The sequence below is a fragment of the Dendrobium catenatum genome, unplaced genomic scaffold, assembly GCF_001605985.2.
Source record: "Dendrobium catenatum unplaced genomic scaffold, ASM160598v2 fragScaff_scaffold_156, whole genome shotgun sequence".
NCBI lineage: Eukaryota > Viridiplantae > Streptophyta > Magnoliopsida > Asparagales > Orchidaceae > Dendrobium > Dendrobium catenatum.
Window position 1 is genome coordinate 3,658,529 of NW_021318618.1, and position 56,076 is coordinate 3,714,604.

Here is a 56,076-nt window from a genome sequence, read left to right on the forward strand (position 1 = left end):
ATCTGTTTTCTGATGAGATTATGAGATTTGCATATTTTGTTTCTCATATTAAGATTACCTACCCTTTTACAGCCATTGAGAGCGAAAGGTTGGGATAGCGCCCTTCTGGAGTTTACGATAGCTATGTTATTTGGTTCTACTTCAAAACCAAAGTCAAAGCCTCCCCTTTCAAAGAGACTTTCTGAGATCAAATGTCCTGGTAATTAATGAATTTTTTTCATGCATGCTTTATCTAAGTCATAACTGAAATATTGAAATTCTAAAACTTTAATCTTTGAAATACTGAATTAATATTCACTGCACAATGATTTTCTTGTAAAAACATAATAGTAGATTTTAGAATTGAGATATGCAGAGTTGTGTTAATTGTAGTAGAATTAGCTTTCGTTTGGGACAGCTTTTTTGCTGTTTTTTAAACAATTTTTAAGTAAAAAAATTTAAAATTTTGCACTAAAAAGTTGTTTTAAGAAGCATTAAGAAAGCCGTCCGAAACAAAGCCTTAATCTTATGAGTTGTAAAATGAAGTTTTGCTTCTCCAACAAAAATTCTTTCAACCGTTAAGAAGTTTTGATCCGGGTATCACTGAATGAGTAATTTAATATCAACCATTAAGCCATGTTCTTTATGGATTTTATTAGAACTATAATCGTCGGCAATATTATCAATATAATTATACAGATAGCATGCAAACATGCATATTTTTCTATGTAGTAATCTTTTCTTAATTATATAAAAACTTTGATTAACACAGTTTAAAACAATTTTTCTTAATACAAAAAAAAAAAGGAGTTTGGTAAAAGGTCATAACACATTAATCCTTTTTTTTTTCACACAATTATAGGCTTGCACCTTGCCAAACTAATGATGGTAAAACCAATTAATTATAGCTTTGGATAAAATGGTTTCCCATTCTCTGCAGTTAAGGAGTTTATTGCACTGGCTAACTAACCTCATCCCTTAATTGCGCTGTTTAGTTAAACTTTTTAGCGGTGGAAAATCTACTCCCTGATGTAATGAGTGCAGAAATTCCTATGCTTTAATAATGAAGAAGGTTTAAAACACGCCTTAATCATCTCATACAAACGCTAAGATTGTTTTTTCTCTGCATATTTTGTTTATTTTCTTTCTTAACAAATATGGCTAAGTCTTTGCTCTTAACTTATTATTTTTCTTACTACTTCTACGGACAGTATTGATTATCACTGGTGACACGGACCGCATTGTTCCTTCTTGGAATGCCCAGAGGCTGGCGCAAGCCATACCTGGCTCAACAGTCGAAGTTATCCGAAACTGTGGACACTTACCACATGAAGAAAAAGTAGAAGAATTTCTCTCAGCGGTTGAGAAGTTTTTGTACAGAACCTTTGGTGCCAAGGAGAGGCAATTTACAGAGGTGGCAACATGAGGCCTCCCAATGGCTAGGGCCTTGGAGCATTTACTTCACCCCATCTTCTACATTAATGAAGGCAGAATTTGTGAAGAAGCCTCCAAATGGTATTTATTAGTCCTCAATCCTACCAACGGCTATCAGTTTGACCGCTTTAATGTAGTCTTTCGAAGCATATATTCTTTTTCAATTGATGATTTCTCTGTTCTGTTGAGTTAGTCTTTAATGGGTTGAGAGAGACCTCAATATTTTATAGTCTGTTTTATTTAGTCCTCTTCAAATTAATTTTCCTGTCATCCTCATTCAATATTCTATCGCAAGGCGTACGTATCATAATTCCCAGAGAACTATAATTTTAAATCTACTCGCATGTGGTTCTGCCGACATATGCGCACTGCGCAGTACTAGAAACAAATGCTTGCAATTTGGATCTTTGGAATTGATGGGACATGGGATCGCAAATTTCCATTATCATTAGGACAAATTATTCAGTGCGGAGTGTGGACGTCGTCTAGAGACCAATAAAAATATACTACATCACTTTAAAAGTGTACCGCACTCAGTACCTAGTGCGATACCGAGCGGTACTGGACGGGAGAACCGTCTGATGTCCGCACAAAATAATCTCTCTATGTAAGCCACAGGTTTCAATGCAAAACTTGGATATGAAACAATCAGAAGTTGAAATGCGATTATGAGGCTAAATTTTGCAACTTATTTTGAGGATTAAATGGACTCATATTTTGTGAATTTGTAGTCAAAATTATTAAAGAAATATTAGCCTTATCAAGACTAAAACAATACAATACTTATAATAATTTGAGCAGATTTGAGTCATAAAGGAGCCTAGGCGATCTCCTCGCATTTAAGTTCAGAAAGATTTCACCATAACTTCCATCATCATCATCTCACCTTACCTCCATTGCCTCACCATAGGCAAGAGGATAGCAATATTCCTCATATGAATAGATTAATCTTTACAACTATAGCTGTTATAAAAAACTCAGGAATACTTTAAACAATCAATGAAATAAAGAAATTAAGTAAAATGAGTGACAAAAATAAAATGTACTTATCATAATAATTATAGTCATGACATCGATGATTCTCTCACACCCCCGCCCCCCAAGAAGCTGACTAAAAAGAGTCACTTTGAAAATTTTTGGTGAGTAATCATCAAGATAAGCAATCAAAGAGTGAACATTTCAAACATAACATAGAAAAAGTTATTGGCCATGTTGGTGACATCATAAAGGTGTTTGTTATTAGACTATGCTCAAAGAAGTTTACTAAAGATTATTATCACGAGTTAAATTTATCATATATTTATGCACCATTTTTTTAAGATAAGAATTTATTAATATACCAAAACATTTATGATGGTGATGATAATCTTAGACAACATCGACCAATACAAAACTCTCTAAACAGTAAACACTTACAAAGACTATCCGCTTAATCAACATTCTATTTGTAGAATTTGTTGAGAGAATTGTGTTGAATTTAAAGAACTTTCAATAAGTTGTTGAGTCATTAATTGGCTTCTAGGATGTGAGGTGCTTTCCAACAGGGCAATTACTTTTGAAATAATTTATCGAGGCCATATGTTCTACACAATAAGCTAAATTGTCTTCATTTCCATTAGATGACCCACCAAATGCAATAGTATTTTTGTCTCCTTTCATTGGCACTTTTTGAGTGGTCTTTTGATTAGACACTTAGGCTTCGTTTGAGGCAGCCTTCTCATTGCTTCTTAAAATAACTTTTTATTACAAAAATTAAAATTGTTGTACTAGAAAACTGCTTTAAGAAGCAGTAAGAAAGTTGTCTCAAACAAAATCTTAGTCATAAAGTTTTAACTATAATTGAAATTGACACCAATTAAAGCATGATGGGAAGAACTAATCCACCTCCAAGCCTATAAAGTGACAAAGGAGATTTTTACCATTCTATCTAGCATAACTAGAAGGGAGTTTCAACTTTGCTCGCTTTGTAAAGATACTTTATGAATAGAATTAATTAATCTACTTCATAATAACTTCGATAAATTTGCTTGGAAGCCATTTGAGATGCCTAGAGTTAGGGATCTAAATGAGATGCACATAAATGAGTGGAGTTCTATAAAAGTTCATTTCATTATTTTTTAGTATTAATGTTAAGATAGTATTCAATGTTATTTAATATTTCTCTATCGATTCTTTATTATTTGGTGTATTTGTGAAGTTAAATGAACATAAATAGGCCTATCAACCAAACAAAGAATTTTCATTATTTTGAATAAATAAGTAAGATATGAAAGTATCAAACTTAAGATCTCATCAAACAAGTGTAACACTTATTTAGCATCATATACAAGCACTACACAATTATTTATGTTTCATTTGGGATAGCTTTTTTATTATTTTTGCTTTTTAGACTGCAATTATATTTTTTAATTGGTTATTGCTTACAATAAATTTTTATGATAGAAAGCTGCTTTCCATAATAATTTTCAAAAAAGCTATTTTATCCACAAGAGCTTTGCAATCACCATTATAAAAAACTACAGTTGTCCCAATTAAATATATATATATATATATATATAGATATATATTAATGAGTTGTTAAATATGCTAAACACAAATAAATAAATTATATTGTATTTATCTTTTGTTTGTTAGGAAATTGAGCGTTAATATTGTGTTCATATTAGCTTATTAGTTAATTTATAAGCTAAATACAAGCTGCATAATGAGCCAACTATGAACTGTTCACAAAAATTGAGTTATTAGCTATGGATCGCACCTTAATTACCACTATCCACATTAGTCATGGGAGCAAAAATATTAAGTACGAGATTAACAATATCAAAAGAAAAATTAGAGAAAGTCAAGTAACCCTTTTGAATATCTAATCTCGTTATGGTGAGCAAGTCTAATGATAAAAGCCTAATAATGTTTATTGACTTAAATATGCCCTACCTAGCATTATTGGTTTGGTACACTCAATTGTTAGATTCATCAAGCTGAGGTTCTTGTATCTCTTCTCTAGTTACCACAAAATCAAGAAAAATATGAAAAGAAATTCTAAGGTTGATAATTTCAATGACTTTATTAGTACATATTCAAAATTGAGGAGATATACCCACCGATGCTTAGTTTGGTTGCTGGACGAGTATGTTTGGGAATCCCCCAACTTGTGCTCAATTCCCCTCGAGCGGTAGCGCTTCTTAAGTGAGGCCTAATCAAGTGCGGGTCAGGAGGTTTTTGGGGTGGGTGCCTCGTCTCGGTTAGCCAATGATTAATCACACCGCCAAGCACCTTTTCGGGGGTGGCAGTGGGTGGATATCACATTCCTAAAAAAAATAAAAAAATTGAGGAGATATAACGTAAAGTTTAATCCCAAATAAATGAGTGTTTAATAAACACTCCAAAAAAATTTTGGGTTGCACGATCTTGCTGAAGCTAATTAAAATAAAACATGACATGATTCAAACATTCTTAAAAGATAACTCTTCTAAATTCATTCATGATGTTAGGAAGCTAACCAAAAAGTCATTGGTCTTAATAGTTAATTTCTTAACAAATTCAGAAGAATGCTTCACTATTACTATTTATTTCAGTAAGAAGAATTAACTCATTTAACTATATTTAAGAATGTAAAAGACTAAAAAGAGCATTTCAATAGCTTAAGCAATACCTTAACCATCCCTAATCAAGACTTAGTAGTTTTAAACATAATGAATTTACATGGGAGTTAATGGTTCGATCAAAAGCTTAAATTTTTTTAAGAAAGAATATGGAAAATAATTCTCTTTTTATTATGACAATAAGATAGTAGTTGGAGTCAAGCTTAACTATATTTAATGATAGGTGCCAAGCTTAACTACTTAGTCATGGACACATTAACACACATTCTCTAATCATCATTGCCTGATAGACTTATCTTTACCTTTAAACCCATCTAATTAAGGTTAGTATCTGTGACTCCCGATAATCTGTTATGAAAGAATTATTCTTTTATTATTTAATTTACATAATCAAAATTACTTAATTTTTTTTATTAATATAAATAGCAACATAAATAAAACTATCCTTCAAAACATATATATTTTATTTTTTCAAAATCATATATACTAATCAAGATATATACGATTATAATATATCTATCCTGCTCTAAATACAAAAAATAGCTAAATAAGTGAAAGAAATAAACTAACAATAAACTTGGAGAAGTCCAATCTGATCAATCTCACATACTTGCTTGTTTGTCCTGATTTGAAATTATTTAACTACATATAATGTCCTAAAAAATTCAACAAATAATCAAATCCTACTACTGAATTCAAAGCACGGCTAAAAAATAATATATATATCAACAATCAAATCATAATAATAAAAATCATATCATAAAAAATTAGAATAAAAATAATAAAACTCACTTATAGTATCATCTGTAAACAGTATACGATACGAAAACAGCAAAGCAGTATAAGATTGGCATCGGTAAATCAGGAGTGTCGAATTTAATCCTTTATCTTTCTAGTTTCTATTGGGTAAATGGTCTCGTACTCTCCCGATTAGGGTTGGCAGGCAGAGATGAATCGGTTTCGGATCCTGCCATTGCCGACGGTGAATTTGTGTCGGTTAAGTCTTGAACTTCTCTTCGACGGAGATATTGGCTGTGGTTGCGAAAGCTTCCCAAGGGCTTTTTTTTATGAAGTGGGTCGACTCAAGCCTGGAACTGGAGTAGAAAGCGGATTCCGCAGGCACCGCTTGAGTGGATCTCTAGGCTTCACTCATGCAAGATCGGTAATTTGCTCTCCTCACCGAGAAACTTTCAGCGGATAATTTCTTCATTTTTGCATTTTTATCTTTATGCGATATCTAATTTTAAGACATTTAGCTATTGAGCTACGGAAATTTTCTATTAGTTAAATGGGGAAAAAACAGCTAACTTGTGGTGGAATTCTCTCATTTTGCTATATTTTCTTCGCAATGCAATAATGTCTGTGAAGTAAAGTGTGCATAGCGACTCTTGTCTATGATAGTAAATTAAGTTTCAGAAACGTAATATTTGGAGAGTTCTTATTTCCAAGACCCTTATTAACAGTTTTGAAATTTGTCTGCGTTTTTCTGTTATTAGGGTATTTTTGGACGGAATGTCTGTAAGCGCTGTGTTAAAGAGGTTGGAAAATTAAGATGACGTTATTATTTTCCTTTGTTCGAATAAAATTTTTTAATTGTTCTGATTTTAACTGGAGTTGCGAGGTTTTGCACTCGATGCTTCCTATGATTGGTGTGGGGATAGATCTTAGCGTATTGTTGCACAAATTTTGTTCATCAGTTATCTTCTGTCTAATCTTAGATCACCTGGCGGATTTCTGCAACCTAAAAGTATCCCAACACACCATGTTTATCTTCAGTGATTAATACTGAAGAATGAGGATATAACTTCTATATTTAAGATAGAGTTGTTTAAACGAAAAGGCGCCTGAGGATTATTGTACAATTATAAAATTATTATGGAGAGTTGAAGATAAATTTCAAAAAATCATAATTTGGTTGGTGATGTTGTGATCTAGGGATCATATCATTAAGGGGATGATTAATTTTCCCACCACCTTAAAGAAGTTCATAAGATGAAGCTATTCTTACAATTTGAGGATAAGATCATAAAATATATATAAACTGACTGACCACGCTTACTAAAAATCTAATATCAGGTCTAGTGTGAAAAAGATAAATTAGTTTACCAACAAATTTTTTGTATCTATCTTTATCAATTGAAGAACTATTATCTTTGGTTTGAAGTTTAGCATTCAAATTCATGGGTGTATATGTTAGCTTACAACTTGACATTCATATTATTTTTAAGAGGTTTAACACATTTATATTGTGAGGCCGAGATACTTATATGAGATTGAGTCACCTACATTCCGAAAAAAAAAATATATTAAAATTTTTAATTCATTAATATTAAATTCCTTAGCTAGAAATCTCTTGAGTGTGCTCATTTTTTCTATAAAGCCTCCCATGTGGATGGATCTATCAACATATATAATCAACATAACAGATTCACGTCTAGGTGGTGTTCTTTTTACAAGGATAGTAGGATTGGCGGCTTGACATTGTATATATTCATAAAATTTGACTGCCTTGGTGAATTAGCCTAACCAAACATGTGAAGATTGCTCTAGGCCATAGAAGGTTCTTTTAAGTCGGTTGACTATGGTTGTTGTGGCAAGTATCTGATGACTAAAAGAAATTTTAATGTTGAAATTTTCTTCAGGATCACTATTAAGAAAGTTATTATTGACATCTAATTGATAAAGTGGCTAATCCAAGTCACTCACATGAGATAAGATCGCTCATACTATATTTGATTTTGTTTCAGAAAAATAATCTCTTGCTAATCGATCTCATTGGATTGTGTAAACTCAGTTGCCACAAGTCTTACCTTGAACTTCTTTGTTCATCCATCAGCCTTGTGCTTGATAAAAAATATGTTTGCAGCCCAGTGTCCACTCTCCTTGTGGCAACTGAATAATCTCTAATGTTTTGTTCTTTTCAATTGCTTGAATGTCTTCCCATATAGAATTTTTCTACCTTGGATTTTTCATTACCTGAAGAGTTGACTTTGGGACATTTACTTGGTTGATATTACTAACACATGATGGAAGTTTGAAGAAAGTCCCTCATCAAATATAAAGTTATAAATAGGGTGAATGGTGCTAGATCACTCATCTTTTCTCAAAGCAATTAGTGTATCAAGACCATAATCAATCAATTGATTATTCATGTTATAGCGGAGGTATTGCTTTGAGAATTTGTTAAGTGTCTGAACTCATATTGGACTGCTAAACTTGCTCAATATGTTTTGGGGGCTCCACTCATTGTTTTCTTTCCCTTTTGGAATAAATAAGCCTTGAATGATTTTTAATAATAGGTATAGATGGGCTTTTGGTGATGAGGGATGTTCATCCATATTAGAAAGAATTGGACTCTGAGGTTCATTTCTAGCTGGAAAGTCATAGGTTGGGCCTCGTAGACATGGTAGTGATATTGTAGTAGTAATGTTTGAAAGTTGAAGAATTCAGATATTCTCCCCATCGATTATCAATTTTGGATAATACAATTATGGTTCAATGAAATTCATGGAGTTTGTCATGTAATAGAAGAATGACTCTTATAACCTTTATGATTAAGGGTATGCCTTGTGAATATACATTGATAGCCTTGAGATCAAAGCAATGACTTTCTTCACACCCGAACTTGGAGTAGGATTGAGGAGCGGAGTTGAAGAGTAGGAGGGTTGAGGAGATTTGGGGTTTGCTCATATTTTGTGACTGAACATGGATATATGCAGAATGCCTGAACATTTCATGGAAATAGTATAGATAATTTCAGCGTTTGAGTAAGAGCTTAGGAATAATTAGCATAGAGTTTGAAAGTTGATAATATGAGAGGACATTCTATATTTATGAGATATGTTAAACTTCCCCCTAAAAATATTCAGGAACATGATATTTATTTTTTCTTTCATCTATCCATTTTGTTATGGTGTGCCAACACATGAGCTTTGTTGAACTATTTCCTTGATAGATAAATCATCAAGGATTGAGGCAAAACATTTTCTTGTATAATCAATTTTCAACACTTGTGTTTTTGTTTAAAAAAAAATGTGTGAAAAGGTTGGAGTAGCTCCAGAGGAAGATAAAATTAGAGAGTCTCCTTAGATGATTTGGTCATACAAAACGGCGGCCTCTCGATGACCTGGTTAGGAAAGTAGATGTAATAGATTTGGCTTATGTTAAGAACGTAGAGGTAAACCTAAAAAGACTTGGTTTGAAAATATTAGAAATGACCTTTCTTTATTAGATTTAAATGAGAATTTAACTCTTAACATGACACAATGGAGAAAAAAGATTCATGTAGCCAACCCCATATAGTGGAATAAAGGCTTGATGTTGTTGTGTTGTTTGAAATTGAGGTTGAATCATATTATGAAAGTTTAAATATTTGACTTATCAGATTTTTCTTTCATAAGGAATATCCATTTGATTCTAGTTTGATCATTTATGAAGCAAATAACTCAATGATTCCGCACAAATTTTTAATTATTTATGATCCCTAGATAAGAATTTCTCACATGTTTTGAAAACTAACAAGTTAAGCTTGAGAATTCTTTTTCCTAAATAATTAAGGAAGTATATTTTTATGTACAAGTTTGAATGTCTTGACTGATAGTAAATTAGTAACACAATAAGATTTCACTATTCTTATTGGAATCTAAACATCAGGAGGATAATTTTCACCAAGCGATCCAACCTTAATAGCTTGTTTTCATGTAGAGCCAACTTTAGGAGATGGAAGTCTTAAACACATCTCACGCTGCCAATCTTCTTTTCTCATTCCAAGTCATGAAATTCACAAAGATTAGAAAGAAATTTGTCATTGCAGTTTAGATCAAAGATGAGTTTATTGACATTTGACAAATAATATGTTATAATCATTGTTTGACACAATTAAGATTTAATTTATTTAAGATGCAAACGAACCAAATTCCAGGAACTTCGGATAGTAAACCATCAGCAATTTTAACATTAATTCCCTTATTGCATGATTTATGATTTTCTATAATTGTGATATCAGCCGTCATGTGATATAAGGCACCAAAATCTACAGTTCACAACCCTTGGTTAACCTTGTCTACATTTGAGTCATTTATAATGTTTGGCCTTATGAATTTATACCAATCACGGTGGGGGTAGCTATATAGTTGGTTTTTATTGAATTAACTTTTTTTTTTTTGGAGTGTCCATCTGTTCTGTGTTGATTAAGTTCAGTCATAAAGGAGTAGAATTTTACCTTTTGGCAGCAATGTTTTATTTGGTCATATAAGAGTAAAAATTTCATCCTAAAACTCAATTAGAGAAAAAACGTCGATGAATACTAGAGATCAACAAATCAAATTAGGAAAGCCTAATCAATGGATTTACGGTTGTAGGAGGTTGATGATCAACGAAGGAAGATCAGTGGAGCAAAAGCAATGAATGGTTAGTAGTAGGTAGGATGACTTTTGGAGTTTGATGAATGCAAGAGATAAACGGATCACTCTTTGAAAGCTTGATCAAATGGAATTGCATTTGCAAGAGATTAGTTGCTCAAGAGATGACTTCACGTAGAAGCTAGAGCCTTGTGGCCCGTGATAAGACCAAAATTTGATGGCGATGAGTGGGTGACAAGCTGATGAAGTGAGTCATGAACAGAAGTCAAAAGAACTAGTCATGATTAAAAATAGTTAAAGGCAACTTGTGATGACGAAAGATGTAAGCGATGAAAACAATACAGGCAATTTCAAAGGCGACATAAGCGATGCAAGCAATGTATTCATGAAGTTGAGGGAAACATAGGCAAGGTGCGAAAGATTGATAAATGTGAATCATGAGATGACTTAAGTAGGGACGGTTTAATGTCATCACTTTGGGTGAAAGCGGATCGATGGGGGGAACCATAAATGTTACAGATGAGGAGGCTTAATGCAAAGAAGAATGTTCAATGCATTCCAGCTCTTGATTAGCCATCAGGTGAAGAGAATCTTGAGGCTCAACTTGAGCACCATCAGATGATGGAGATAAATCCTTCGAGTCAAAGAGTAGAGGGATGCGCGGATCATAATCTACGCTTTGATTCTATAAATAAATCGAATAGGGGAGTTATATTCATCTTTCTACCCTTTCGAACAATCAAGGGGAAAAATAAATAGAGGAGAGAAAGTTATTTCTTTTTTATTTCATTATATTCCTTATTAATTTCCCATTACATTATATTAGCCCTCAATTTTATTCCCTAAAACATGAAACAACATTATAGAAATAAAGGAAAAGAATAATCATGCTAATTAATTTGTGTTCCTAATATGATCGTTATAGTTGAATTTCAATATATATATATATATATATATTATAGGTAAATCAATATCTAATAATTGTTATGATTCCATCTGAACTAATTAATTGACTGCTAAGTAATATGTTTGGTGATTATGCATATTATGTTTTATATGTTAGATTGCTTTATTTTTCTTTTGCAAAACTTTAATTCTAGATAAAATCAAATAAGTCAGTTTAGGGAAAATGTCAAACGTCTCAACCCTAAACTAAACCAAACCAAACCAAATAAATCAATTTTATCAATTTGGTTAACATTTTTGGATTAGCCCTTTTTTCTGGGGCGGGCAGCGGCGCGTGGCAGTGGGCAGGGGGCGGGGGCAGCTGGCAGAGGGCAGGATTTCGAAATTTTTTGAATTAAACGGGTTGGCGGGTTGACCCGGCAACCCGCCGGGTCAACCCGAACCCGTTTTTTGAAACGGGTCGATTTCTGGAACCCGAACCCGACCCGTTTTGAAATCGGGTCGGGTCCAACCCGTCGGGTCCGGGTCGGGTTTTCGTGTCGTGTCAAAAATTGACACCCCTAACTTCAAGCATGTTTGTATGAACTTTTTTTGTTTTTCATTTGCATATCTATTGACAACATTGGCACCATTATTGTCATCATTGTAGAGAATCTTCTATTATTCATTTATTTTGTTCATTTCCTCGATTTGAATGAGAAAATTATGTTTGCTTTTCCACCGTCTTCATTATTAGTGTGATAAGTAGGTACGATTTTGATGGTACAAAATTTTTTATTTCTTGATTGCTTTCATTCCACTTACATGAATTTTGTTGACAAATGAGGCTGAAAACATGAGAAGGTGTGAAATAGCAAGTTCCTTATAGTATAAATGGTTTTGCTATCTATTGCCCTCCAGTTAGAAACTTTAAATGTTTATTGAAGTTTTCAAAGAGTCAAAGTTGAACAAAAATTTTAATTACAGTTTTGAATTTTTTTTAATGTTAAAAGTACCCAGCTAGCTCTTGCTTTTCTTCTCTATATTGTTCATTTGAATGATTCAAGTGAAACATTCTTTGATGTGCGTCCTCAAGGCACCTGTAAATAAAAACCAATCTTAAAATGGGATGATAGAGTCTAAAATAAAGGAATAGAAATTACTATATTTCAAGCTTATTTTTTTAAATCAAGGTTTGGATTTGAAGATTTCCCAGCTAGCTTTCTCTTTGACATTGCAGATGCTTAAATAAGTTCTATTAAATAACTATAAGATGGGATGTAAGGCTTTTATCCCTAATTTTATGATTAGGAGTTTTATTTTGCATATAGTTTTCCTTTGTCTACTTTTTATTTCTGATTTCTGCTCTGGTACCCACAGAAATCGATCATTGGCAACCCCTTCCCAGCTAAATTTATGTTATCAAGCTCAGCCAACCAGTCTGACCTAGCAACAGTAGTTGTCCATCGCCGGAAAATTACAACAGGCACTTCAATCACTGATGATTTGACAAAGGCCTTGGAACATTTCTTTTCAAGTGAGAAACATGAAGTATGTTGCGCAAAGGAAATGTGTAGTTTATTCATTCAGAAACTCTCCAAAGTTGGAAATTTATCAGATGCGTCGTCTTTTTTACAGTACCTTCATGATCGACAAATACATCCTGATCTGAATACATACAACTTGCTTCTAGCTGCGGCAGGAGAAACTGGTAACTTTGATCTCTTCTGTGATATCTTCCAGAAATTACTACTTTCGAAACTGCCTCCTGATTTAATTTCATATCTTAACATTTCAAAGGTTCTTCCAAGTTTGTCTGACTCAAAACTGCTAAAATTCATTAGTGAAGTTTCAGAAACAACAGCCCATAGTGATCCTACTGTAGTAAACAGGATTATCTTTGTCACCGCCAAGTCTGGTCAAATTGATAGAAGTTTGATGATGTTTGAAGAACTGAAGAATCATGAATGTAAAATTGACACTGTAACATTTAATACAGTCCTGGCTATATTAGGTAGAGCTGGTCGAGTTGACAAAATGCTCTCTGAATTCTCATTAATGAAAGAGCTTGGTTATTCTCCGGACATTGTCACTTATGACACATTGATCAATTGCCTTCGAAGGCTTGGAAGATTGGACTTGTGTAAAGCTTTTGCAGAAGAAATGCTTCGTAGAGGATTTGAGTTGGATTTGCAAGCTTATACAGCACTTATTGATGGACTTGGAAGGGCAGGTCATGTTAATGACGCAGTGATATTGTTTGGTGAAATGAAGAAGTGTCACCGTCCTTCAATATATGTGTATCGTTCAATGATCAGTAATTTGAAAAAGTTTGGAAAAATAGAAGAGGCAATGGATTTGTTGAAAGAGATGAATTCAAGTACTTCAAAGCTTGTTGGCCCTGAAGATTTTAGAAAGAGAAGGGGCAGGGTACACGAATGAAGAGGAATACCCCTGAAAGCTTTTGATTACTTAGGCTTCATTTAAGATGACTTTTTTTACTGTTTTATAAAACAATTTTTTAGTCTAAAAAATTGTTAAATTAAAAAATTTTGTACTAAAAAGTTACCTCAGAAATCAATAAGAAAGCCGTCCCACACAAAGTCTTAATGTAGAACTTTTGATTGTGGCAATGATTGTATCTGATATATTGACCAGACATTTATAAATTTTTTAGTAGGTATGTAAATAAATTTATATTGAAGAGTAAGGGAAATCATATAGATCAAAGCAATTATACTTGATTTGATTTTTCTTGCATGCTATGGATTAATATGTAGGCATTTGATTTTGGAAATTGTTGTTTCTTCTCTAGATAATCTAACTTTGCATTAGGTTTATGAAGAGAGATTTTAAAAAGTTTTCCAATTCAAACTTATCAACACCTTCATATGAGAAAAAATTGATGAAAAGCAAAATAAAAAAAGAAGCCAAACAGAGAATGAATCATAGAAAAAAATGCTGGTAATCGATCTAGAAAAATTTCTATTAGATTTAGGTTTATAAATTCCTATTAGTGAATTTAGTTCTAATATTCAAGATCAAATATGACAATCATACTTATAAATAAGACCATATCAGCCTTATAGGTATGGCTTTCTTAAAACTAAATTTGGGAATAAAGATAAACGTTTCAATCATAGATGATTTGATAAGTATTCTAAATGATTAGAGTATAGTATATATGAAGATGACTAGGCATTTAATTAAAATGAATTTTAAAATTGAAAAAAAATTTTTTTTTTTGAAAAACGTTGGAGGTCATGACAATATTCATAATAAGACAAAACTTAAATGAAATAGATCGATTCAATATATTTATTTTGTCTTCCAGAATTAATATGATCATACAAAATGTTTGCCAATTGTGTGAGGTTTCTTTTATGACAGATTAGTTTTTTAAGAACATGAGTGTGGAAAAATAAAAAATCAAGAAAATTCTTTTCAATAATAGGTGTATTTTTTGGCTGAACATAATAACGACAAAAATAATGTGTGGCTAAAAAATATTCTTGAGAATTTTAAATTAATTATGCCTAACATTCAGTAAGATATCACATGTACTATGTTGATTACAATAACAACCTTCATAACTAAGGAAATTGGCTATAACTATTTTTCTATTTCAGTTGATGAATCTTAATAAATAATTATAATGTTGTGATATCTTTGTCGTAGATGTCAAGACATAACAAATTTATATTTTTTTGAGTTGAAATATTCTACACAGTTATTGATATGCAATTTCAAGAGTTGGATAATCGTTTTAGAGAAGAAATACTTAGTTACTACTGTTTATTGCCTATTTGAACAAAGATGTCTCAAACGAAGCCTTAATCTGCATAAGCCTCTTAGATGCCAATGAATTTATGAAATCTGGATGGAATGTGGATTAATTAATCTGTGTTTTTAGGGGGAGGGTTAATTAATCTTAATCCTATTGTTGATTTTTTTTTTTTGAAACTTTAGGTGCTTCGAATGTGGGCTCACGGTAGGAAATTTTTTATTCTACCAACAGGCCACACGAGCGAGCCCCTATTGTTGATTTTGTTCAGCTGCTTTTGCATTCATTGATTTTTTGTTGGATGATTCTCTCGTGTAATATTTTTGACTTTTATGTGGGCTCTCTCTGATTTCGTTATCTTTGTTGCTACGTGGATCGTTGGCTTTTATTTGTCTTTTTTATTTTTAATTTTTTGGCTTTGATTTGTCTTGATGCCTTTTGTTTTTCTATGTTATGTGCTGTTGGCCACAGTATTGTTCAGTTTGAATATCTCTACCTGTTCTGGTTTTTTACTTCTCTTTCGATTTTAATGCAGACTATGATGTCTTAATAAATAATTTGTTTTGTACTCATTTTAAAATAGATCTAAAGACTTTAAAATTCATTTTGATCTAATTTTTTTTATTTGCTAATTGCTATGAAGTTTAAAGTAGAGCAGGTAGGCTTCGGGTAGGTGGGGAGCGATGGGATATCATTATTGGTTTTACATATACATTTGAAGAGATACTTTGCTGCCAAGTAGGGATCTTGCAGCATGTTTTCTTTATTCTCTTTGAGACTAATGTTGAGATTAGGGGTGTGAGGGAGTCAAGCGAATTTCTGAGCCAGCTCGTTTGATGAATGGCTCGTGAGTCGAGGTCGATATTTTTGTATTAAAAAGTTATTTTAGAAAGCAGTAAGAATATTGTCCTAAATGAAGCCAGCTTTTTTATTGTTTTCTAAAGCAATTTTTTAGTACAAATGTTTCAAATTTTAAAAATTTTTATGCTAGATAATTGTTTTATTAAGCAGTATAAGAGTTGTCTCAAATAAAATCATAATCATCAGATCCACCTTTCAATAAAATGTGTGAGAGAGAGAATAAGTGGAAAATTATTTTTGAAATTTGGATGAATTTTTTAAGTATTTACCCTACTCGACCCGTTTTATCAAACGGGTCGAATCTGCAAACCCGAACCCGACCCGTAACCCAGATTTTCTGGGTCGGGTTTTAGGGTTGGGTCAAAAGTTGACACCCCTAATAGTGTACATTCATGACACCTTAATATATATCAACATTTGATAGAAATTCACCTAAATTTAGGTACCCTAAATATCCAACAAAGTTTACATAAATTTAAATAAAAGCTTTTTTTTTACAACATGAGGTCCTTTTTCTTGAGTTGATTATTCTGGCTGATGGAATCTCTCAAAATTTAGATCATTTTGGGTTGGTCCAGATTAGGCTCATAGTTTTCACAGTTTAGCTAATCTTTAATGTAGAATTATTAAAATGTTTAACACAATCATGGATCCGCTAAAATATGTTATAAAGAAAGATCTATTATATTCATCTCTCTATAGTTTGTTGGATAAAAGTTTGACCCGCAACTAAAAGGTCTTGGATTTAAATCTATATGAGATAATAACATGGAGACAACTTAGATTTCGTTTGAGACGGCTTTCTTATTGCTTCTTAAAGCGGTTTTTTAGTACAAAATTTTTAATTTTTTTATTAGGAAGGCTTCGTTTGAGACGGTTTTTTTATTGCTTCTTAAAGCAACTTTCTAGTACAAAAATTTTAATTATTGAACTAGAAAGCTGCTTTAAGAAGCAGCAAGAAAGCCATCACAAACGAAGCCTTAGTCTTAATCTGATATAGTGGTCATGATAAAATAATAAAACTTATAGAGAATCATTTTTATTTTGCCCTTCATAAGGTAAGATGTCGCCTGCATTATTAGTCAATGTTGGACTTGCCAATTTGGCAAGGTGATCAATCAGACCATTGGACCATGCGTACTTCTGCTCATCCCAAATTCTTCTTAGATATATATCAATAGGGACTTAATTCCTACTCCATCAAGGGCCGCTTGCAAATAAATTTTTATTTTTATTTTTATTTTAATTTTTTTGCAAATACGACTATCTATATTATAGTTGACTACTTCTCTAAGATGACCAACTTTTTTACTTTGCAAGAAGGCAACTAATTCTTCACACATAAATTTTTAGGTTTAATTTGGGACGATTTTCTTATTTTTTAAAGTAAATCTTTTTAATAAAAATTAAAATTTTTGAACTAGAGAGCTATTTAAAAAAAATAAAAAATTTTATATTAAAGAGCTGTTTTTAATAAAAAATTAAAATTTTTGTACTAGAGAGTTATTTTAAGAAGTAAGAAAGTCGAATCATAGGACAACTTTCATATTGCTTCCTAAAACGACTTTCTAATATAAATTTTTTTAATTCAAAAAAAATATATATATACTAAAAAGTTATTTTAGAAAGTAACAAAAATGCTGTCCCAAAAGAGGCCTTAATCTGTTACAATTTTGTTCAACTTCACAGGCTTCTCACTTCTATTAATTTATTTATGCAAATTACACAATACATAGAACTCACCAATTTGTTGCTAAGCATTTCAGCATAAGAACGTAGATCAAATGCATGAACGGAATTATAAATAAAAATTTGCATAAATAAAAGTCTTAACATACCATGAAATACTCACTAAAGGTGAATGAAGAAGGATTTATGAGTTAAAATCTAAATGGTTTAGATAAATAAAGTTTTGTTAGGGACGATTTTTTTACTGCTACTTAAAGCAATTTTTTAATACAAAAATTTTAATTTTGTATTAGAAAACTGCTTTAAGAAGCAGCATGAAAATCATCTCAAACGAAGCCTAAGTACGATGAATTATATCAATAACCTTGGGTTAACTCATGCAACACGACAGGAGAAACGACGATAATTCGATATATTTAAGGATATTCATAGAACTGATCCCAAATAATTTGAATAGACACTAATGATGATGATGTTGACATATTTTAAAGAGTCAAGTGTCCTAGACAAGTCAATAAAAAAGTCACAAACACAATATACCTGTGATAGAACATCTCTAATCCATCTAAAATTCAGTCAACTTACAACAACATTCTTCTTCTCTCAATCCTTAACAGAAGGTCAGATAATGAATTACAAGCATTTTCCCTATAAATAGCACCTTCTTTGTAAGTTTCCTAATATATAGGAAATGAAGGATCGACATCTTGAGCCCATGACTCGAGTCCCCCAATAATATCTTTTGCTAGAGGAAAACCATTCTTGTTTAGGAAATCAACTGCTCTCTGTGAATCATTTCCTCTTCTACAAACTACATAAAGTGAAGCAGCTTTACCTGAATCCTTTGCTACTTCTTTCAAATGTGAATCAACAAGTGATATCTGATCCTCCAATGCAGATAATGGAATGTTAATGGATTCAGGAATAGCTGTGATTTTGAAGTGATGTGCAGGGCGTACATCTACTAAAATATGTGGTTCCTGTTTATCAATCAGATCTTTGTACTCTCTACTTGTGATTCGAGCACTGTCAGAAATTAAACTTAGCTTCGGGCGAGCCTACAGTAGCAACAAAAATAATGCAGAAACAGATGGTTATACTGAAGCTCAGCTCAATGTTGATAATGCTTCTTTATCATGAATCTAATTGAGATAAGGTGAAGCAATAAAGAAAGTATGAAACGTGTTAATTACATTATTAGGCTAAGAATTGTGATAAATATTATACAGCAAAACAGAATATGCTAATCCTATGCAAAGCAATTCAGAGTAGGGGTGTCAATATTTGGCATGACCCGAAAACCCGAATTGAACCCAACCAAAAATTTCGGGTTAGGGTCAACCCGAACCGAAACGGGTCGGTTTCGGGTTCAACAATTCGACCCATTTAAAAAATCGAGTCAGGTTCAGATTGACCCGTTTTTTACCAAAAAACTCGATTTTGACCCGAAAAGTGGAGATTTACCCGTTTTTGGATCTGAAAACTAGCAGTTTTTTGTTGGCACCGGGTCATTCGGGTCATGTCGGGTTGACCCGGACCCGAAGCGGGTCGGGGTCCGGAAAACCGACCCGTTTGCAATATGGGTCGGTTCAGGTTGACCCGAATAGTGCCGGGTCAATTTCGGGTTCAACCCGACCCATGACCCGAAATTGACACCCCTAATTCAGAGTTCTTAAATTCAACATATTCGAACAAAAATGACATTCCCAGGGTTCAATTCAAGCCCCTATGTAGTTTGAGGGTCATTCATTTTGCTCAAAAGATCATTTCAAAAATTTGTTCTACTTCTAGAATGCCCGTTTAGGCCAGTATAAAGCCCTTGAAATTTTACAAATAATTGTGTAAATCTTTAATTTATTAATTTACATAAATATAATGTTATTCATAAATCATAACTAAGATTCTAAGTTCGCTGTGAATCAATAAAAAGAGATTTATTTAGGGAAATTAAAAAAAAAAAAAAAAAGGGAAACTAGGCAGATAACATTTCAAATTTAACCTGCAAGTGAGAGATCAAACAGTAGATTTCATGGCTATGGTGGAAGTTTGAAGTATTAAGGTTTAGCAAATTTGCAAGTGTATAGTTTAAAAAAGGATATATGATGTCTTGATCATAGCGATGGACAATGCTGACAGAGAGGAAAATAAATATTTTGCTTATAGACTTTTTGAAGGAAGTTGTATTTCCTAACATGGTCACTTTTTCATGGAAAATAAATTTGATTTCAAAGCCTTGGAGCTGTCCAATTGGAGATAAAACAACATTCAAAGATCTGAGACCTATAGAGGCTATAACATGAAGTTTTTCTTAGTAAAATTGCTCTTAGTCATTTTTTTTTTAAAGGACAAGGTTCACACTGTGAGCTACGAATAGAACCTGAGTAGGGACCCCATGGTTTCCGTTGCTCAACACACGATTATTAATCGGACCAAGGCTGCCGCTTTCAAAGAGAAATGCAGTCAAACTTGACTATTACGCTGATCGCTACTTCAAAGCCCTCCCCATCATGCCAAGGAGCATGAAATGGGGGAGATTAATGCAGATTAGTCTGGGAAGACGTAGAATGATTTAAGAATGAAAGGAGAGAATGGCTTCTAACTACTGCAAAAACTCCCTTGGCATCTGTCATCCTTTATTGAAATATTGGGAGGAAGAAACTTGGCAGAAGAGAGAGAGAGAGATTCGGTGGCAATATCTATCTCCCTTGAGGAAATGCAGAAATTACACAGCATTGATGAAATATGCGATCACATTCCATTCCAATTGTGATCAGCATGCATAATACATTTTTATAAGTCTATGCATACCACTGCAAAAGCTCAATGAAACAATTTCTATGTGGCTCAGCCAATTGGTCCTACTTTAAGCAATGCCACATATTTATAAAATGAAAATTGTACCAAAACATATGGCAATTAGTCTGTGTATGTTGACATATAAGAAAAAATACATGGGATTATTTGTAAAATTGATAGACTGCCTTAGAGTGCCTCTCATGAGATGTACAGTCTAAATGTGAATCAAATTGTTCAAAAGGATATTTCTCATGGTAGTGGTAAACATCGAAACCGGAAATCAAAAACTAAAAATAATTGGGTGTTTCTCTGGTTTTTGGTCTCTCGGCCTTTACTCATGTGCGTGTGGCTGATAATTCGGTTGGTAGCCTTTGTTCTGGGTGGTCGTATGGTTTGCTTGTCTTAGTTGGATGGTGGAGCTCGTTCTTTGGCTTCTTCGGGGGTTTTCCCCCTTTGTGTGGTTCTGATGGTAATATGGTTGTGGGCTTTTCTGCTTTAGTTTATTTTTGTTCTTTGTTTTTTGCATGTGGTTTTCCTGCTTGCTGTGGATCTTCTTGAATTTGTTGGAAGCAAGTTGCTGCTCCTTTGGTTGGCTTTGGTTTTTTGTTTATTTTATTGTTTAATTATAATTAGTAGATCCAATAGCTCTTAGGTTTTACTTTAAAGGCTGTATTTTTAGTTGAGCTTATGGATTTTTTAGGACTTGTAATTCCCCTTTTAATCAACGCGTAGGCCCCTCCGTGGGTTTTAAACAAAAAAAAAAGGAGAAGTAAGCATAAATAAAAAATAAAAAAAATATGGGAGAAGTAAACCTAAACTAGCTAATTAACTCAGTCCCTAAACTAGACCAACCTAGTTGAGTTGAGTTATTTCGTCAAACTAACTCATTTATGGGGACTTGTTTAAGCCAGCCCATTTAAAACCAATTTTTTGCTGATAACCACCTTCATCATTAATTATTATCTTTCAATTAAATGGGAAATCTAGCCTACATGAAAGATGAATTCATGCTATTCCCTAAAACAATGACCATAAAATAACTATTGGTAAGGAAAGAAGTAAAAAAAGGTAGAGCAGAGGGGGTAGCCTGCTTGAAAAAATATATAAGCGGTGAAATTTGGCTCAGTTGTTAAGAAAAGAAATTATAAAAGAGAGAAGAAATATAAATAAATAAAAATAAAAATAAGGGGAACTAATCTTGACTGAGAAAAAGATAATAAGAGGAAAGAGGCCAAGACCAATCAAAAAGGAAAAATAAAAGTGAATTAAGAGGGCAAGTCATATGAACAGAAGGTGATCCTTGGGATCCGCATCCCTCCATTATCAATTCATTGATTTTATCCTCATTATTTCCACGATGACAATTCTATCTCTATACAAAGCTAGAGAAGAATCTTATCATGGTAACGCGGATAGATTATCGCAGGGCTATCCAACCTTGATCACGAACATTCTCATGAACCATGTCTCTATTGATGCCATAACAGGAATGGGTTTGAGTTTAGTACCCAATGGGTATGACTTGTGTCACAGAAGTGACCAGATTAATGACTTGGTTAAAAAGCAATTGAGAAATAGTGCTACTATAGATTGAGGGGGTAGCAAATCTACAGCAGAAGGGGTAGCCTGCTTGCATTGCACATTATCAATCCATTGATCCTAAGGGAGGAAAGACACCAAGGCCAATCAAACCTCACTGTACGGATTTGCAATAATATTAATACTCGATGAAATAGAATTGAGAAAAAATATTAAGATTTTAAAGACTTTAAATTAATCGCTCTTCACAATAGTGGTCACGCAAAATTGTAAAAAACAGTTTAAAAATTTATGAAAAACAACAATATGCAGCATTTAGCTGTCAACAACATCATCGTCTCCTACACATTACACAACTGCCAAGAAGTTCAAAGCTCCTACCTTGTGAAAGAATATCCATTGCAACGTCTAGACCTTATGCAATACCATTTTTAAATTACCACTATGTTTATGCTTGCATGGATCTATAAAAACCAGTTGAAAGGTTTGATCAAAGATAAAGGCACCACCATAGTATTCAAAAATGTTTTTCTGACTTATAACAAGCTCATAGATGGCCATCTAGATTTGATTGCTCAAAGTTTAAACCTAAAATTAGCAGGCAAATGGAATGTTAGCACAAATCAAGTTATTGAATTCCACATGTCCCTAAGATCTGGGGATCAAACATCTAGTAGGTGATAAATCAAATCGCCTATGATCACAATTTGGACATTAAAACATAAAAAGATCACATTTGTGGAAGTTTTAATTATTTGATTTCACGAAAAATTGATAAAGATGGTGATTCTCATATCACAACAGTACAACATTGAGAATGAGTAAGATCATACTTGTTAACGGTGAATGACGTGCTATAGCACAAAGGTCCCTTTGGAGCCATAGCGAAAAGCGCACGGCGCGACTCGCGCCATTTTAAACATAGTACAAACTATATAAGAATTATAAAATAATAAGCATGAATATGAAATATCATTAAATTGAAAGACAAGCTATTATAATAATAAAATATAATCATAATCATATATAAGTTCAAATAAACAACACCCAAATATCTCATAATTCAAAATATTACAATCATTTTTTTGCGGGCTCCGAAAATTCGAGGCCCGACCTCCTTTGCTTTAAGGGGAATTTTAACGAATTAGGTTCCGGGATAAATTTCAAAAGGCAAATTGGATTTGTAGATAAGACACTACCAAGAGATTGCACCCTCATTTTGCGAGGACTTTATGATTTGAGTTCTGGTTTCCTATAGACGCAAACCCCTATAGTTAATTACCCCTCTCAATAGCAAGAGAGAACTTTCGATTAAGGCTAGTCGTCAATCAAATACGTAGAAATACGTGTTATTTGGCATATAGTAGCAACATGAGTTTGGTATTTGAAAATTTAATATTTAAAATTTGAAAATTTAACCATCTTGCACTTAAAGTGGATGGTGGGGGAGTGATGATGGACCCGATCAAGATCCCATGGTTTCATGGTCCCAGGTCTACTTAGTCAGAGGAGGTGGTCGACCCAACTTGACAGAAGGATCCTTGTCGGCAGCCATAGGTTGCATCGTCCAAGGGTACCTTGTAGACTTGGGGGGAGTATTTGTCTGAGGGGACAAATTTGAATCCACCTTAGCTAACAGAGGGCTTTGTGTCCTATTGATTATATCTTATAGAGTCATATCTTAAGGATTTAGTACCATTGGGGAGCATAAGGGCTTTGGACATGACCGTATTTTAGTGGTGTCATTTGACAGCAAACCACCCGATTCAAAGGACCTCGGTCAAAACCGTTTACTTGCGATGCCATTTGGAGGCAAAACCGTCGGTTAGATGACACGTGTCACGTCTTTGCTGGCAAAAGAATGTATGAGAATGAATTCTAGTGATATTCTTAACCAGACTTTGCTTTTTGTGAGTTGAAATTATATTTAAATTTATGTACATCGGCAAACAGTTGCGGAGAATGGATGAGTTTTGCTTAAGTGTTTGATGGTTGATTTCAATTTTAAATATCTTGTATTTTAGTTTTTCTTGGACTTTTGAATTTTATGGGTATTTGAAAAATCTTTGCTTGCATATTTGGAATTAACCCCTTTGATTGAGGTCTAAGTTCAACGCGACCATCATCGAGATATTTATATGGATTTCCAATTCATTGATTGAACCTTGTTAATGGAAGCTTTGCACCCATAAATATGGGATAAATCCTCCAAATCTTGATTATGTCAATCATGTGGACTTTTCACATATCCGATCACGCACCTTAACACATGCAATAACCCTGCAACAATATTGCCAATTTATGGGCATATGCATGCTTTTCGGAGAAGTCAAATTTGTGAATATGAATATGATGTATTAATGTAGAGGATACAACGCCAAACTTTGATAGCTAGACTTTTCACTAGTTGAATAATGAAATTTATTGCATGATAATTAATGTAGTGGATAAAACGCCAAACTTTGATAGCTAGACTTTTCACTAGTTGAATAATGAAATTTAGTGCATGATAATTTGTCCACTTCTCGAAGCCGAGCCAATTTTACTGTTGAGGATACAACAACAACAAATTTGAAATGCTAATGCATACAAAAAATTAAGAAAATTGAGAAACTATGTGATTATAGCCAAGTCTACAGGAATTATAGGGCGAAAATAATATAATAATTTGAAACTTGTCAAAAAATTTTTCAAAAGTTTAGAAACTAAAGTTTACTAGGCCCATGTGAAAAGCCTTAATGCCATATTGTCCATCACCCCCCACCCCCAACACCCAAAAAAAAAAAACATTACATTATTATGAGTTTTTCTTTAAATTTAAGCATTTTATTTTGGCGTTTAATATTATCTTTCACGCTGACACGCACAATGCACAAGCGCATGCACATACACGTGATTGCCTGCCCACCTGCTCCCAACCTGCCCACGCGTGCGCATATACATAGTCATCACAAACAAACAATTGAAGCTCACTCAATAAATTAGGAATAACTTAGAAAAAAACAAGAAAAAAAGTGACCACTAAGTATTCCCAAAGCTTAGCAGTCCATTAATAAGCACCTATGTGAGAAATATCAAAACAACGTTGTCTAAAAATAGAAGAACGGGATATCTAGAAATGTTATGTGAAAATAGTGATTGTTGCTCAAGCATAACAAAATGAGAGTAGTCTAAAAGAGCAAAGAGTTGAGTTCAATTTCCGACTACATTGGGAGGGGAAAAAAACACTGCCGATATTGAATGTTTAGAAGATAAAGACCACTAGCCCACACAAGTAGATCGCAAGTTTGAAATTTAATTACCTTATCAGACATAGGAGATTGCGTGAAGCCCTCATAATCAAAACTTTGAAAACTCTGCTGAGTAAAGTCGGCATTGTCACCACAGGCAAAACATTGCAATGATCTTCCCCTAAGCTTGACCTAGAAAATATTGCCCTTCGTGAGAAATATAATAAAATAAAAAGTTGTTAGATGTTGCAATTTCATGGTTACAATAGGAATGATCAGTAAATTCTAAACAAACAAACAAAAAAAAAATGAACAGCACATGCGCCAATTTACTATATAACAGTAACGACCAGTTCCAATGCTCGCAATATGTATTACATTGGAGAAACAGGCAAATTACTAAAATGACATGCGAGAAAGGATATCTTCTTAAACAAATGAAGATGGGTTCAAGATTTTATTTTTTCTCGGATTCTTAGATAGCTTATCATGTTCGCACTAACAAAGTAGACTAAAACTAAAATATAGAAATTAAACAAATGGATAAAAAGGTGAGTGCAACAACCAACAATTGAAAGCTTCTTCTCATACAACTTATGGTCAAAATGAAGTTTGATAGGAAGTGGATACAATTTCTTCGAAATCAGTGAACAACAATAAGAAATTAAGAAGAAAACACACCTAAACTATTTTTATTACAAGATATGTAAAAGAAAATATCAAGATACAGTTGGATCTTCAATTGGAGAGGAAGATCCGGCTCTCCAAAATCCTTAGCCGCCAAGCTAAAGCCCAAATAACCTAAGAATAAACTAAATTCAGCAAACTCCAAAATATCCTACCGAAATCACCCTATTGTTACCTTAAATAAGCTCTCATAATTCCCTATCAAATCAGCCCCCTTTCTTTAAATAATTCCCTCTCAAATTTGAATTCAAATTATATTTATTTCCCTAATTAATTCCCTCCCAATTGTAATTAAAACTTTCCTAAACAATCCCCCCTTAATTTCTCCTCCTTTTCCCTAAATAATTCCGACTTATATTTTGAATTCAAATTAGATCTCTTGCTTGAATCATTCCCTCTCAATTGTAATTTAAATATTCCTAAATAATTCCCCTTTGATTAAGAACCTTCCTAAACAACTCCCTCTTGATTAGGAAATTTCATGGTTCCCTCCCAAAGTGTCACCTTGTCCCCAAGGTGGAACGAAGGAAACTGCTGCCAAAGAACTTGACTAATAGCACTGGACTGAAAAATGAGCTGACACTGTATCGAATGATCCATTCCTCCAGCATCTCCCTAATCAATCTCTCGATCTCATCCTTCTGGATTTGGGGATGATGGTATAGACGAACGCTAATTGGTGAGACTCCTCATTCATAATAATTTCATGCTCGCATTCCTACAGAGGAGGCAACCCCTGAACTAGTTGGAACACCTCTAGATACTGTTGTAGGAGTGGCTGAACCATGTTTAGTACTTCTATCTTCTCCACATCATCTTCTCCTTCCAAACTTTTCAGCTCCACAAAAATCTCAATTCTTCACTATTTCCCCTCCTTGGAAGTGGCTCCAAAGATGGCATCTCCTCTTCTTCCCCCAAAACTAATACCTCCTGATCCTCCCTCATCGTCCCTATATTACGGTTTCTCCCACTTCCCAATCCAATCAACGGTGCTCTCACCTCCGATGGTGTCGGTTGGGTGTGAAGCTCCAATAGTTTCCTTATCATTCCTTCTAGGTTGGAAAACATTTCCTAACATTGATGTCATTCTATCCTCAAATGTTGATTTGAGTTGGCCAACTTTTCTTTTAAGATGCTCTTCCAAAGCATCAACTTTCTTTGTCATCATAGGTCCCAAAAAAGTGCTCTAATACCAATTTGATAGGAAGTGGATACAATTTCTTCAAAATCAATGAACAACAATAAGAAACTAGGAAGAAGAACACACCTAAACTATTTTTATTACAAGATATATGAAAGAAAATATCAAGATACAATTGGAACTTAAATTGGAGAGGAAGAACCAGCTCTCTCAAATCTCTAGCCGCCAGCTAGAGCCCAAATAACCTAAGAATAAATTAAATTCAGCAAACTCCAAAACATCCTCCTGGAATCACCCTATTGTTAGCCTTAAATAGGCTCCCATAATTCCCTCCCAAATCAACCCCCTTTCCCTAATAATTTTCTCTCAGATTTGAATTCAAATTAGATTTATTTCCCTAATTAATTCCCTCCCAATTGTAATTAAAACTCTCCTAAACAATCCCTCCTTTTCCCTAAATAATTCCATCTTAGATTTTGAATTCAATTAGATCTCTTGCTTAAATAATTTCCTCTCAACTGTAATTTAAATATTCCTAAATAACTCCCCTTTAATGTAGAACATTCCTAATCAAATGATTAGGAAACTTCTTAATACCCTCCCAATCAAATCGGCCAGTCCATCAAAATCATGAATCAACAATACATAAATTGGATAGGAGAATATTCATATGATTTCTCTTAACTATTGAATCAAATAACTGGATAGATAAAACAGAATGCAACCAGAAGGGATATCTTCTTAACGACTACAGCACATGATCCAGATTTTGGATTTAATGACAATGAGAAGAAATGCTGGCAAGACCAAGCTTGATACATGATAGTCAAATTTCATTGTAGGTTCTAGAGTCATAGGCAAGAGCTCTTAAATTTTGTAACTATATAAATCACCTATGCTTGTTCCTACATCTCTAAGTGGAAGTTAGATAAAGCAGGAGCCTAGCCATGCACAGCTGGTGAAGCAAAAAAACACTTGCAATTGATAAACCGCTAAGTAGTCGGAAAGGCATTGCAGTTTCTGAATTAATAGTTTAGGTGAAAAATATTGAGATGAACCACAACTTTATGAAGCAATGCACATCTAAATGAAAAATCAAACTTCCTTAGGGAATGCAAATTGGAGTAAAGCATTTGATGCAAGCAGGATTAAGAAGACAATTAAAAATTTCACAACATAATTTTAGTATAAAGCAATACGGGTATGCAACTTCAAAGTTTATGCAGTTGCTTTTCCACAAAAAAGCCATTTCCAACATAAATTCTTCAATCTGCAGATTAACAAATACTATACTGAAATCATTTTGCGACACCTAAGTTATGCTCACGGTGCTTCTTTGTTCTTTAGTAATAGATGAAGTCCAAATAATTAATTCATTAGTTAGAGACAACAGCCATTAAGTAGATCATAAAAAAATAATAATAATAATAGTTTATCATGTCTGCAAAGTGAAGGGTCAAGTAGCATACTATTCGGATACGAGAAGAGAGTGCATCAAAAATAAGCATTCTTCCAGATAGGGTTTCGCCAATACCACTGGCAACCTTTATTGCCTCAAGAGCTTGAAGACAACCAATAACACCAGGAACTGGTCATAGAAAAAGAAGTTGGCTTCAGCATTAAAGCATTAACAGAATAAACTTGAACAACCCCAATTGAAAAAAAAAATAAATGTTTAGCCAAAGTGCTAATATGTCAGAATAACTTGAACTTTGAACTGTTTATAAAAAAGTATAAAATACAATTGGCTCCACTGCAACGGGTTTTGGAGATGGTTTTTGTAGAAGTTTTAATTAGCATTGTTGAAAGGTTATCTCTGGAGTTAATCATATGGCCTTCCAAGATACAATGGGGTGGAAAAATTGTTGTTCCCATGATGTATAAATCAGGATAATGTCCATAAAAGTAAACTAAAAATAAATGAACGGAGGATGCTAAGAGGAACTAGTAGCCAAAGGCATAAAATATATGCCAAAATAGAACTTTCAAATCAAGCAAGCTTGGCAGCACAAAGGTTTTGGAGCTTTGAAATGAAAACAAGGTGGTAACTACTTAACTAAAAATTTCAACCCCTAATAGCTCCAAAATAGATTTTTAAGTAATAACAAAAGGAGTGTCTTTAGCCAAATTATAGTGAATTGATCACAATCATCTTAGCCATGTTCAAACTGTTTTGTGGTGGACTAGATGAATCTTCCACTTTCATTCATTTTACTAAGTAATACATAGGGTCTCAAGTCTAGCTGGCGCACATTATTTTTCATAACTTATTGTCATCCTACTGTTGTCGTTGTCAGGTCCCAAGTCTTGGATGAGAAAAATGAATGGTTGCATTAGGTAGTCGACAGCCAGCATAAAACTTGTCGAATAAACACAATGCAGAAAAAAGATTCATGTAGCCGACTCCATGTAGTGGGATAAAGGCTTGGTGTTATTTTTGTTGTTGTTGTTGTATAGTCATCCTACATTTAGTCTGAAATTAAATTTTCAAAGTCCTACCCCATTAATTCTATACAACCGCCTAATCGATGCACAAGTTTCCTTCTAATTTACATGTCCAAACTAACACAGTTAATTTTTTACTATCTCGTCTTCAACGGATGCTACTCTAAATATCTTTCTAATATAATTATTTAACTTTATCCTTCCTAGTTTTACCATAAATCTATTTTAATAATTTCATTTTGTTGCACTCAACGATTGTATAATGGGAAATGGTGCATGGGTTTACCGAGAAGGGGTAGAAAACAGTTGGATTATTCATCCTCTCCCTCAAATTTGGGAAGCTTTATTTGTATATCAAATTTCATGTAATTGATACTAACATCACTTTCAAAGCCCTCCTAAGACAGCCATGGCTCAATCAATATGACATTGTTTCGTCCACCCTACACTAGTGAATGAAATATTCAAGAGATGGAGAATAATTTAAGGTTTCTGCTGATATACAGCCATTCCCAGTGAGCAAAATATAAATATATCAATATGCTAGATACTTTGCTTCTAAGGAAACAAAAGTATGCAACCATTCAAATATGCGGCATTTATATTGAAGGTTGCAAACAACCCGAAAAGTAAGACGTTAAAAAGTAAAGAAGGAGAAATAAAGCAACATTGGCTCTCTCTAAATTAACTATAATGGACACAGAAAAAGAAGATATCCCTCTCAAACTCAAAAAGATGCACAATCTTTTAGTTAAAGGGAAGATTATATGGAAGCCAATCCAGATTTAGATTATAAATTTGAATTTTCATACACATACAAGGTAAAATGTGTCACTAAGAAAAATAACCGACACACCAATATCAAAAACTAGTCATGTGGCTACCCCTAAATTGCATCATTTCAAAGAGATCTGTTCTCATCGGATCCATAACATTGAAAAGTTAAAAAAAAATTATGCGCATCCTCTACGTGGTAGTAGCAGACCAAGGAGCTTATTTATAAATCTAGAGAGTAACATAGAGAAATATATTGAAAATGGATAAAGAATTCCTACAAGGATGCCCAAGTATTAACCTCCACGAATTTGAAAGGCGGTGCGGAAGCTAGGAGAACGTGCCAGGATCACTAAATGACGAACTCAATATTTTCAAAAAATATGACTAGCATCACAAAAAATGACAACTATACAACCAAAAGGCCTCAGATTCCTACTCAAAAGAAAATTTGTTATGCAATAATAGAGAGAGAAGTTGAATCCAAAAGCAGTGGTGAAGGACTTTATGAAGTCAGCCTCAGACAAAGCCATCAAAGTCAAATGTGAACTTGAAGAATTGGCGGCTATTTTGAACCGAATTGGAAGAGCCCCTTATGCCATCAAAAATATATATATCGAGAAGGTACCTATAGATTCATCAACTTGAAGGGTCAAATACCCATAACACTAATCAATGGTTAGTATCTGAAGCACTGTGCATGAAAAGCAAGTTAAGGAAAATATTGTACTCGAAACTTTTCTGTTAAACTAAAAATATACTCTCTATATTATCAATAAGTATACTCATTTATTTTTTAACATTTATAAAATAAGAATGCATTTTAAGATTATTGTGAAAAGGTATACTTAGATTTTCTCGAACTATCTTATGAAGCAAGAATGTGTTTTCAAATTATCGCAGAAAATCTACTGCAAAATAGAAGGCATTTTTCAAATGTTATAGTAAAGATTTGTTGAAATCACCCCAATGAGATAGAGGGCATTTTCTATTTTAAGATTTAAAGGTCACCGAATTTTCCCTCTGAGACAAGAAGCATTTTAAATATTTCTTAAGGATGATATAGTGCTTTGCGAAGAGATCCACAAATAAATATTTAAAATTACTGATAATACAATTTATCTAATCATGCAAATACAAAGCTAAAGATAATGCCTTCAAGTATGCATACATGTGATTTTTTTTTCGTATGCTAGGATTTTTTCCCTTTTGCTAGGGCTTTTGCCCTAGCCGCCTTTCTTCTTCGTCTCCGGCTCCGACTCCCCTTTTTTCATGGCGAATAAACGGTTAGATCCTGGCTTTCTTGAGAGTAAGCAATCCAAATCCTTCAAAGATGTGTTGTCTGTTCCGATGGTTCGAAAGGTTTTCCGGATTTTTGTGTTTCTACGATTCGGGGAATGCATGCTTTGTGATTTTCGGAAGATGAATTTTTGCATCTCGCAAAACCTTTTGAGTTTGCTTTGGTGGGGAAATTTCCCCTTAAACGGCCGGATTTTGATTCGATCAGTAGGTTTTTTTGTCAATCTTAAACTATCCGGTGATTTCTCTGTCACTTTGTTGGATCAGTCAAACGTCTTGATCAAACTTTCGAATGATCTAGACTATGGGAGGGTTTTTGCGCACCGTTCTTATTTCGTTTTTGGCTGCTTCATGAAAGTGATCAAGTGGTCGCCTCTACTTGACCTGTCGAAGGAATCGCCGATTGTCCCTGTATGGATTTCTTTTCCTGGTTTACGCCCTCACCTTTTCTCCCCTCGGATTCTCTTTGGGTTGAGGTCGATTTTTGGTCGTCCGATTCAAACCGACAATGCCACGGCTGTTGGCTCTCGTCCCTCAGTCGCTCGCATTCTTGTTGAAATTGATATTTCTAAAACTTTCCCTGATTCCGTTTAGCTGGGTCCGGAGAAATTTGGCTACGTTCAAAAAGTTGTTTTTGAAGGTATGCCAAATTTCTGTCAGCATTGTAAGGCTGTGGGTCATAAGAAATCGGAATGCATTAAGCTTTATCCTCATCTGCGTCCGGCTGTGGATTCGGCTCCATCGCCGGTGGATCCTGTTTCTAAACCCGTTGTAATCTCTGTTAACCCTTTTATTTCGTCTAATGCTCCTCTCTGTGATAATGATGTGGTTAATGTTGAAGTTCCTTCGGTTCGTGGGGTTTTGGACTGTGATATTACTGATAATGTCGTGGTGGTTGATGCATTACCCTCTGTTCAATCTCCGTGTTGTGAGCATGGTGATGTGGCTGGGTGTTTTAATGAGGCTGGGATTTCTCCGGGCACATTAACTACTCGAGTAAATGCTAATAATACTGTTGTTGAGGAATATTGTACTGCTGTGGTTGAGCCCGATCATTCGAATGTTCCATTGCCTGCGTTGGGTGAGGAGGTTTTGCGGCTGAGTGATAATGAAGTCTCTAGTGGTCTGGGTGTTGTGGCTCAGTGTATACCTGCTGTGAATGTGGACATAAATGCTGAATGTGTGCGGGTGGATACTTTGAATGGTAATTCGGTGTGTTCTAACACTTTTGTTGATGTCCGTGTAAACTTGGTCGACACGCACACTATGGTCAATCGATTGAGTGTTAATTCTGGCATTGATATTAGGAACCATGTGGATTGGCTGCATGGTTCGTCTGAATTTGAATCTGAATCCGATTTTTCGGATTGTGGCTTGGCCTCTCCAAATTTTTATGGTGGATCTGACCCTGGAAACGAATTCTCTCTGATTCGTGATAGACCTGTGCTCTCAGCTGCTTCTCGTGGAAGATTTCGTGGGAGGGGACAAAGAAGAAGATAATTTATTTGTATTATGTTATTGTTCCCTTTCTGTTTCTGTGGGATTATTTTACACGATTTTTTAATCGTTTTGGAGATGCGATGGTTTGTGGACTATTATGTGGCTGAGGCTCATGTCCTCGTCGTCTTGCTGGTGGCAACCTTTGGTGATATTCCTCGAGTTGGTGGGTTTCTGGGCACTTTATTCACCTTACTGGATGGTCCGTGTGAGGCTTCGGGGATGCTGGGAGCCTCGGCTGATTACTGAGTCTATTTTTTATTGTATTTTGTCTTTTTTCTCTTTTATTTATGCTCTTTTGCTTATGTAACCTTCTCTGATTTTCTTAATATATTAGTTCTTCTTTGGTAAAAAAAAAAAAGAGTATGCATACATGTGACCATTACAAAACCGTAGAATCGTCCCTCAGCTTGCCAAACTCCTAAAGGCCAAATGGCATTCCCCACTACACTTCCTTTCTTTCCCTTTCTCAAAGTCCAAACTCCCTCTTTCTCCTCTCCTGCTCCAACCAAAAGTCCCAAACCCTCAGAAAAAAAGATGCAAGGAAGTCATGCAAAAGTTCCTAGAAGAAGGCGTTGATATTACGAGTTGCGTGTATAGATGAAGAGATAATCCTAATGCAAATCATTTTGGGAGTTTACATCTCAAACAAAGGTGATGCTATTTTTAAAAATACCACCAAATCCTAATGCAAATCATTTTGGGTGCAAATCCATATAAAAATGCAAAAATCTGAAAAAACAAAGATTTAAATATTAAAATGTTCAAGCATTTTTTATTGTCCTAAGCTTAAAGTAACAATTATTCACCCTCCATAATAGTTTGTCGAGGCTAACAAATTTAAAATTAATCTCATAAAGAGCCAATATCATATCAAACTCAAACACTAACGTAAGTACGTGACATGTGTCATCTGATCATGTGATTTTGTCGTCAAATAGCATCACAAAATTATAGTTATGGCCGAAAGCCCCAAGTGGTTGTGCCACAAAAACAATATCATTAAATTACATAGAAGACAAAAGCTCGATTGTCCCCCAATAGCTCAAATCCCTTGAGTGGTGAATGATATGGTGCACTTGATGGGGCACGAAGCCCATTATTTGCTAAGGTACCTTGAACGATTTAAGTCATGGCTACTAAAAAGAATCCTTCAATCAGGTTGGGTAGATTACCTCTATAAAGATAATAGAATTCATGATAACATAATCATGGGATCTTGATTATGTTCTTCATCATTCCCCCACCCTCTTTGAGCCACAGGGGTAGATATTCTCTTCTCAAAATAAAAAATCACTGTTAATATATGCTAAACACTTGGCATCTATCAACTAGACTTAATCGAAAGTTCTCTCATGCCATCGAGAGAGACAATTAACTATAGGGGCTGTGACTTAGGAAACCATGAACATGAACTAAATCATAAAGTACTCATAAAATGACTAAATCTCTACGTAATATGTCTTCTAAAAATTTTACCTGCAACCAAACTCTCTTAAAAGAGCTGACCATGAATTTTCGGATCCCACAAATTTATGCCAAATGAAATTTGAGTTAAGAAAAAAAAAAAGGCTGACTCTGAGACAAGAAAACTCATACAGAACACTGAATAAGCGCTGCACCAGTAACAGTAACCATCTATCAACTCATTTTTTTTTGTAATTGACTCATTATAACATAAAGATCAACTTACCTACCCCAAGGACGCCACTGTCAGAACACCTCTGGCATGCTGCTGTAGGAGGTGGTGTTGGAAAAAGGCATCTGTAACACGGGCCACCCTTGTGATGATAAACGGTGAGCTGCATAGAACAAGTTTTGTTCCCTAAGCTGCTATTCTTAATTCAGAATAATTCAATCCTCCTAAGCCAGAAGGTAAGTATCTGAACTAAGGAGTGAGAACAATCCTAAGCATAGAATGAAAACCATTCAGATATAACAACATTTTTAGGCAAAATAAAGAAAACCTACCTGGCCTTCCAAGCCTAGTGCTGCACCTGATATAAGGGGCTGCAAGCAAGCAATGAAACCCATGAGAAATTAAAGACAGCATAAGACTTGAGTCCTGACGTTATCAAATTGAAGTTAGTGTGTGGCACTTCAAAAAGATATAAGTGAATGCAAGATTATTGAAGGGTTGATTTTGTATTAGTCAAGATGCAATCAACAATTATTTTGGGCTATTCATCTATGATTCTTTAGAATTAGGTGAGAAAACCAATGTGTATGTGGACTTATTCACTTAACAGAATGATATTTCTTAAATATGTAAATATTTTTGTACTTATTCACATCTTTCCCAGTTAGCATTTCATGGTTAGATCCTTTCAATCATTGATGAGTGGTCAAGCCATCCCACCATGAACAATAACAACGTGCAGAAGTTATAAAGCTAGCTTCCATTACAACAAAACCTCAGACCAGAATAAACCAAACAATCTATATCATTCAAACAAGTTGAAGTCTAGTTTTAATTTTTGTAAATATTTAAGAGCAATGAGGTCCCAGAAGAAAAATCGGATTATCAGGCATATAATAGAATTTCTGGCAAAATTTTGAAGATGCTAGATGGAAGTTGAAAGACGCATTGGACAATAACCTTGCAAAGAGAGATGACAGAGTCTCTAAGGAAGAATGGTCTTAGTAGCTCTAATTCACTAAATTAGACGAGGATAAAAGTTTCATCTAATTGTTATATTTACACGATTGCTCTATTAAGCAACAAGCTTTATAAACGAACATTTTGATTCCTAAAGGGTAACAAGTCTAATCCACTAGCAATAGAGCATGCAAAACTATTATGTTTGATACATCTTTTGTTTGAATAATATTCTCAGTTAATAAAGCAGCACACTAGAACGAGAACTGTCAAGTCAGTAGTAGATTGCATTTCACAATGATATAGCAAAATAGATATACATGGTGCATATGCCGCATAGTATTTTCCCCTAAACCATAAGAAGAGGTCAGAAAACACTTTTCACCATATTCAAAGTGCATCATATAGCATCAAGAAGACTTTGTAAGAAAAGCATACCACATTTGGTATTTTACGGATTAGAAAGATAAGATTATCGAGTGTATCAGACTAGAAAGATCCTTAAGTGATTTATTCCTCAAATATAAGCTGAAAAAAACAATTGAGTAAAAGAAACTTTTAACACCATATTAACTTGATATAAGGATTAACAAGCTTGGATATCTCCCCTAAAGATAAATGCCAAGTTCTACTAAATATTCTTGGTTTCCAAATTCCAAGTCACTTTCTTTTCTTGATTGATGAAATTGTGAGCTATGTTTGTGCCCATGTACTGAAGAGATATTGCTCCCAGTGTTTGCATTTATAAGAAATTTAAGAAGCCGATACACCAAAATAACTAGTTCTAGCACAGGCTACACACAAACTTTAGGCTGTCTAGGAATACACAAACACGGTAACAGCCATTGCGTAGTCACTTCAGCACTCTTTCCTCGGAAGAAATAACATAAACTAAATTTGAGTAGATTAACAATCAACAATAAAGCATTTCCCTTTGCAGGTTTTGCCAATGGATCATGCATATCTGCTTCTCCTTCTTCATCACCATCATCATCATTATCATTGGCATTTACCCAGTAATATCCATGTCTCTTGCAACTAAAAAGCCTAAACGCAGATTGCATTAAAGATGCAAATTTAAAGATTTCATTGTGTGATTGTTCACTGATCCATAAAAGATAGAAGATAATCCTGACTAGAATTGGAATCTCATCATTTATCACCAGTGTTGACTACTCTCTATATGGCCAAGCCAGCTGATAAAGTGCTTCATTCACAATTTATACAAGAAATTGCAATTTTGGAACATGACATGATTTCTCCAACTATTTCAGATTTTGCATATATTCATCAGATTTCCCATATATGGATCAAAGACATACAAAAATTTTAGATTTCATGGATTCTCCAGTGACATTCTCTTTTGTAGTTGGAATAATTGAGAGAGACAAGAGGACAAGAAGAGGATAATGGCTATAGTGGCTCGAATGGTGGAGCCAAGGAAATTGTTGGTGGTGGTTGGAGATGAGGGTAGAGGCTAGCGGTGGAGTTATTAGATTTCTCCAACCTAGATTTGTGGACCACCATGACACTGGCATCGATGATTTTAGTAGGTCACAACAACACTACCGTGCCCTCAGCAGTCTCTCCACCATCAATGATTTTAGTGATTTTGCCTTCCTCTCAATATTTGAGACTCACAACAGTGTAGCCTTGGTTCCAACATCCTCTTTTGCAAATATGAATCCCTGGGCATCACATTATTAATCACCATGACACCAACATATCTCTGGTATATTTTTAAGATTTAAAATACAAAAATTATTCTTACCAACCTATTACATATGTTTTTAAGATTTAAATACATAAACATTGTTATAATTAATCTATTATAATACAATGGCTATATATTATCATCAATTTCAACAGTTTCAAAAATATTTAGATTATGGTGATGGGTTAGTGGCCTAATTTAAAATTAAATTTAATATGAAGTTATTAAAATAAATTTTTATGCGAACATTAACTAAATATTATGATTCACATTCTTTTATTTATTGAATGTGATTGCCATATTTATTATTCAGTCTATCAAATAGCTTCTCACCATTTTCCAAACAAACAAGAAATGTCAAGTATATTTAAGCTGAACTTCATTAAAAAATTCTAAATGACAATAAATGAAATAGAGTATATTAAATAATAATTTCGATACATACTAAAAAATAATACAGTCAATCATTCTATGCATTTCACATAAATAGAGCCCTGATATGGGATTGAAGGCTATGAGACGTGACTATGAGGTGCAATTAGTTTGTTAATATGTATTATATTAAATTTTGTACCTCCATGCTAGTGTACTTTCTCAGATTTTTCTATATATTTTGTATTGCTATCAAATTTTCTTATATTAAAAATAAATTTTCTTTTCTTTTATAACGTGTTTTAAGAAAATTTGATTTTTTATATAGAGCATAAATTTATATGATTTTCCACCATTAGCATGAAGCCAAGATAACAGCAGCAACAAGAAATGCCCTTCATTGATAGTTTTCAGCCTATGATTAATCTCTGAAGACGTCTCTATTCATCTTTTTTAGCTTTGGCACAGTAGTTAACACAATTCTAATACCAACATAAAATTGTGAGGTCATAAATTTTCAGCAAACAATCTCTAATGAATTATGCTCTTTCTGCTATTAAACTATTAGAAATGTATATAAAGCTTTCCTTCACAGTTAACTTGATGACATTTGTCAATATTTTTCATAGTTTAACCTTTAGTATTTTTCAAAGTAAAATTTTGTGTTTAGTCATGATATATTATTTTATGACAATTTATTTTTTCCAAACCTATAAACTTATTGTAATGAAAGAGCTTTATATTGTTTTGGGAAAATAGGTTTAGTGTTTAGGTGACTATTAGAATGCAAAGGGACAAAGCAATAAACTACTTACAACATAGACAAAAAATTTGTGCCAATCAATTATAATTAAATATAAACATGTTACATAAAAATATAAACATGTATGTTACTGTAAATATACATATATAATTATAAATGCATACTTTGACCATAAAAATACTAATTTTTTTTGGATCCCACATTGTGTGGGTTTCCAACAAGTTTAAACAATGATTTAATATTGAGTGATAAACTCTGGTTCTTGAGACACACCCCATAGAGAGGCACATGCAAAGCGCCTCGAAGCTATAGCTTAACAAGAGGAAAGAAAGACATAAGCCTTAGGTGCATCTCAATGTGAGCCTTTAAGCACTTTTAAAGAGGTACAAAATATTTACTTACTTTATGAAGGGTGACAGTTATTAATTAAAATTAGTCTAAAAGTCATATTATTGATTATCTTTTCTTTTATAAGGTATGCTTTCATGTCCTTGTTAAGTAAGGTAATTTTATAGCTATGCTTGTTGTGGTCTTGCATATAAAGTTGGCCTATATAAGCCCATCCCTCTTTTGTAGATTTCAGTTTTTGTTTAGTTTTGTTTCATGGTATCCTCATTTGATACAGAGTTCAAGACTTTTTGTTTGTGGAGGGAAGGGTGGAGAGGGGATTGTAGTAGAGTCTCAAACTATGCCATAATCGATCACCGAGATCCCAACATCAATTTCATAGGTCTTCCAAGGCAATTTAGTTGTAATTTTCCAGCGGTCGTGGTAATGCTGCAAGGCAAGATGGAATCTATAAGTGATGAGAGTGAGAGTGGGAGTGTGATGAGAGTTGGAGTGAAAACACCAAAATAGAGAAGAAGAAATTGCTATAACACAAATATTATGACTGATTTTGATTAATACTTCAACAATAATGAAAGATATAATTGATTTACTATTCGCAGACTCTTATATAAGAGCCTCCCGAAACCCCGCTCTTACTACTTCTCTCCATCTGCCTCTGATCCTCTACTATCTGTGCTAGCTCCATCATCTCCTTCAACCCCCCTCGGTCTCAGTAATCGAAGATTCGCTCGTGTCGGCCTTGAGGCCCATTGTCTCCTTCACCTTTGCTTCTCCACCCCAACTTCATCTTCCACCACTAGTTCCCCACGTGTAACTACGGTGGGAATCCCACCTTTTTTCCATCTGCCTCCCATAATCCAATCCCCATGGCTCAATTCGTCCACCTCCTTCCACAATTTTCCATACCCCTTGCCCAAGTAGCCTTCCATAGTACTCGGTCACTCCACCACCCTTGCTATAAAACTCACTTCTTGTTGCGCCTCTCTCTGGAACTCCTGATTCTCCTTTTATTGGATCCCTAAAAGGTGGTTCTTAATGAAAGAAGCTTTCCTCTTCGAACTCTTCCAGCCTGATCTCTTTCCCCTTAGTTGCGGTCAAGGGAATCCTGGTAGATTCTGAATTAGGTTTAGCAATTGGAACCCCCGGTGAAGTTTTTGTTTGCATCTCCAAGAGCTTCCTTAACATCTCCTCCACCCCTCCAAATTAATTTTCCATGGATGAAAACCTTTCTTCCATGGTTGAGAATTTATCATCCACGCCAGATTTGAATTGCTCCATTTTGCCTTCCAACGCATCCACTTTCTTTATGTCATTGCCTCCAAAAACCCTTACTCTGATACCACTTTGATGCGATTTGGAAGTGAAAAAAAAAAAGTAAAATAGAGAATAATAAATTGCTAGAACACAAATATTAGGGCTGATTTTGATTAATATTTAATGCTTCAACAATAATAAAAGATACAATTGATCTATTATTCAAGAGGTAGATCGGCTCTCCCATAAACCCTAAACACCGCTAGGAAACTCTCAAAGAAAAGCTACATCAAACATAACAATTGCCTAATCTGAAAATAATACAAAGTTAGCCCTAAATAGCGCACCCCCCCCTAAATTCCTCCCAAATCAACCTCTCAATTTTGAATTCTTTCCCTAAATAATTCCCTCCTAATTATCATTAAAATCTTCCTAAATCTCTCCCTCCATTTCTCTTTCTAATATATTGAATTAAATACTTCTTGGGCACCACAAGGTGGGCCGAACACCCCTCACTAGAACCGCCGTCCGATTTAGAGGAACCGGGCATAATAGAGTGACTTTTGAATCCGAAGTTCAAAGTCATAATTAGTTTATTTTAAACTTCTTGTTTGTGTTTACTTGTTTAAAATCTTAAACTTCTTGTTTATTATTGGGTTTTTGTATGATTTTTAATGATATTATATTATAATTTAAAACTATTACTCTTAAATACTTTATTTTTCATACATTTAATTTACTTAATGATTTTATTTTGAGATTTATGCCTTAAAATATCTTAAGGCTTACAGTTCGCCTCACAAACATAAAAGCACAACTCATCAATATCTGGTTGTGTAATTTTAAATCTTGATTTAAAATATATTTGACTTCCAACTCTATCTAAACAATTTAAATCTTGATTTTACTTCAATCATATTACTTAAGTAGGATTTTGTAAATCCTGTAAATAAGAATTTACTAAATCTTAAGGCATTTAACTCATTAAAATTGTTTAACATGATAGTGGTTAAATATGATTAAATCCTAACAAACTATTTAACAACTCATTTCATGATTTAAGTATGTTACTGTTAGCAGCAATAGTATTCAAATAATAATATTTGATAAATAATTTAAAATATGTTGAGGCTTCAATTTCTTTTAATATACTAAACACACTCCAAAGAATTTAAGAGGTCAAACAATAGGTAATTTATTATGCTAATTAAGTAATAATTTATACTTAGACAAATTAAATATAAAAAAACAACTTTAATTTAAGATAATAAACTTTCAATTAACAAACATTAATTATAAAGATTAAATTAATTTCATCAATTCTAATTTTATCAATTAAATTATAATTAGTAGAGATTAATATTATAAACAATCATTAATTGGCAGTTTATAAAATTAATTAAACATAATAAATTTTATTTAATTATTTTAAATCACAAATAATATTAATTTATGTAAATTAATATTTTAAGTTAATAAATATAACTTATTAAGATTAATTTAAATTTTAATTAATATAACTTCTTTATTTATTTTTAAATAATATATTTTATTAACTATGAACCCTCATCTTTCTACCACAAATTTCTGAAACCCTGAACAACAAAGAGCGGGAGCTTGTTGGGGAGGACATCGAGGAGGGCAACAGTGTGTGAGAAGACAAATGTGTAGTGGATCACAGATCTTCAGAATCTAATGATAAAAAAAAATGCGCCTGTATGTTGCTAACAATTCATTGCAAATTATCTAAAAATACATTACGTCCAATCATCACCGAAAAGAAAATGGAGCAATTTATTCACATAAACATTCTGACCAATTCACCATCATTAACATGCATGCACCACATAACCCCTACAATCTAGTTCTTTGTTTATGAGAAGTTGAATATTTAAATCATAGAAACAAAACAAATAATAATGTGGGAAGAATAACCAACCTTGTTCATCACAACACAACAGTCACTGATCATATATCGACTAGGCAAGTTGTCTGTTGCATCCACCACTATGTCATATCTTTAATGGAATTAATAGCATTGCAAAACTGATAGCATGATATACTAAAACTATGCTTAAAAAAAAACTGGTAATATGATATGCTAAAGCACAGAAAAATATATATATATCAAAATAATGTCTGAACTATTTGTATGAGTTCATTTTAGTCTCAACCATCTAGTGTGCCAAATACAGTCCTTTGACTCCTCAAAGATGATCCAAAATAGTCAATATAATCCTTTGACCATATTGGATCAGATATGAAAAGTCAACGGATTAAATTGAACATATTATATAGTCTGAGACTAAGGCTTCATTTGGGACGGCTTTTTTATTGCTTCTTAAAGCGGCTTTCTAGTAAAAAATTAATTTTTAATTTTTGTACTAGAAGCCTCTTTAAGAAGTTGTAAAAAAGCCATCCCAAACGAAGCTTAAATGGTACCTCATACATAGTTCAAGGACCACTTTGATAATTTTCTCTACAAACAAATAAGCTAAAAGGATTACTGATACAGATAATTCTACCTTTGCATCAAGGATACTTGCTTACAATATCCAAAGCATTTGATGCTTGCAAAGCTTGATTATGTTCCACTAAATTAATGGAAGAGTTGATCCTGCGTCAAGTAAAAGATACACAATTGCAATATGTGTTCCCTATTAAATATATGTTGGAACATCACTTTCCATTAGAGATGCTGAAACAATTGTTGCAAATGGCTCAACGCATGCGAAAGGAGAATAATCAATTCCAGGATGATAAATACATACGCACGGCAAGCAGCAGCTGCTGACTTAACTTTTGCATGGCCAACATATGCTTCTGGATGGATTATCTAGATAAAAAAACATCATAGAACAATTAAACCCTGCCAGAAGGCCTTTGGCAATGTGGATATTATAAATGAAAAAGTGTGCACAAAAAGGGCGGTTATAAAAAAGATAAAAACCAGGCCAAACAGGTCGGATCTGGAGAAAGGTCATACAAACAAATCTTATCATTTGAATTGTTAAGATAATTGAAAACCACTTGGTACCTTTTACTAATAATATAAGTGTTTGTGTGTGTGTGTGTGTGTGTATAGGCAAATACAAGAAGAAAATAATGAGAAAAATATTCTCAATTATGTGGATATAGTTACAAAATAAAAGTAAAATATTAATTGAATTAATAACTTTTAATATGGCATAATCTTTACGATTACACTTCCACTTAAACTAGAGCATAAATATTAATAAAATCAAGCTTGTTAAGATTGGTAAAACAGAATAGTGCCAAATCCTTTGTAAAAAAATCTGCAGATAATTTTTTGTTGGAGAAATGAGGAATGATGATCTTCTTTGAAAGGATTATATATTTGCAGTGACAATCTATTTCAACATATTTTGTTCTTTCATTAAAAATAAGGTTGCCAGCAATGTGGTTCGTCGTATGACACTAAGAACCATGATTACCCAACCAAATATTTTGTTGGCAGCAAGAACAATCTGTTTGAGATCATAAGAAGAGTGGGTAGTAAGCTCCATGACTCAAAGAATGCATGAGAGAGTTGTGGAGATATTGTTAGTCACTAATTGAGCTTGAACAAACTAGAGAGATGGATGGAGATCAAAGAGAAACTTGACAAGAAAAAAATTTTCATTTTGTTTTTGTTAGGTAGAGAGATTAGTGGTAAATAAGCGAATATTAAAGAAGTTCATCATATTTTCATTAAAGGTACTATAAAAATCTTAAACAAATTTGTCGTGTGGATGTAAAGATGATCTAGGAAATGAGAGTGTATATCAAAGAGATATTATTATTTTGATATGTAGAACGAAGAAAGTTACACAACGTCACAACCCTTAGACAGTCTTCTAAAATATGATGGTGGAAGCAATTATTGGTTTAAGAGGATTGAGCGCCCATGTGAGAACTGCAGAATCAAAGGCTTGCCATTTTATATATGTAGAGGTGTCCTTTGGTTCAGGAGTCGAACAGTCCAAATGTTAAGTTTTTCATGAAAGCTGAAGAGGAAATGATAGGTTCAAGATCATAAGAGATATTGAGTTTAATAGTGCGAAGAATATTAGAGGGTTTCATTTTGGAGATAGGAGTAGAGGAAGGCGTCAATGAACGCCACAAAGAAAAGAAGACAACAATGATAAGCTTATTAATCACATGGATTCAAAGGAAAAGCACGAATGAGGTTGCAAAAGTACAATCACCAGATGAGATTGTTTATTAGACACATGCGCAAGTGAGAGAAAGTGCAAACAGCACGTTAGCAACAGGAGGAGAAGTTGCGGCAGGCAATGGGCCATAAGGTTGTGGCGATCACGAAGTGCAAGGTTGAGCCATAGCATAGTAGAAGGTGTGAGATGCAATAGGACACTAGGCTATGGGCCTAGGTGAAGGTGCAAAAGGGTGAGGATGATTGAGTGCACACATCACGCAAGAAGTGGGAGCAGTAGAAGACATGAGGCATAAGAAAAAAAAATAACGGAAGATAGGGGAGAGGTAACAAGCGATCAATGGCTGAGCTCAAATCACACTATGATACCATGAAAGGTAATTAAAATCTACTTATTATCTTTCACTATAATATATATGCCTATAAGCAAGTATAAGAGATAAAATAAGGGAAAAAAAAAGAATAATATACTCAATTATGAGGATATATAACATAATAAATCAGAATATTGATTTAATTAATAACTCCCAATCTAATAAAATCTACCGATAACACATATGATTCAAGATCACTTATTAGAATTATGGTAAGGTTTTCAAATATGCATAAAATGGGTTGGGTATTATTCTCACAAGTTACTCTAACCAAATTATTGTCAACAAAATTAAATTTTAAGAAAATGTTCCTGGTATTTTCACATGGATATAGAACAAGAAAGATATCACACAAGTCACTTGATTCTCTGGATCTGAAGATCTAGGCATTTTAAATTAGTACAAGTCAAGTATAGATCTTTTCCAAAAAGTTAGGGTATGTAGCCCCATAAATTTATGGATGGAGGGTTTTAAAGGATAAGATAACATGACTGAATCTGAAAGTAGAAATATAATATAGAAAATTTCATATGTTGTACAGGATCTATTAGTTTGGTGGAGTAGCATTAAAAAGGTAGTTGGATATAAGGTAAAGCAAATCAACTCGAATGGAAAAAGAACTGCATAGCCGAAAAGATCATAGTAACTAGAAATCCACAGGTGGTCAATGATATTAGATAAACAACTAGAATATAATCTAGGCATTATCCTCCTGTTTTTAATATCAATTAAAAAGGTGAAATATGTATTTATATTAATCATACATAAGGAAAACTTAAGAACCACTAGATTGGGTTGAAATTTATAGGATTGGGTTCTAAAAATGTATACAAAGCAATAGAAATAAGAGGCATAATAATGTTTTGCAAGTAGATCGACATTAACCACTATGATGTGATTGGAAATCTAATCCAACTGTGGATTAGTAGAAGAAACATCTAATTAAATAAGATAAAATTAAGACGAAATTACTTAAGAGGTAAATCAAACATGCAATTAACCTGCCGGTGTAGGTTATTAAGCTCAACAATATCACTGTCAACAATCCCTATGCAACCTTCAAGGACAAAAACTCAATATTAGAGAAACAGAAGAAAGCCATAAAGACAATTTACAGGTTAAATGAGTGAAATCAAATGTTCTTGAAGTAAACATGCATATTCGTTCATAGGGCTGAAGTCAAAACTATGCCAAGAATTTAGTCATGGGAACTATTATATAGGAAACAATAGCTTGGCCGCTAAGGTGTTAAGAAGCAAACCAAAAAGAGGATAGAGTTGAGCCTCATATACTAGTGGTCAAAGCAAAGCTCATGTTTGTGGGTGAGGACCCACCGCTTTGTATGTCTACACCAATATATTTTTAAACTATTCAATGTAAAACTAAATTCAAGTATTGCAATCATAAAAATTCCCCCTCTTGTGAGAGCTCCAATCGAAAATCACAGCCCCTCAAATAGAAGCTTTTCAATATCATCAAGAATCATGCACTAATAGCTCACTCAATCTCATGGAAACGACCATGATAGTCACTTGCTCATGAACCTCACGCAACGATGATAGAAAGGACCAAGGACCTTTGAGAGCAACAAACCACTTGAAATACTAGATCTCAGACACTTGTTAGAGAATGAACCAACCAAAAGCTATAGAGTTTGGCCTAATACACAATTACAAAGCTCATATTCAATCCAAAAGCTTAAACTTTTAGGCAAATCACATGGCATTTCTACACCAATATACTTTTTAACTACTCAATACTAGAGCAAAAGGCTATGAGTATGATGGCTATGCTTGGCTCAAAGATCTTTAGACTTTGGAGGATTATGTGAAGCACTCAAGTTCCACAGGAACTTGTGAAAGAACTACTAGGTGCTCAAAAATGCCTACGATAATAAAAGAATAATATAAGGCTGATAAATGACAAAAGCTCTCTCAACAATTCAACTACATTTGGTAGATGAGATTTTTATAGGATATTAGAGGAAACTACCATTGAAAATTTATAGCTCAAGTGGGAGTCATTATACATGACAAAAAGCCTCTCCACGACTATAACAAATTGTACCTTGAGCAAGTAATGTATTTACTCCACATGCAAGAAGGTACATTGATCGAATAACATCTAAATGATTTCAGTTATATCATTCAATATTTGTGAAATATATATGTAATTGATGAAGATGAATATCAAGCATTACTATTAGTGCAATATTTATCTCTTTCTTGCAAGCACTTCCGAGACAGCATGTTATATGAACATGATATACTAAGGTTAGAGGATATCATAAATTCACTTCTTCAAAAGAGATGATTATTAAGCTCTACTCTACAGAAATGATAAACTAGTTGAGGTTTATTAAAGATCAGGGGGTGATTGTAGGAGAAAATTCAAGAATATTACCAATTTGTACTATAAGAAGAAATGGCACATAAAGAGGAATTGCTTAGCCTTAAGAAAAAAGAGCACTAAATAGATAACAACCACAAGGAGAAATTAGTATATAGAAGTGTAATTGCAAATTGATTTGGTTGTAGTGATGCTTATTTAGTAACTTATTGATACAAGTGCAAATACAACTGACTCTACTCTTGACTTGTAATAGACAGATGTATTCTAAATTTATGATGTTTTTCACGTATAAGCCATGTTTTGGTGACTTCGTGTACACATAAAATGGAGTTATGTACAAGAATAAAGCTCTGACATCATGAAGTTGACGTCACACGGTGTTGTGGCAATTTTGATGATCAGAGTCAAGTATACACTAAATCTACGGAAGAACCTAATATCTTAAAATACTCTCAGCATGCAAGATATATGTTCTTAGGTGATGCTAATACCCTTAAGATCTATAAGGGTGCTTTAGTTGTCTTGAAGATAAATGAAGTTAATAGACTTTATGTTTTGAAGAGTACAACATCCAATGGTGAAATATTCAATAAAGTTGGTGAAGGATCATAATTAGGGGAAGCAGAAAAGAGTTAGCTGCCAACAGAAAAGGTTTTGGAATAAAAAAATCACAAGACGAGGATAATTCTAGATATGAACAAGCAGGTCATATTTGTATCCATAGTTTACCCTAGTGCCAAGTTGTTCCAGTGTAGCATTTAGAATGAGGAGGTAGCTACTTAGGAGGTGCAAAAATTCAGTAGCAGGTGCATGTTCAATATTGATGGATCCATCCTAATGTGCAACATGTGTTAAGTCTCTCATGAGTTGACGAAGTGCAGTGTAAATTGGGTTAAATTGCATAGTGCTTGCCCTTCAGAACTTTTAGTGCTCTTTGAAGTACCACACAGAGGTATTTAATCACTAAACACTGAGAAGCTGCATCGAAATTAATCTCAAAAAAGAAGAATATTAGGTAATATGGCACTTAATTTCATTCCTCACTTGTATTCCTCCATATTTTGCATGTAATCTCATCATAAATTTAAATCTTCATTAAGTCTTAATTTGAGAAAGGGGAAAATCTAAGAGATTTTATATTTAATTGAGATATCTTCTCATAAATTGAAAGCTGAGTTGAGAATTTCCTAAAATTTCAATTTTTCTCTACTATAAATTTCCACAATGGTACCCTTTCATGTATCCCAAGCCAAATAGCTGCATCATGACATTGAAGGTGCGAGTATAGAAGCTTGTGATATACCGCTGCTTCATTATAAAGTAGCATATAATGGTCAACACGTTCAAAACACGACCAAGCGTGCAACATGCCTGCGACACACATCAAACACGTTATACGCATGTCCAATTAAGAAAATGAAAAAATATATCAAACACACATGCCCCACATGTCCTACAGATATCCCTTAACGGCTAAGTTTAAATACTTAAATCCCTAAATGGTCAAGCCGTAATTTATTTCTTCAACTACATTGCATTTCACGTGAACATCAGCTCCTAGCTCGCAACTCCCATACATAACATCGCATGCTCACTCCTCTATATGCTGGGTCAAATGTCATTTCTCTTTCATTTTTGATGTCACATCATGTTTATGAAAGGCAAGATAATATTTTATTCATAATCCTTAAACATCATGATATTTATACATCCTAATAAAGTTAGAATTTATTACTCGTTTTATATTTTATTTAATTTGTGCAATTACTAAACAATAATTTTAATTTTGTAAACATATAAATTATAATGATATATACAAAGTGTGTATGCGTCCAATAGTTTCAATAAGAAGTATGTGTTGTGTTTGTATCATATGGTATCTATATTTTTATGTTTGTATCGGTGCATCATGGACAATGACTAATAATCATCATATTTACTCTTGAAGTTGACAAATCTACAATTAAAGTTCGACATACTCTCTTTGCCTAACACAAATTAGGCATGTTCTCTTTTCCTACAAGGAACTTGTTAACATTGAAAGTACAATTAATCTTTAAGCTTCAACAACAAATACATCATATTGTATCAAAAAAAAAGCATAACTTTTGAATAAAGCTAAATTAACAAGAACAAAATGTCATGATAGAAAATTTTTAAAACGTGACTATTTTGAAAAAAAAGGATGCAACTGAAAAAATGGTTCATTATTCTTTTTTTTTTAATAAATCAACAGTACCTATACCACAGGAGGCAAGATAAAGCACTACAGGTGACCCCAACCCTCCAGCTCCAACCACCAAGATTGAAGACTTAGCAAGATTTATTTGTCCTATAACACAAAGAACATGGTCATCATCTCAAAATAAGGGGAAAAAAGTAAGATGTAAAAGAGTAATATTAGCAAAGACGTTGCATTCATAGATAAAAACTTAAAGTTTTTGCAATAAAATAATTGAATTTATGTTTATTTAATTTCAATATCTTAAAGCTATTAGCTTAATGAGACAAAATTTATCACTAGATGGAACTCCCTCTTTTATAGAAATACAAATGGCATAGAATCTATACAATAGATTCACCATAAGTATAACAAGCTGGAATTGAAAAGGTTTCAAAAAATTACGCCTATACACTGATGATAAGCTAATATTGATGGCAATAATAATCTCATAAAAAATAACCTTAAGACATTACCTACTTTCTCCCACTTTTATAATAGTAAAATCAATTTAATATATATGCAATAGATTCACAGCAACAAAAATAACAATCAACATGATAGCAAGGTTGAATTGAAAAATATTCAGAGAGCAATGCCTATGTATTGGTGAAAAGCTAATATTAAGGACAATAATGCCCTTCATAAAAAATAAACCTAGAACTTTACCTTCTTTCTTATATACCCTCTACCTATTTCCTCCAAAAAATTGTGCAATTGAGGCATGTGAATGTATTGGGTTTAGTTTTACATCCTATCGGTGAAAATATACAGTGGTGTAGAAATATTAAATGATTGAGCCTCTTTCATAAGCTTAAGGTCTTGGGTTGAAATAGAACCAACACTCCCTACAAACAACTATTAGAGTTGATGGTTCTACTGGGATCAAGTGGTTCGTGGGTTTGTAGATCCCGTGGGTTTTAGTTGACTTATACCATAGTTGAGCAAGATTAAGAGCGGGTGACTTCTATAATAGCTCCATATGGTTGTGTGGGCTTTTGATGCATAACACATCATGTTGAAAACTTGATGCCATAAAAAATTTCATTTAAGAGACAGCGATAATTGATGGAAAGAGCTATCACATGAGAGAAGATTGCCAAGGAATTGAGTTCTGTCCAACCTTATATATGTTAAAAATATTTTAGTGTAGAACTATAAAATTGTTGTCCCTCCCTGATAGACAAGATTTTAGGTTAAAAATAGGTTTGGTCCCCATTAGTCTACACTTCTTTATACAATTTGGCATTATTATGTATTCCAAATGTTCAACATTTCCCAGTTCAACTACAACCAGTGAAGTATGAGCAAGCAAAAATGCCAATTGGCAATCAATGCAAATGAGTAAATGAAAAACAAATATGTGATATGAGTACCAAGAATAGGTGGATGAAAGAAAAACAATGTCAATACCCTGTTAGACCGGTCCACTGGACCGGTCCAGCTGGTCCGCACGGGACCGGCTCAGACGCGAAACGTCGCGTGAACTCCGCCTCCTGCGGAGATCGGGCGGGCCGACAGCTCAAACAGAGCGTTTTAGGAAGGATTTTTGGGGGGTTTTAGAGAGAAATTTGAATGTAGGGACTGTTTAGGGAATTCCTTTTGATTTGTATGCATTAAATAGTTGATTTTTGCTAGGGTTTGGGCATCTTGAATTTGGCTGAAATTTGAGATCTCTTAGATTTAGGTTTCTTTGGGCTCTAGCGGCGTCTAGAGATTTGGGAGAGATCGATCCTCCTCTCGAATTGAGGATCAATTGTATCTTTTCTATTCTTTCATCTATTAGTAAAAAATACAAGTCTTTTCTCCACGGTTTTCTCTCCGATTTGCTATTTTTCCACTGTTTCTTGGCTGATTTCTGCTGTGGACAGCAGTTTTACATTGGATCTACATGGTTTTGGTGAGAAACACTTGGAAATCCAAGTGTTTCCTATCATACCCCTCATTACTTTTAAATGAGGAGATTTTGTATAATCCAATTCAACATATGACCAGGCATATATAAAAATTATTGTTTACAACTTATTTTTCTTGTCCTTTGATCTTAAAGTAGATTAGATAGTTTGCCATTCAAACAAAAAATGAGTATTTCAAAGATTACACATCACTATTAAAAAACTATTAATTGCAGCATACCAACACCATAAATGCCTAGAAACAAATTGTTTATAATTGTTAGTGGAAGATGGACTACAAAGGAAGGTTGATAAACAACTTAATTAGTAGTATATAAAAAAATGCATAACTTAATCTAGTTTGCCAATATTTATTTAATTAATTGGTCATGATCAGACCACTCTAATTTTTATTTTGCTGACCAAAGTGGTCAGATGCTTACATATTTGACCCAATTTGATCTTTCTTTCAGGATCACATGCTATTGTTACTCCAAGACGCATTAAATTTTACAATTAATTAATTCATTCAATAACTTTTCAAGCTAAAATATTGAAAGTTTAATAAAACATTCATCAAAATGCATCTATAAAACTACAATGTACTTAAATACCAATAAGCTGGTAATATAAAACTATGTATGTTAAACTGATGAGCACAAAAATTCAAGAAAACCAACACCTTCAACACCAAAATCAGGAAGCAAGAGATGGCGACTGTATCTGTAGATCATTCCTGGCGTCAAACCATTAGAAGAAACGGCGTGCCCATCCAAGATAGAATCATAACTCGAACAGGCTTGATTAGCTTTCATTTGTACAGCTTCATCAGCCTTCAGCTGAGCCTCAAGCTTGCTTATACGATTCTCAATCTCCTTTTTATCTAATTTCAGCTTCTCAATCTCATGAATAATATCAGCAGACCCATTACCCACGATTTTGTAATCCATGCTATCGTTTTCTTTTTCACTTAAAGCTCTGCATACAACAAAGCCAGCTTCAATTTTCAATAAGAAAATTAAAAAAAAAAAATTATTTTTACTTACTATTTACTCTTCCATGAAAATAAATAGAATTAATCAATTTTACTGCAGATATCCGGCTTGGAGTAAATTAGAGGTCCAACATACAAGGAACGCTTCTGATGGAAAAAGATTAATCAAGGAAAAAATGGTTGAGACAGATCAAAGCAATTCTATCCATACTTGATGCACCAAAATGTTAATATGCTCCAAACAAATAATGGATTGAACATAACATTGCGGGAAACGATAAACCATACTCTTAAAAACCTTTACCCAAAAACATAATTTTCAATATAGCCGAAAAAATTCAGGCATGAAACGCCATAGTTTCATCGTCGGAGGAATAGGCGTTCGGGGGAGGATCAGGAGCGAACGGGTATGAAGGAAGAGTTTAGGAGATGAAGATGCAGATTACCTACCGCCGCCTTGGATCGACAGAGGCCGTGGAAGTTGCCGCTGAAATGCAGGGATTCGAGATTCCGGAGGAGAAGCCTTAAAAAAAGGCAGCGAGGTTTTTGGGCTGGAGGTTTCGTTCCTCAGAAGATCTAAAACCGAGTTGTTTTTCTTTTTCGGAGGTTTTGCTATTTGGTTGCAATTTGCAAATAATGTTAGTATAATGTAAATTAAACGAAAGGCTTTTAAAAAATTTATATTTAAATGAAAATAAAGCAAATGTGGAGGAAAATTTTAATATATTTTGAATTATATTTTCTAATTCATTTTTAAATGTATTTGGACTATGTACAATTTCAAAGAATTACAAAGATTCACCGTTAGTAATTATCATCTTACTCTTTATCCTAATATTATTTGTCGCTATTTGTCAACAAAAATTTACATAAATAATTTTACTTTAAATTAAATAAATAACTCAAAAATATTTTAAAATATACCAAAATTTATTTACATTGCATTCTTTTTTCACCAAATCAAATGAGCATTTAGTAAATTATAATTAATTGTATGTATTTTGTTAACTTTCAGCTCGTCTATTTAGATAATATTTTGTTAAAATATTGGGAGTGCTTGGTAAAAAATAAGAATTTTATTTTATTTTATATTTAGTAGAAAATGAATTAAATATAAATATTTATAGAGTTACATACATAACATAAATTTTTATTTATTTACATATATAACACTTAAATAGTTATATTTACTTAAATAACACTCATATTTGATATTTCTAAATCAAATAAAAAAGTTATTCATAATAAATTATAATAATTTTAAATTAATATTATGATATTATCCTTTGAGACTCATAATATTATGCCTGCATCAACAATTTTCTAAAATCTATAAATATGATAATAAATTTCTTATTTTGGATTTTTTTTTCGTACAGCTCCGCTATGAAATACCTTAAGTAAAAGAAATTAAACTCTTAACTATTGAGATATTTCCCTCTTTGATCTAAGAGCCTCACAGTTTTTTCTTGTTGATATAACTTTATAGTAGGTCACCCATCCAAAAATTACTTCGAAAATAGCATGCTTAATTACAGAGTTTCTTAAATAAAATTACAACCATTACACCAAAATGTGTCTCGATATTTAAGACTTTATTATGGTATCAAAGTAATAATTATTGGAAAAAAAGAAATATAACTAGAGCTTATAAGCATAATATAAATGTGATTTGCAATTTATAATTTGTTGATTTGATTTTTGAAATTTTGTTTTAAGCATGCTCTCTCTCTCTCTCTCTCTGTGACTAATATAGAAATGTTGAGGACGACATTTTTCGAATGTGAAGAAATTATAATTTAGCTTTTTTTACTTAAGGGGTTCCACAGCACATACATTGTGTACCTGAGCGCCCTGACACAATGTTTCCGAGCACTCCGGTTCAGCATAGTTTGCTGAAAGAAATGATAACAAGTGGAGCACTGCAACCCTCTAGATTCGATACTGCAGCGTTGTGTTATGCAGCATGATGATGACAGAGGCTTGAGAGTCGCAGAACTCCAATTTGGCATTGCAGGGCTGCAAGGCAGACTGAACATTTCTTTCTTATTTTTTTCTCAAGGGTGGCGTCCCTTGGTGTTATTAACTGATCTTTCTCTTTTGTTTTGAGTGTAATAATCCTGTAAGAAAGAAGAGAAGCAAGGAAAGAGCAATATAGGAGAGATTTGTACTTATTTCTTCTTATTTTCATAGTGGATTTGTTGGTGTAGTGTGGCTCTGTATTTTTTTTTTTCGATTTCGGATTTTTTCAAGTTAAATCCTGTTGTCATTTTCTTTACGCTGCATTTCTATTTTTCTTGTTTGTTTCGTCGCGGTATATTACTTCCCATCCTCAATAGATTGACCCCTTCATCTTCTTTCTCTTTTGAGCTCTGTATCTCTTCTTCCATTGTGCCTAAATTTTCAAAGAAAAATGATGAATGTTCCAAAGAAATTAGATCTGAGCATGAAGGATCATGAAGAGTAACTCTATAAGAGAAGCCAAAATGGAGAAAAGTAAAGCTGGAGGTTGGTGAGGCAACTGAAATAGCAAATCTAAAAACTTTGGCTACCTCTCCCAACTACCTTTTGAATGTTCTTTCCAACTGAGGCTTTGTTTGGGACGGCTTTTTTATTTCTTTTTAAAACGGAGTTTTAGTACAAATTTTTTTATTTTTTAACTAAAACTACGTTTTAGAAAACAATAAAAAAGTCGTCCCAAACGAAGGCTGAGTCTACTCTTTTGACTGAAACAGCTGGCGAGCGTTTGGTTCCTCTTTCTGAACCCATAAACGAACCAATAAAAGGCTCTATCATTTTTGTTGTGCAAACAAACACAGCAGAAATAAAAATTAAAAAATCACACAACATAATCAATCACAAAGAAGACAACGATTTACGTGGTTCGGCAAAGATGCCTACGTCCACGAGGAAGGAATGATGATTTCACTATATTGGAGAACAATATGGAACAATAGCTTTCAAGCTTTCTCACTGCCTCTCATAAGCCCTCAAACAATAAAGAAAGCTTCTTAATCTACTCATGAATCAAATATCAATCAAATCAATTAATTAGGGAAGCAATCTATTTCCTAATCAATTGAAATAATGAGTCATTAAAGTTTTACAAATAAAACTTTATTATGATTTGAAAATAAATCCAAATCAACAATTTTGAAACCAAAATCCGTGATGCCGTCGTTGAGCAGGATCCAAGTGCTCCTTTGAATTATGATGGCCGAGTTCCTGATACTATGGAGAAAGTTGCTAAGTTTTTTTTTTTCTCCTGAAATAGCAACTTCAACTGCCCTTCTGATTTCATTTGTTCTCGCTGATGCTGAGACTTCAATGGTTGCTCCTCCAATAGCAACAACGGCTACAACTATACATGCACAGGTGACAACTTCGAATGCTCCTGTTGAGGTGGTGACCTCAAAAGTTTTGGATGAGTCTGCCTTTCTTGAAAGTATCCCATTCAAGCTAGACTCTTCCTCAAAAAGAAACCTTCATAAATGAAAAAAGTTCGCAAAGTAGCTAGAAGAGGGAAAGAGGAAGTAAGTTATGACAAGTGGTCCTATGGCTAATGTCAAAGATGTTGTCAAGTCTTCCTTAAAGAAGAAAGATTCTAAAAAATACTTCTTGATCAATTAGTGATTGCTTTGTGCATCAATTTTTGTGTTGGCCTGGCTATTTTCTAAGCAGATATCGATGAAAAATGATGCGCTAACTTCTCCAAAACTTCCTGGTAGTCATGAAATTGGCATTTGAATTTAGGGGATGTTTGGTATGCGAATTTCAAGTGGATTTGAGGTAAAATCTAGCCAAACGGCCTAAAATGCAAAACCAAATCTCACAGAAAATGGAAGTCTCTGTAGATGGAAAATTTCTCCTTTTCGTCGTAAATCCTAGATTCCCGAATCCTATCGTTCGGCGGATTTCCAAAATCCTCTGGCTCTATTGGCACGCGAAGGAAGAAACTCCGTCCAAATCTTTCATCCTCCTTAAATCCTGAATGGAATATCCAAACAGTCA

General features: G+C 33.6%; 3 protein-coding genes across 6 annotated transcripts in view; 2 read left to right on the forward strand and 1 right to left on the reverse strand.

The window, feature by feature from the left end:
• Nucleotides 1–1,723, forward strand: part of LOC110102181 — a 3,620-nt gene extending 1,897 nt beyond the window's left edge. For both annotated transcript variants that reach the window (XM_028691984.1, XM_020830389.2), the window contains exons 4-5: nucleotides 73–199; nucleotides 1,191–1,723. In XM_028691984.1, the coding sequence (XP_028547817.1) occupies nucleotides 73–199; nucleotides 1,191–1,405 (342 nt within the window). In that variant the 3' untranslated portion in view covers nucleotides 1,406–1,723. The remainder of the gene's footprint in view (nucleotides 1–72; nucleotides 200–1,190) is intronic.
• A 4,142-nt stretch (nucleotides 1,724–5,865) lies between these two features.
• Nucleotides 5,866–14,004, forward strand: LOC110102192 (pentatricopeptide repeat-containing protein At1g11900). 2 transcript variants are annotated; one of them, XM_020830407.2, is made up of 3 exons: nucleotides 5,866–6,177; nucleotides 12,641–12,811; nucleotides 12,899–14,004. In XM_020830407.2, the coding sequence occupies exons 1-3, from the start codon at nucleotides 5,965–5,967 to the stop codon at nucleotides 13,700–13,702; spliced, it is 1,188 nt and encodes a 395-aa protein (XP_020686066.1). In that variant the 5' UTR covers nucleotides 5,866–5,964; the 3' UTR covers nucleotides 13,703–14,004. The 2 variants fall into 2 exon arrangements, with proteins under 2 accessions (XP_020686066.1, XP_020686065.1); XM_020830406.2 differs by having other exon boundaries at nucleotides 12,641–14,004.
• A 4,005-nt stretch (nucleotides 14,005–18,009) lies between these two features.
• Nucleotides 18,010–52,691, reverse strand: LOC110102187 (adenylyltransferase and sulfurtransferase MOCS3-2). Of its 2 annotated transcripts, none has more exons than XM_020830398.2 (12): nucleotides 52,516–52,691; nucleotides 51,754–52,049; nucleotides 49,195–49,287; nucleotides 45,605–45,660; nucleotides 42,827–42,891; nucleotides 42,598–42,672; nucleotides 41,995–42,073; nucleotides 34,974–35,012; nucleotides 34,696–34,804; nucleotides 28,457–28,575; nucleotides 25,232–25,351; nucleotides 18,010–18,652 (listed from the first exon to the last, which is right to left on the reverse strand). In XM_020830398.2, the coding sequence occupies exons 2-12, from the start codon at nucleotides 52,019–52,021 to the stop codon at nucleotides 18,272–18,274; spliced, it is 1,404 nt and encodes a 467-aa protein (XP_020686057.1). In that variant the 5' UTR covers nucleotides 52,022–52,049; nucleotides 52,516–52,691; the 3' UTR covers nucleotides 18,010–18,271. The 2 variants fall into 2 exon arrangements, with proteins under 2 accessions (XP_020686057.1, XP_020686058.1); XM_020830399.2 differs by having other exon boundaries at nucleotides 52,512–52,691.
• Nucleotides 52,692–56,076: the final 3,385 nt, after the last annotated feature.

Coding starts and splice junctions, on each gene's coding strand:
- LOC110102192 (XM_020830406.2), top strand. CDS start 5,965: ATGAATCGGTTTCGGATCCTGCCATTGCCGACGGTGAATTTGTGTCGG. Junction 6,178..12,640: donor GCTTCACTCATGCAAGATCG/GTAATTTGCTCT, acceptor TGGTACCCACAG/AAATCGATCATTGGCAACCC.
- LOC110102187 (XM_020830398.2), bottom strand. CDS start 52,021: ATGGATTACAAAATCGTGGGTAATGGGTCTGCTGATATTATTCATGAG. Junction 34,805..34,973: donor CACTAGGCTTGGAAGGCCAG/GTAGGTTTTCTT, acceptor TGTTCTATGCAG/CTCACCGTTTATCATCACAA. Junction 28,576..34,695: donor CAGTGGCGTCCTTGGGGTAG/GTAAGTTGATCT, acceptor TTCTATGACCAG/TTCCTGGTGTTATTGGTTGT.